General features: G+C 31.1%; 4 protein-coding genes and 1 pseudogene across 4 annotated transcripts; 3 read left to right on the top strand and 2 right to left on the bottom strand.

Moving 5' to 3' along the window:
- The first annotated feature begins 18216 nt into the window (after positions 1 to 18216).
- Positions 18217 to 24367, top strand: LOC107004662. Its single transcript, XM_015202955.2, has 4 exons — positions 18217 to 18587; positions 19318 to 19454; positions 21834 to 21938; positions 23511 to 24367. The coding sequence occupies exons 1-4, from the start codon at positions 18516 to 18518 to the stop codon at positions 23932 to 23934; spliced, it is 738 nt and encodes a 245-aa protein (XP_015058441.1). The 5' UTR covers positions 18217 to 18515; the 3' UTR covers positions 23935 to 24367.
- Positions 24368 to 24551: 184 nt separating this feature from the next.
- Positions 24552 to 26490, bottom strand: LOC107004661. The gene has a single exon (XM_015202954.2). The coding sequence runs from the start codon at positions 26001 to 26003 to the stop codon at positions 24834 to 24836; it is 1170 nt and encodes a 389-aa protein (XP_015058440.1). The 5' UTR covers positions 26004 to 26490; the 3' UTR covers positions 24552 to 24833.
- Positions 26491 to 35247: 8757 nt separating this feature from the next.
- LOC107003369 lies at positions 35248 to 36215 on the top strand (the record flags this gene model as incomplete). The annotated part of the gene is made up of 2 exons (XM_015201686.2): positions 35248 to 35676; positions 35784 to 36215. Coding segments are annotated over exons 1-2 (858 nt in total), but the record flags the coding sequence as incomplete, so codon positions are not given.
- A 1-nt stretch (position 36216) lies between these two features.
- On the bottom strand, positions 36217 to 39997 carry LOC107004005 (annotated as a pseudogene).
- An 18323-nt stretch (positions 39998 to 58320) lies between these two features.
- On the top strand, positions 58321 to 66075 carry LOC107003047 (hydroxyproline O-arabinosyltransferase 3-like). Its single transcript, XM_015201291.2, has 8 exons — positions 58321 to 58971; positions 61042 to 61109; positions 61194 to 61395; positions 61525 to 61622; positions 61722 to 61791; positions 61878 to 61949; positions 62053 to 62166; positions 65551 to 66075. The coding sequence occupies exons 1-8, from the start codon at positions 58537 to 58539 to the stop codon at positions 65611 to 65613; spliced, it is 1122 nt and encodes a 373-aa protein (XP_015056777.1). The 5' UTR covers positions 58321 to 58536; the 3' UTR covers positions 65614 to 66075.
- Positions 66076 to 68491: the final 2416 nt, after the last annotated feature.

Below are 68491 nucleotides of genomic sequence, written 5' to 3'. Positions count from 1 at the left end.
CCCTTAAGACTACATTGTGAATGCTGATTAAGTTAGAAGGAACATTCCTCTATTTATAGAGTCCTAAACCTTTTCCTACAAGAAAAGGATTAGTCAATTCAAAACCTTTTCCTAAAAGGAAAACTATTTATGGTAAGAAATCAGGGCAAATAAAACCCAACAGGGGGAACGGGACTAAGAACACATTTACGAAAGTGTAATGAAGAATTTGCTCGCCTAGATGATATATAAAGAGCTAATAGAAATGGAACACCCATACCCGAAAGTTCTATGGGTGTTGGAGGTTCTAATATGGTTCAAGGTGTATTGAATATGTCTAACCCGGCTAGTCGAAGCACACACTACACGTATAGTAAAGAAAAAGATCGTAGAGAATTAGCTAAAATGGTTGCTGTTTGTGGTTTACCTTTTTCATTTCCTTCACATCCTGGTTTTTTTCATTATATTCGAGAATTATATAACCCAGATTATGAAGGTATTCCAAGAAATACAATTAAAAGTGATCTTTTAAAATATCAAAAAGAATATTCTCATTTTCTTTGTTGTTTATTTGCTTATTATGATGGTAGATTATCTATTACTTCTGATATGGGACGTAGTCCTAATGGTAACGATTATTTTACACTTACTGTACATTGGATTGACCATGAATGGAACATGCAAAAACGAATATTAGCGTATAATTATGTTGAAGAAACTAAAACCGATTCTTATATAGCATCAAAAGTAGGCTCTATTTTACAATATTATGGAATATGTGATAAAATAATGAGTGTCACTTTAGATAATGCTTCTAATAATTTAAGAGCCGTTGATTATTTAAAAATTAGACTTTGTCCAATTGATAATGGTTGTTTTCATATTAAGTGTGCCGCACATGTTTATAATTTAATAGTAAAAGATGGTATTTCTCAATTTGGAGTTTCTTGTGAAAAAATTAGACTTGCTTGTAATTAGATTTTTAAAGCTAAAGTAAAAGCTAGAATTACTGAATTTAAAAATCGTTGTAATGAATGTGGACTTGCATACAGAAAAATTCCAAAAGAAATATGCACTAGATGAAATTCTTTATTTGAAATGCTTCAACTTGCTTATGTTTATCAAGAACCGCTACAATTAGTTTTTAATGCTCATAATGCGGATCCGAGTTTAAGAATTGGCTTTGAAGATTGGCAAAATACAAAAGAACTGGTTGATTTTTTAAATGTTTTTTATAGAGCAACAAATGCATGTTCTGGTCCATATTATCCTACTATTTCTTCTGTTTTAGTAAATATTTGTGCTATTTCAATTGAATTTTCTAAATATAAAGGAAAAGAACAATTTAAAGATTCACTTGCTTTTATGATTGAAAAATTCAAAAAATATTTTTTCCCTATTCCTCAAATCTATTTGACTGCTACTACTTTCAACCCAAATTATAAATTAAGAGGTGTTGAAAGAATGGTTGAAAAGATTTATGTAAATTTAGAAATTAAAGATGATGAAACTCCTAGTGTTTAACAATGTAGAAGTAGCATTTATACAAAAGTTAGAGATTTATATAATGCATATAAAGTTATGGAAAAAAATATTCCAATAGTTGAACCTTCATCTTCTAAGCCTAAAAGTGATGATACGGATGATATGGTGGATGAATATCTTGAGCTTGAAAGTGATGAAACTAATAATGATTTTGATTTATATTTCAACCAGGCACGGGAAAAGATTAGGCATGAAGAAGGACAACTTCAACCTCGAAGATTAATATGGTGGAAGAATCGTGAAAATCAATTTCCGACCCTTTCTAGGATTGTTCGAGATGTGCTAGCGATTCAAGCATCATCGGTCGCTTCGGAGCAAGACTTTAGTGCGGCGAGATTTATGATTGGAGATCATCGATATTCATTAGCAAAGGACAGTTTGAAAATATCGGTGTTGTTTCGAGATTGGGTCAATGCCGAAAGAAGAAACACCGGACTACCACTATTAAGTAGCCATATAGAAGACCAAATAGATGAAATATTTGGTGAGAATAGTGATGATGACATGGAAGCAATGGAAGAAGAACGACAAATGCAAATTCCAAAAAATCTTTCTTTTCAAATGATACAAAATTTTACAAAAAGAATTTAAAAAAAATTTGCAATTGTTAGTATAATAATTACTATTCAATTCCTCCTAAATTATGTACTCTTATTCTCTTTCTAATATTTGTATTGTATAATTTATTTATTTGAATAAATATACGGCTATCCGCCTTGATTTTTTTTTATAATAGTCTCTTCTATTTAATTCATGTCATTTTATAAATTTAATTTTTAATTATTTTATTAAAAGTTTAAATTAAAACTTAAATTCAATATAAACTTTAAAGTTTAAATTCAATTTCAAACTTTAAATTCAATATAAACTTTAAAGTTTAAATTCAATTTCAAACTTTAAATTCAATATAAACTTTAAAGTTTAAATTCAATTTCAAACTTTAAATTCAATATAAAGTTTAAGAAACTTTAAATTCAATTTCAAACTTAAGTTCAATATAAAACTTTAAATTCAATTTGAAACTTTAAATTCAATATAAACTTTAAAGTATAAATTTAATTTGAAACTTATATAAACTTTAGAGTTTTCAATTGAAGTTTTAATATAAATATATAATATTATATAATAATTAAAATAATTAAAATTAAAAAAAAGAGTACCGGATGAACCGGTAAGACCCGGTTCCAAACCGGTCCAACCCGGTTCCAAACGGTTACTAACGGACCGGGCGGAACAGGTTGGTTTTTCCGGTAAATCCGATCCGGTAAAATCCGGTACCGGTAAGAAAATCCGGTAAGAAAAATTCGGTACCGGTCCGGTTACCGGTAAAACCGGTCCTGTTGACCCGGTCCTGTCCGTTTGCCAGCCTTAGTTGGGACTTACCTCACAACATCCTAATGAACTAAACTAATACTGAAAGCAATAAAAATGGATCCTCCGGAGCAAGAAGGCTCACCAACAGACTTTGAACTGCTATCTGGATCAACGGTGCACTGGATGTCGATCTTAGTTACCTGTGTCTGCATCATAATACGATGTACGTCAACTGACATCAGTACATTAAATGTACGAGTATGCGATTTGAAATGCTAAAAAAACATAGGCTTGAAAGAGAATCTAAATGAAACACTTGCCTTGACTCTTCTCAACTCATGAATACTTAACTAACTCATTTTAATATAAGGCAGATTAAAGACATGTGCATTATAAAAAAAGTTGTTTAAAACATGATTTTCAACTCGGTGTATACAAACATACAAATAACCCTAAGATGTATGTAAAAAATACAAAATAAATTGATTTCAATTCAATATCATAATAAAAGACATGTCCTGCTTTCTCTCAAAGTCTATTTGTACAATGCATAAATGAAGTCTCATCCCCAATTCATACTAAGAAGAGCCCCTAGAGGAAACATGCAATTACTGGTGTGGAAGTTCCTCTAACCGACAACCATCATTTAAGATCTATAGTGATGATCCACTAGTATATTGTGAAAAGGGTTCATCTAAAAAGTATGACTCTTCTCTATCCATAGTGGCTACATGGTTTATGGGGGCTGAGAGTTATTTGAACTCTCCCGCATATCAATTCTCAATACTACTCCTAAAATATACTAGCTCTTATGTAAAAAAACACATACTTCTTCTATAATTCAAGATTAGTGCTCAAAAACTTAGCTCAAAGGCTATCTTGGAAATCTCAGTTTCCTCTCTTGCTTCATTTAAAAAGGAATTACTTTATTGTGAAAATTAAGCCGAAGACTCTTTGAAAATCTCAGTTTTCATTCTTATTTTAATGTGGAAACATTTTAAATATATTTGGGAATACATAGTCCCCATATAGTTCTTTGAAGAAAGAACTTCAAATCTGAACTCTTTACTTAAGATTGAAACTGAAGCCTTAAAACAAGTTAAAACGTCTGTGAAAGATTTTGAAAAACTTTAAAAACATTTATTGACTGAACTCTTGACTTCTCTTTGACTTTGATCTTAACGGCTCTAGACTTGACTCTTAAATGATCTTAATTTGACTATTAACTGATCCTTGAATTGAATTATGGATTCAAAGATTAAGATGTGTGTTTGGAAGCATCTCATGTTGTTTAGGAATGATTTTTAGATAGCTAAACATGATAAAAGACAGAAGATCAAGATTTGAAGGTGGATTCGCGACGCGGGGGCATATTTAGATTTTGATTTCGAAAACGTCTTTTGAGACAGAACACCTCGTGTCAGCTTCGCGACGCGGAGCAAAATTTTTCGATTCTGGGAACAGGTCCGATGCCTAGATTTTGCCCCTCAAAATTTTTTCTTCGTTTTTCTTTCCCAATTCAACTAATATCGGTTCATTTTCTTAAATCACTTTTAGATATAGATACCCAACAATTGTACCTAAGAAGCAAAATCGAAATGACTCCATAATGCTAACTAACGAACTGAGAAACTTCCCAACTCAGTCAAAATTCAAGAATAACATAGATTCAAGAACATATATCAAATTCATCAACATTCAAAATCCTTTAGGATGAATATAAACTTAAATAAATATGCTTGACACGTGGTAGAACGATCCCAATGTTATGGAAGCCTCACATACCTGATAGGAATAATCCTTTAGGATGAATTTAAACTTAAATAAATATCCTTCTTCCTTTCTCTTCTCCTTTCTCCTTAGCCCTAGCTTGAAAATTCTAATTTTCTAAAATTGAATAAGTTTTGTCTTGACCCATATTAAAGTCCTAAAAATGGAATAAAATAATAGGATAGTGAAAAGACAAAAATACCCTTTAAAATTCTGGAGTTGGAAATTTTCTTAATCCAACAACCCAACTTTCAAATGGCGTAAATCACTCATACAAAGTCGAAATCATGCAAACTTGGCGGCTTTGAAAAGATTGTTCCAAGAGCTTTTCAACAATATTCTAAAGTACCTCTAACTCATCCGAGCTAAAAGTTATGGTCATCCGAAAATGACCAAAAAATCACTTGAACTTGCTCAAAATTTTCCAGATTTCCTTACACCTTCCAAAATTAACTATTTTCAAATTTTACACTTCCTTCTAGTTCTTTCTAGTTGCGAGATGTTACAGTCTTTAGCACATACTTATTACTTGCTTTCCATCTTTCTTGGCCTAATCCATCGATGACCAAACTTGGCACGAAGTTTCAGCTAGACAACTCAACTGGACGATGTTTGTTTTAGACACCTCATGTACATTATTGTTATGTTATTTTGACACTTTTTTTCCAATCAACAAAAACATATAAGGTGTGTATTACACTAGCGAATGACGTGCAAAGTAACAAATTAAACATGATATTTGTCATTTGTGTCAAAAAAAAAATTCTTAAACAATAAATTTTTAGTAAAAAAAATCAAAGTATTAATGACATGCATGTGAAATTTTTTCCAAATAACTTTTAAAAAATTAAGCCAATTAAATTTTCACCCTCGCAGGTTTCTTCTCCAAACACCCGAATCCATTTGCAGATATACCCCCCCACCCCCACCCCACCCCACCCCAACTCCAAGGTGATTTTCTTCTGCATAAACATATGAACAGATTCAAAAAAAATTACTTCGTAAATATTCAATTCTATTGAAAAAGATTCTCATGAATTAATTTACCAAGTAAATCTTAAAATGGGTATAGTCCTAAATTTCTAAAACAATTTTCATTATTTTTCAATTGCTTATGGTAACTATTATGATTCACCATAGTTGGATGTTTGAGTTTCAGAAATGGTTGCTGAAGAGGGAAAGAAGAAAAAAAAAAGTAAAAAGTCAACTAAATAGGTTTTTCACACACGATCAACGAGTATATTACACTCACTAAGCCATGTAAGCAAAAAGTATTAAAATGACACAACGATTTTGTACATGACGTATCTAATATGAACACTGCTCAATTAAAATGTCTAAGTGAAGCTTTATGCCAAATTGAAGGGGCTACAAATGGGTTAGACCATCTTTGTTTCTTGCATAATTACTACTGTTTTCTCGAATATTTCTTCAACTACTTAACTCTAAAAGCTATCCTTTTTAAAAATATTGCTAGAAGCATTACTTCATTTCTCGTCAACTCTTGAATTCAACATTCTTCTTTAAAGTGTGTTAAATACTAGTTCTTAACATTCCCAAAATAAATAGTTATTTTTCAATTACAGAAGCTGAAAAGTGGTTATTTATCGAATTTTCGCGAATGATTTTCCCTTCTTGTATAAAGTTGCAAGCACCCGTAAGAGATCTATCATTTATTTTCTAGACACGATAAATCAATTAGTAGATAATTTTGGGAGACTCTTTGAAATGAATGTGAATACATGATTTCACATTTATGTTTTTCAATTTTGAGTGTACACAAATAGATACGTAAACTAATTTTTAAAGTCGATCCACATTTGTCTTGAGAAAAAATGGAAATAAGGAGAAAATTAGACATGTTACTTATGAATAATAAAGACGGATATTAAAGACCACAAATAACCACCAATTAGCAAACAATAACTAATTAAATCGCAATAAACCATGAGATGGTATATACCCAAAAAAAAAGAGGTTAAATTCACAATAGCTCATGAATTAATCCAATATTTGAATCATTACAAAATCATGAAGGTAAATAATAAGATATTCCATTGCTGAGCAATTTTTTTTTTTTTTGAGATCTCGAAAGTTGCAAGAAATAAATGACCTTGAAGAATTCATGGAAAAAACAAATAACCTTCAAGATTTTCATGGAAAATAATAAATAACAATAATGATGATGTTAAAGAAAAATAACTAATTCTTTTTTATTTATATGTCGTCATTTTAGATTTCAAAATCCTTAAGAAAATATGTAAATTTATTATTGTATCCTTATTTAGTATTCTCTTAAAGTTAAATTTTCAATAAATGAACATAAATTAATTTATTTTGATTAAGTAAATTGACCAATGAATATGAATTAATTATTAAATTTTTCTACATTGGCCATAACATACTTTGAAGGCTAATAACTCTTGAGAGTAAATAGGAAAAATAATAATATTTATGCATTGATTTTTGTAAATAACAAATATTATGAATAATATATTTTTAGTAAAGACGACATATAAATAGAAACAGAGAAACGGAGGGTAATAGGTATTAATGATTTACTACAAGGAAATGAAAGATTTGTGCAATAAAAAAAGAGGCTATTTAAGTTTAGGTGGGCTGATTAAGACAAAAACTGTTACTTGGGCTTCATTGAAAAAAGTTATTTGGTTTTATGAGTCTTTATTAAGGGAGAACTATCTTATTAACTATATATATATATATATATATATATATATATATAATTTTTATTTATACTTTCAAGTAATTACATATTTTATCAGTTTAGGAGTTCTTTATCATATATTGGGAAAGACAAGCCTAGATGTATATACTTTTACTACCTTACACACTAAAATAAGAAGAGACAAGCGAGATAGTCATGTATTTCAGATACATGTGGATTTAATATGATCAACATGTATCTAAGATACAAAATACAGAGCGAGATGAGAGGGAGGCGAGTGAGATTTGTTATGTATCCCAGATACATGTAAATCTTTTTGAATATAATGTGCCTAGAACAAATTACACCTAATTTTAACCCCATGAATCCCGAGACACATGTATCTAGACGTAATAACAGATAGTATTAAATAAATAGTATTAAATAATATTAGTATTTACTATGTACTAATCCTAGTCCTATTAGGATTAGTACTCCTTAATCCTAGTCCTATTAGGATTAGTACTCCTTCCTATATCTCCTATATATATCTCCCATGTATTCCCTTATTAGGTTAACACTTCAATACAATCAATATTCCTTCATGGTATCAAGAGCCAGAAAACCTAGATCTTCTTTTCTCTAGGTTTTTTTTTCTCTCTTTAGGGCACCGATCGTTCCCTCTCTTCTCTTGGGCGGCGGCAGCCATGACAACCGAGGTGGATCCTCTCGATTCACTTCCTTCTGGCGTTAAACTCCTTCTCAGGCATCTTCATGCCCTGATTCCCGAAAAATTATCAGACATAAATTACCCTACATGGAAAATCACCGTTCTTACAGCCCTTGAGGCCAATTACCTTCTCAAATACGTCGATGGAAGCACAGAACCGCCGCCGGCAGTCATCACCGCCACGGACAAATCAGAAAAAACCAATCCGGCCCATGCCGCCTGGAAAGCCGTGGATGGCCAGATCCGATCATGTTTGATTGCGGTCATCTCTCCCACGGTTCAGAAACACGTCCGATCCTACACAACTGCTTCAGCCCTGTGGACGGCCCTCGCAACACGCTATGCATCAATTTCCCACTCTCATATTTTTCAATTGCGTGATCGTCTCCACACAATTACCAAAGGAACGAAAACTATGGCGGAGTATTTAGACGAGGTCTCCACCATCATCACAGCCCTCGACACCGTGAACGAAATCATTCCCGAAAAAGATCTCGTCATGTGCGTCGTTCGGGGGCTCCCATCAGCTTACTCCTCCATTAAACAGGCGGTTCGCATCAGTCCAACGCCCGTTGACCTGGCTACTCTCTCCTCGTGGCTAAAAAGTGAAGAAATCAACGTGGATCTGGAGAGCAAACTTCTTCTCCGAGAAGCCGCTGTTATGGAACCGGCCACCGCCCTCACCGCAAGCCAGAACTATCGCGGGGGGCGTGGTGGCGGCCGGCAGGGGAGCCGCGGCGGCTACGGCAGAAACAGCGGAGGCCGCGGGCGCGGCGGTCGGCAGGGCAGTCGTCCGCCGTACGACGGTCAGCAGCACGGCAGCAACAACAGCCTGCACTCCTTCGGCAGCGGCGGGCAGTCATCTTCCAGCGGCGGGCAGGGCACTTACGAGCGGGATCGTCCAACTTGTCAAATCTGTCAGAAAACAGGACACACCGCTGTTCGTTGCTGGTTTCGGTATGAGGAGAGCCGAAATAGTGATAACCGTGCCAATTATGCATCTCAAGCCGGCCCTTCCTCTGAATGGCTGTTGGATACTGGGGCCAACATGCACGTTACTTCTGATCTATCCAAGCTTAACGCTCCAAATCCATATCATGGCTCCAATGGTATTACTGTTGGCAACGGTGAGTCCCTTAATATTTCTCACACTGGCACGGGTACCATTAAAACCCCCACCGCTATCTTTCACCTAGGTAACCTTACCCACGTCCCTTCTATTAAATCCAATCTCCTTTCAGTTCACCAATTCACAAAAGACAATAATTGCTCACTCTTGTTCACCTCTAATGATTTTCAGATCCTAGACAATACTACCAAGAGGGTGATTTTTCAGGGCCCCTGTGAGCATGGTCTGTACGTTCTTCCTGGCACAAGTTCGTCTGCCCACCCAGTTTCAGAAAGCGTTCCTGTGGCTCCGGTGGCTCTTTCGGCTGATGGCCACAGTCTGTTGTGGCACAGTCGTCTGGGTCACCCGTCTACTCAAATAATAAATTCTTTAATGTCTCAATTAGGTTTTTCTTCCATTCATGTAAACAATTGTGACTCCTGTTCAATTGCTAAATCTCATAAATTACCTTTTACTTTATCTGAGAAGCGTACAACTGGACCTTTTCAACTTATTCATTCTGACCTATGGGGTCCTACTGCTGTTCCTTCATTTGCTGGTTTTCGCTATTATATTTGTTTTGTGGATGATTTTACAAAATACACTTGGTTGTACCCACTAAAACACAAATCACAGGCATACACCACCTTTGTCACTTTTGAAAAAATGGTCAAAACACAATTCAATTCTCATGTTAAACTTTTTCGAAGTGACAATGGAAAGGAATATGTCAATAACATCTTTGGCCAGTTTCTGCAATCCCTGGGAATTATACATCAAACCTCCTGTCCATACACTCCCGAACAGAATGGGGTGGCTGAGCGTAAGCATCGCCATCTCATTGAAACGGTGGTTACTCTTCTACATCAATCTCATCTCCCTGTCTCCTTTTGGGTAGAAGCTCTAGCCACCGCAAACTACCTCATTAACAGAATGCCCAGTCACACTCTCTCCAACAAATCACCCTATCAACTCCTTTACCAAGAACTTCCCAATTATACCAACCTCCGCGTCTTTGGGTGTCTTGCCTACCCTTGGCTACGCCCTCATATTACTCACAAATTACAACCCCGATCCCGTCCTTGTATTTTTTTGGGCTATCATCCTACCTCCAAGGGTTATCGCTGTCTTGACCCACAAACTCATAAAGTCTACATATCTCGTCATGTCAAATTTGTCGAAAATGAGTTTCCCTACGAGTCTATTTCCTCCTCCACAAATACATCATTCATTGGCGTCCTTCCCCTTTTTCCAACATACTCACAGGGTCCCTCACCACCTTCCCCCACACCTCCACCCACTACCCAACCACCCCTCATCACCCCTTCGACCGTCACCCACAATACACCCGCAACCACCACCCACACTCACAACCAACCCGAACCACCCCATACCCACAACATCTCCAGCCCGATCCGTTTTGGGTCCTTCCCGGCCACCCCCGAATCACCACCGCCCGTGCCACCCCCCAATACTCATCCCATGTTAACCCGTGGCAAAGCCGGTATCTTTAAACCCAAAACCTTTCAGGCTACCATACTACCAAATACACCCCTTCCCGATAGTGAACCAACAACCTACTCTGTTGCCTCAAAAAATGCTTATTGGCGTCATGCTATGGATGACGAGTTTAAGGCTTTGACTGATCAGAAAACTTGGGTTCTTGTACCTAAGCCCCATGGGCGGCACCCAGTGGGCTGTAAATGGGTGTACAAAATTAAACACAATGCGGATGGCAGTATTTCCAGGTACAAGGCTCGTTTGGTTGCTAAAGGCTACAATCAGGAGTATGGGCTTGATTACTCCGAGACATTCAGTCCTGTTATTCGGCAGGAAACCATTCGCCTGGTACTGTCACTCGCCGTGCGCAACAATTGGCTCATCAATCAGTTGGATGTTTCCAATGCTTTTCTTCATGGCATGCTTGATGAAACTATCTACATGACGCAACCACCGGGCTATGTTGATCCCCGCTTCCCTCAACATGTTTGCAAACTCCAGAAGTCTCTGTATGGGCTCAAGCAAGCCCCCCGTGCTTGGTACACACGTCTGAAAACGTTCCTCCAGGGACTCGGCTTCACGTGTTGCGTACACGACACGAGTCTGTTTACTCGACATTCAGCACACGGTACAGTCATTCTTCTTGTCTATGTAGATGATATCATTATTACAGGCTCTACTGCAGCTCTCATTCAGGATGTCACTCGAGCTATGCATACTACCTTCAAAATGAAGGACCTTGGCCCGTTACATTATTTTCTGGGAATGGAGGTTTCTCGGACAGGCAGCGGCTTGTTTCTTCATCAGTCAAAATATGCTCGAGATCTGTTGCAGAAAGCTGGACTGGAAAAATGCACCAGTCAACCAACACCGATGGCAGTCTCTTCGTCTACGAATGGAGCCGACACCCCCTTTGCCGATATCACCCACTTCCGCAGCCTCATTGGGGCTCTACAGTATCTGGCCATTACCCGTCCTGACATCCAGTTTGCTGTCAACCGAGTTGCTCAGCGCATGCATCAACCAAGTGAACATGATTACCATTGTCTAAAACGCATTCTCAGGTACATTTTTGGCACTCTTGGTCGTGGTTTACTCATTCGACCCGGGGACTTGGAGCTTCGGGGTTTCTCAGATTCAGATTGGGCGAATGATAAAAATGACAGAAAATCTACATCGGGGTTTCTCGTTTTTTTGGGGCCGAACCTGATCTCCTGGTGTACAAAAAAACAACCCAAGGTCTCTCGGTCCTCGACTGAAGCTGAATACCGCGCCCTTGCTCTTCTTGCTGCTGAGACCATGTGGGTCACATATATTCTTCGCGAACTCCGCGCCACTCACACTGTTCCTGCTCTCTATTGTGACAACAAATCAACCATCTGTGTGGCCAAGAATTCCGTCCTACACACTAGAATGAAGCATGTTGATACCGATTATCTCTTTGTTCGCGATGAAGTTCAGGCCGGCACCATGACTGTGCAGTATGTACCCACTGTAGAACAACCGGCTGATATTCTCACCAAGCCTCTCCCGAGCCGACAGCACGATTACCTCAGTTCCAAGCTTCCGTTCGCTTCCGCTCAGCTCAGCTTGAGGGGGATAATAACAGATAGTATTAAATAAATAGTATTAAATAATATTAGTATTTACTATGTACTAATCCTAGTCCTATTAGGATTAGTACTCCTTAATCCTAGTCCTATTAGGATTAGTACTCCTTCCTATATCTCCCATGTATTCCCTTATTAGGTTAACACTTCAATACAATCAATATTCCTTCAAGACGCAACAAAATTTAGTATGATTTGTAATATTGCAAGCTAGAATGCATCTAAGTAATTAGCTCCTAAATTAATAAGATTTCTGCATTGAAAAAAACTATGTAATTAGACATACACATTCATACCATGTATACTATCCTATATATAATTCCATTATTCAAGAATTTTGTAGCACATTTGAAGTGAAAGATATTGAGATACACCACTCCCTCAAAAATAGTCTAGAATAGAGCAATTGTATAATTTATCTCCTCAATTATTTCGAAAGGATGAAACTTCTATAGATCCCAATATCATTAGAGACGATTTAGAAGATGCTTTTTGACAATTAGAAGAATTAAATGTGATTGTGAAAATTCTTTATATGTATCTGAAATTAATGTTAAAGATTTTGGATCTTATTTTGTATATGATATAGTGACATGTATCTAATTAGATTATTTTTCATTTCTTGTATCTGATTTTGTGTGATAAAATTTTTGTTATTAGATACATGTAATAAGTAGCTACGTTAATTAAGTCTTCTATCTAATTTCGTTTGATAGAATATATATTATCATATATGTGTATCCAATAAGTAGTAATGTTAATTTAGATCTAAGTTATATCCCTTAGTGATGGGGTTTCTAATTCTTAATATGCCATTAAATTTGAGATACATGATTCTTGAAATTATTGGAGAAAAATTTAAAGGAAGAAGAAGTGTAAAGTTTGTTGATTCTCTAAAAACAATTGGAAGGATTTCAAATGTTTTAAAAAATTTAAGAGTAGTAATCTGGATTTTAGGAGGACTTCATGCTCTAAATGTTGATTCTCTAAATCTTTGTTGCACTTCATGCTCAGTTGAGTGATCAGTAATATCATCCAAACCTTCAATATACTCAATCAATTTATATGTTAACAATCTACTAACACCAGAAAAATAACTAGTATCAGGTAACCATCCTGTTAATTCAAATATCGTTTCTTGTCTACCTGTAATCCCTAAAGCATCAGCTCCATTTAAAATTATAAGACTACCATCTATTACCATTCCTAATAAAATTTCAACATCTTGTAAAGTTATGGTAGCCTCGCCAGTTCACATGTGAAATGTATGTGTTTCTGGACGCCACTTTTCAATTAAAGCAGAAATTAATCCGGAGTCATACGGCACACATCCTACATCAAGAATTCCTTTAAATCTACAATTTTGAATATACTGATGAATGCGAGAATGTAATGGATGACATTTTATATGTTGCCAAAATCAATATCACCGTGACGCGTACATAAGCAAGACTTCTCTTCTTTTAAGTTACCATTCCAAATTCCTTTTGAACGATGATGAACTTGAATTTTTAATACATCATACTCTATTGGATCAGGATGTACGTACACATTTGACGGGTGCATATCTATACACAAAAAATAAAAATAAATATTAACATTAATATAAGTATCAAAAGATAAAATATATCCATAATATCATATAAAATTATAAAATGAATTAAATAAATTAAAAATAAAATAAATTCAAATTCACCTTATAGAGGAAATACTTTTAAAATCTTTAGAAAATTAAAATACTACAACAAAATTTGAATGCACAATTCATCAATTTATAACAATATAAAAGTGTAACATGTGAATTACAAGTTCATCAATTTATCAAAACAAAAATGCTTTATTCAATGAATTTATAACAAAACAAAAATGCACTATTTGTATGTGAATTGACACTATTTTTTTATTAATGCATGTGAATTTTTTTTATAAAAATTTTAATTTTTTTTTTTGTAAGAATTTGATATGTCAACTTTTTTTTTTTTTGTAAAATTGACATGTGATTAACTTAAAAAATTAAAAAAATTTGGAGAAATTTGAAAAAAAAAGTTTTGCACAAATTTTACTACACAAAAATAGGCAAGATTTATTTTTTAGAGCAATTTAAAAAAAATTAATAAAAAAACAAAAAGTTTCTTATAAATGCATGAGAATTGACATTATTTCTTATTTCTTATAAATGCATGTGAAAAATTATTTTTTGTAATGTTTGAATCTTTTTTTTTGAAATAATTTGACATGTCAACTTTTTGTAAAGTTGACATGTGATTAACTTCAAAAACAAATTTTTTTTAAAGAAAATCGAAAAAAAATTTGCACAAATTTTACTACAAAAAATACGGATGATTATTTTTTTAGTAATTTAAAAAATAAATAAATAAATAAACAAAACATTATGAAAATCGATGTCAGTGCAGCGATTTAATTAAATTTTTTTAAAAAAAATTTAGAAAAATTATATCTTTTGAAAAAAAATGATACAAATCATTAAATTTTTAAAAAAATGGATTAAAATCGCTGCCTTGACAGTAATTTAATTTTAAAAAATATATAAAAAAATTTTTTTTGACACAAATCGCTGCCTAGACAGCGATTTGCTTTTAATATTTTTATTTTTTAAAAAAAATTTCAAATAAATAATTTTAAAAAAAATTTAAGTTAAATCGCTGCCTAGGCTGTGATTTATTAAAAAAAGATTATATTGGAAGTCGCAGGAATGGCAGCGATTTGTTAAAAAAAAAAGTTAAAAATAATTAAATTTAGCAAATCGCTGCTATTGCAGCGATTTTTGCTTTTTCTGGCGAAAATCGTTTCTCTACCAGCAATTTTGCCGTTTTAGTTAAAATAAAAATTTACATACCTTTTAAAATTTTTGTTAATATTTTATAACCTTTAGGCTCTGGACTCATACTTTCAAATTGACCAAATATTTCTGTTGTAAGCTTTTAATTTCAATTTAATTACTTCTCCACCAAAAAGATTTAGTCATGACCTTTATATGATTGTTTTTCAATCCTATGTTTAAACTTCTTTATGCATAAGTCATAATAATAAATGATCTATTATAAGTTAAATATATTATTTTAACATGATTATCTTAAGAAAAAAGTGTAATAAAATGTGTGTTTCATATGAAAGACATAAATTAATTTCTTTCTCTTCACCCTCTTTTTACATCACTACGGTTTTAGTGATAACCAAATGAACATATGAGATTTGTCCATGTTATCAATTCGACATAATAACAGGCCAAACATAATTAGAAAAAGTCTAGCATGTTATGAATAATAATGAAAAAAAGTCTACCTTAATGAAGAGTTATCATATTCGAGTGCTTTTGGGTACGAAATCATTTTTATTAGAGAACGTTTTACTCTTTAATGTAGGCGCAACTTTAGATATAGTCGGACTTTGATATCAAATATCAGATGAAAAAACAATAAAAAATATGTATATAGCATGTTACTCTCTCTATATTCCTATTGCTATTCACTATTATGTTCCACCTACTCTATGATTTCTATTTTTTATGCTATGTTTCACACTTCCTCCATAATCTTCTCCCTTTATGTCATGTTTATGACATTCTCTTTATCTAGTCATATTTGTAAATACACTTACAATAGAATAGGGAAAAAGAGAGTTTGCTCTTGTTCTCTGTATACTTTGTCTTATTTTTTGTTTCTTATTTTACTTTTAGTTTAATATTATAATACGTTATGAAGACAGATTTTATAAATTAATAAAGACATCAACGACACAAATAGCTGAATGATGAGTTTACATATAGAAAAGGAAGGACAATTAGCAGTAGTGTTCCTCATGGAGTTAATATAATATGTAACTTTTAGAGTAATTTTAATTTCAAATACCTACCTTAGAAAATAAAGATCTGATTTGATTTAATCCCTTGATTAGTCTACTACAATTCAAATGTGATTAGTAAATTTGTTTCGTTACCAATATATGCATTAATTTGAAACATAGGTTTTACAGTTGAATTTATTATTCTTGTATGCAGGTCACTGTTGACGAAGTTGCATAATCCACTGGTCCGACCTAAGTAACTATCTCTACTAGACTAATTAGGACATCTATATGTAATAAGTTGATAACCTTGCTGTAATTACTAGCCCGTCTACGGAGTATGTTCTACCTAACTATTCTGTAATTCCTTAGCATTATAAATATAATATTATCCTTGTAACCAACATAATTGAGTAATAAATTTACATAGGCTTGGGGGGGTGAGACTCATTGCACTTTGGCATAATATGTCATTGATTAAGGGTAAGATAGTGAATTCAAGTTTCATCGCACCAAGAGGATTAGACATCAAGTTAAAATTTTGGCCTAAAATTTTTAGTTCGATTCCTATCATATTATGGCCTAAAATGCTTTGATAATGATAAGAGATTGATTCAAGTCATAATTCACTATATTGATGATATGATGATGACTAAGACACAAGATTTGTCTATTTAACACCGCGCAACTCAAAAAATACACAAATATGGGCATGATGATGGAAATTACATGCAAAAGTAATTTAGAAGTTTACTGAAATAAATGCAACACCTCACAACTCTACTTTTAAAAATTTGAATCCTTCGTCGCAAGTATATGAGCTTGAATAGGGCGATGTCCTACTTGATCGTGTTTTTCAAGGTACTTTACCAAGTGTATCAAGGATATTTAACGTGATCTAGGGTCATAAGAACCTCGAACACCAAGTCAAGTTCAAAACATTTCTATTGGCTAATTTCTTGCATGAGTTCATATTAAGGTGCACTTCAATCGATCACAACTCTCAATATATAAAGTGTTAGTGGCCCATGACCTAATAAGTTAAATATCTACGAGTCTTCTATCCAAATCCATAAATTTTGCATAAATAGGAGTTTGAAGTAAAAAGTTATGTTCGTTTTAATGGAAATTGTGTGGATTGAGAAATTCAGTGAGGACACCTGCCCAATTGGTGACTCGCTGGATTACCTCACCAAAATGTCTTGAAAATCTAGTCTCTCAATATTTTGGCGATCTAAAGCCTTACTGGGTGACTCGCTGAATATTTCAACAAGGGTACCTCCAGATCGGCCGATTTTATCGACAAGATTCATTAAAGGTTGTTTTCTTTAATTTTTATGGTATTCTTACATTTTCACAAGGATATTCTTGACTTTTATCCTCAATTAAATTTCTCAAGTCTATCACATAGCCAATAATTTCCCCGTTCATGACCAACCCTTAGGGAAATCAAATTCACACGTTTAAAGTTCTCTCAAAGAAGAACCTAAGGCTCACCAGCTTCAAGCCTCCGTTCAAAGTTTCAAGTCAATCTCATCTTCTCAAGTATGTAAAGCTATTCTTAAAATGATTGACTAAGTTCGTCCTCACGTCCTGCATCTAAATTCAATCAATCAAGAGTTTTATCCTCAATTTTCGTAGAATTCTTGATATGAGTTATGTTCTTATTCCGAATTCTTAATTTTTATTTATGAGATTTCAATATTTTACACAATGACATTTTTGGGTTGCTGTTCATGCTTGTATTTCTACATGAATTCTATTTATTGAGTTTTGCTAAAAAGTCTTTGGAACTAGTATTTTCCTTACATTGATTTTGAAAATTAGAGTGAGTCCAGAGAAAGTTTAAACTACTATCTTGAGAAATATTGAGTCCAGAGAAAGTTTAAACTACTATTTTGAGAAATATTTGTGCAAATAAAGGAGAGAGTATATTACATACACCATTAAAGTGTGTTTTTCAAATTGATTTTTTTTTTGATTTCATCATCTAGTGTTCGATATTCATATTAAAATCTAATTAAATTCAAATTCGCGTTAAAAATTTTCACACAAAATCCGATGCGCTCCCTAACAAATAATATTAAATCAAAATTACCAAACTATTAATAAAGTAGAAACATTATAAAGTTTGCATATTTGAGAGACACCTTCCACCCTTTTTCCCTTTATAATATCATCAATAGATATAAACTGTAATCCCCAATTTTTGTTGTTGGGTGAGTTGGTTGGTTATGGTGAGTTACGTGGGACATCCTATATAATAGTTCTTGTATGTGGATCCGCCTTGGCTTCGTCCCTTCTCTTCGAAGCTCCATTTCCTTTTGGAATCAAGAATAATCCTAGGGAATCAATCTGATAAATTTTCTGTAATTTCATCCCTTTCCACACATATATACTGAAATCTAGTCGGTAGAGTGTATAATTATCTCTCCGTTTCTCTATTTTTTTACCATTTTCTTGACCCCTTTTCAACCCTAACTTCACCATATGGCTACAGTTGTCGAGTTTGAATCTCCACAACTCTTCAACGACATGCAAGATCTATTCATTGAACCCCAGGTAAATCGGGTTTTTTTCTTCTTTTATTAGCTATTTGTCGTTCAAGATCCAATTTTTTCTTGAAATAGTTATGTGGGTTTTGAGGATTGTGAAGTAATAGCTGCCCCCATTGTGTGTATTATAGAAGAGGGTTTGTGATTAGGGGCTATTTTTTAGTTTATTAATTGCTCGAGTGTTTAGTCTGATCCAAGATTCATTTTTTTCCCTTGAAATGATTATGGATGTTTTGATCTGTTATTGTTTTTGTTATTGTGGATAAGGGTCTTTTTCGTCTGCTATTGTAGTGGTAGATTCTTGGAAGTTTAGTTGTTTATCTGAATTAAGATTTGTGTGATGGTGAGTGTTGGAATGAAATGGATATAGAGGATGCAACTGTGAGAAAGTAAAATACGGTATCCTGGATTAGTTTGGTATTTACATGTAGTTGAGTGAAGATTTGTGTGATGGGGGAGGTTTTTGGTGACAATTGATACTTGTTGTTATTTGTACATGTTCACAGAAAGTTTTGATTGACGCACAAACTAGTTGCAGTGAAGTAGATGTTTCTATGGATAAACTTTGCTAATAGACGTTCTATATGGCCATGCTTATCTAACTTTTATCTTTTATTTTGTGAAGTTACAATAACTTGGAGTTTGTTATTTCTATATTTTTCCTGCATGGATGGTGTTTAGTCGAGATATTGGGATTGGGTACATTGGATATGGATTGATATGGGTTTTCATTTCAGAACAAAATGAAGAGCACAACTGAGGAAACATCCCGAGTTGGGTGCGAGAATAACCATCATGGGATTTGTGCTGTTTGTTTGAATAAGATAGTGCTTCAAGAAACTGCCCTTGTAAAAGGTTGCGAGCATGCCTACTGGTTTGTCTAAAGAACGATTCTCTTTTCTCTGTTTACGCCATTTTATCAGCACAGACTTGATTCGTTTCTGTTCAGTTTCCTGTTTTAGATGACCTTATCTCTTTCAATTTGTTTTTTTACGTAAATATCCAATAAGATGATATTGTAACTATTTTCGTCACAATGATCATCTCATCATATGGTAATAAATGGAGCTTAATGAATAGGATGGAGAATCACATATGTTTGCATATTTAAGCAACTATTTTTAATTGAGAAACAGTGAAAGAGGAGGAGAAGGGCGTTTATAGACTATGTAGGGTGAAAGAAAAAAGCTTGCGACTGAACCAAGTGAAGTCCATCAAAAACAAGGAAGGAAAAGTATTAATAAAATAGGCACACATTAGGTAAAGATGTCAAACATACTTTCATGAACTCTTGTATGAAGATTATTCTACTGGGTGATTTTGAGAACTCCGAGAGTTGTCCAAATTTTGGGTACCGTAGAGGTATAAAGTTTGAGGAGATTATTTGTAAGATGAGAAGGTAGAGAGCTATCGGGCCAGATAAGATCTCAGTGGAATTTTGGAAGAGTGCAAGCAAGACTGGTATTGACCAGCTGATTGGGTTGTTTAATTTCATTTTTAGGACGACAAAAAATGCTCGAGTTATGGATGTAGAGTACAATGTTTCTGGTTTACAAGAATAAGATTGATATCTAAAATTGCAATAGCTATAGGGGTATCAAGTTGCTGTGTCACAATATGAATGTTTGGGAGATGATGGTGGAGATGAGGGTGACAAGGTGTGTCTATTATCGAGAACCAATTCAATTTCATGGCGTGATGATCAGCTACATAAGCCATTCATCTCATAAGGAAATTGGTGGAGTAGTACAGGGTGATGAAGAGAGATTGTACATTTGGTCTTCATTGATCTAGAGAAACCATAAGACAAAGTCCCTAGATGGTTTTTTGAGGATGTTTGAAGGTTAGAGATGTACCTATAACATACATTAAGGCGACAAAGGATATGTACAATGGAGCCAAGAACGGGGAAACCACAGTAGGGGAGACTCGGAACACTTCTCATATGTGATGGGGTCGCACCTAGGATATAAAAGTTATCACATTTTTATTTTACCTTAGTGATGGATGAATTGATGCGACATATCTAAGGAGGGGTGTTATGGTGAATCTATAACATACATTAAGGCGACAAAGGATATGTATGATGGAGCTAAGACCTGGAAAACCATAAAGGGGGAGACTCGAAACACTTCTCATATATGATGGGGTAGCACCAAGGATAAAAAATTTATCCAATTTTTATTTTACCTTAGTGATGGATGAATTGATGCGACATATCTAAGGGTAGGTTTTATGGTGTATATTATTTGTAGATGACGTAATATTGATTGATGAGACACACGATGGATTTAACGGTAGGCTAGAGTTTTTGAGACAAACCTTGGTGTCTAGGTTGAGGTTAAGCTGGACTAAGACAAGAGTGACGTGACTCAAGACGTATATCTGGAAGTGAAGATCAATACATAAGTCTTCTCCATGGAGATTAGAATGTTTCACCAAGACTTAAAAGGTAAGTTTCATGGAGTGGTCTTAGTGGTGGACAAGATGAGGAAAGAAAGATTGAGATGGTTCGGGTATGTAAAGAGGAGATGCTCAGATGTTCTAGTGAGGAGGTGTGAGAGGTTGACCATAGTGTGTCTGAGAAAGGTGGAAGTAGAGATAGGCCAAAGAATTATTGAGGATGTGATTAGACATAAGTTCATAACATGACATACCTGCAGCTAACAGATGATACATGACTCTAGATAGAAGGATATGGAGTTTGATAATTAAGATAGAAGGGGTTAGTTGGTAGTCAAGCGTTGTCTAGTTTTCCTTATCAATATTTTTTATTATTATTACTTCCGTGGTATCTTATTCTTCGTTATTATCACATGTTCTCTTTGCTTTGATTACGACGTACTATTTGTTATTGCTATAGTTCTTTTTTCCATTATTTTCATCATGATTTTTTCACAATGTATTTACTTTTCATACCTGCTTGAAAATGTTTTACTTGAGCTGAGGGTCTATCGGAACAACTTCTCCACCTTCATGGTAGGGGTAAGGTCCGCATCCACACCACCTTCTCCAAACCCCACTTGTGGGATTACCTTGGGTACATTGTTTGTTGTTACGACTGTCATACTTCATTTATGTTCAGTTTTTACTAGACTTTATTACTATGAAACTGTTTTCTCACAGGTGTACTGATATTCTAAGTTTGAAAGTTTGCATTCTGCAGAACTTTCAAGGGTGTATTTATCTTCTTTTCTTTGTAATTACGGAAAATGTTGTTATGATAATATTATTCTCCTTGCTTTGTGTGCAGCGTGACTTGTATCCTTCGCTGGGCTACCTATAAAGAGGAACCAACATGTCCTCAGTGTAAGCATCCATTTGAGTTTCTCTACATCCATCGCTCACTTGATGGAAGGTAACTGATTAATTTTGAGTTAACTTCCTTTATTTAAATATTTGTGAAACCTCGTGATGCTAATGAACTCGGTCAGATAACTGTTATCTGATTAACACTGTTATATTTTAATGGTGAATGATATTATGAAACCATGAGCACAGTGGTGGAAAGATGTGTTCATTGATGAGATTGAGAATAGCAGAACGTTTTTTTTATAAGTTTGTGACTTGCTACGATTTTCTTAAATTTGACGTCTATTTGGATGGTTTCTATGTCTATCAAGCTTGCAGGTTAGTACCTTGTCATTGTCACATTTGCTGGATTGACATATTGATTTCAAATTCTCCAATTATGTTTCGTACCGTCCAGTTACCTTGATAACTTCACCTTTAATTTTTAAATAATTTTCTATTGTGTCTGTGCCTCGATTATCCATCGGGGGCCTGCTATCTCCACTAGACACTTGATAAATCTGTGCATCAAGGTTTAGGTAGATGAGAAGTATTCATATAGCTTAGTATCTTTATTGGTCAAACCTTGGTTCCGAACGTGTCACTCCAACTCCTCTACGACTAGGCCAGCTCCTTGGGGGGATCTAACCTTAAAATTGTGTGGTATATGAGTTGCCTTGTGCCCTTATCTTTGTTTTGGTTGTTGGGTGTTGATGCAACCTCCATATGCAAGGACTAAGGAGGGAGATTTGAAGTCTTGTGAAGCATAGCAAGAGTTTAATGTAGAGAGGTTTAGATAACTACTTGCTTTCATTATTCATGGAAAGCCTCTAAGCTATATTATTCATAACAACCAGTGAATCTGTCCTTGTTTTCTTTCGACTTGTCCCTGCAGGTTGCAAATATGATCAAAAAACACATACATTCTATTCTCTGATCTTAAAGTTGATACTTTCTTCTGGATTTCTTTCTCCAGTGGCCTCTTTAATACAAAGTTCGCTTATCAGTTATTCCATATTATTCAAACTCCCAATTTTTACCAGAACCCATCTCCCCATAGATGAATTGGGAAGGCAAATTGCCTGAACAACACAGCTACTTCATGTCATTTTTCATGGAAAGTTCCCATTATACGGTAGAGCACGTTGATTCTAAGTATCTTCCTGTCATTGGTTTACCAAGCTGAAGAGGTGTGCATCCAGTAACTATCAGATGTCTATCCTCTTCTAGTGTCTCATGAATCTCCACTGTTTCAGAATGGTACTTAAAATAATCTTGTCTCTATTCCTTGCTAATATACCTGAAAACATTGGGATCTAAATGGGAAGCAACTGTGGTAATTTCAAATCCTCCTACTTAAGAAGAATACTGTGGTGTTGTCATGATATTAACTACTTTAAAATATGCAGTTTGCTATTCAAAGTATGAATGCTGTGTTAGGTTGTATTGAGGACCAAAAGTTTTGCTAGACCTCTTTTTCCTTTCACATATTGACATAACTAATACATTGTTAGTTCCATTTTTGATAAGGGCGCTGTTTCTGTGTTTGCCATCTATGCTTCTTTTTTGGATTTTGAATTCTATTTCTAGCTGGTGACTTCTGTTCTCTTGAGTAATAATTATTTGTCCATTTTAACAGCCTTCAGGACTACATGTTTGAGGAGAGTGTTTGCCTTCTCCTCAGGGCATCATGGTTTAAACCTTTGATTGTGGAGGAAAAGACGGAGATTGATGATGACATGGATGACATGTACATGTATGATGATGCAGACGATGATTTTACAGAAGATTATTTCATTAGCAGTTCTTCAAGACTCCGTATAGGCAATAGACGATGGGGAGACAATGGATATGTCAGTGCAGGAAGGCAAGAAGCGAGGCCTGTTTATCGACCAAACCCTCAGGAATCGGGTGCTGGTTCTTCCCGCGTGCCCAATAAGGAGACTGCTGCTTCTAAAGAACTTGTTGGGCGGCGTGCCAAGAGGGCACTGAAGCGTGAAGCTGCTGATAAGGCGGCCGCCGAGAAGCACCAGCAGCGTTTGGTGAGGATGGGTCGAAAGTGAGTTCTGCTCCTGAACGACGACCCTAAAGATCTTGACTTCAGGACTCGCGCCCCTTGTACATATTTCACTTCTTTTATCTGTAAAATAATTGACACAGTAAAGATGCTGGATTTACTGGTAAATGGTATGCACCATGTTCATACCCTCTTGTCAATTCCAGATACATATAATCATTGACAAATGGAAAAGGAAGCTCCTTTTTTCCCAATAAATGTACATTGTTAGGTGAACTTCATATTTATCTTTTAGATCCTTAAGATTTAGTAATATATTCCAACTCCCATCTCTGCTTCATATGTTAAACTAGCTATAGATGGAGGATTCAAGAAGACCAACTAGCTATAGATGGAGGATTCAAGAAGACCTGTAAATTTGTCTAGTTGAATAATACAATATTGGTAGTAGTCTAACTTGCATGTTACTTTTTATCCTACATTTACCAGCTTTATGCAGATTCTTATTGTAATTTTTTCTTATACTTTTGTTGGTGTTGGTCTCTACACAAATAATAATTCTTCAATAGCATTTTAAGCTTCATATGTGGAAGGCATCCAATTGTCAATGCAGCCTTACCTCAAAAGTGGATGCCAAAAGTCTGTTGGCCTTAGCACCTTTACTTGACCAATCAATAGTCTATTGAATTGAAAATGAACAAAATTTCCCTCTAGTTCCTTCAACAATTTTCAATGGCATGACTAATTCACTTTTACATACATAACTCAGTTGCAAGAAAAACATGAATCAAAATCATATATGGAATTTTGGCTAATGAGAGCAATTCTCTTATGGGAATAACTACTATAAAGTTACTTTTGTTATGTCATTCTAAGCAGGACAGGAGAAGATGATGACCAAAACAGTGCTAAAACCAGATATTGAATACCATGATGAGACATAGTTCAAAAGAAGGCTCTGCTACCATAAAATACTCTTGAATTTTCTTTCCTGTTGTTGTTCATATCTGATGATGAGCTTCCATGATCTTTCTGATCAGCTTTATCCAAGTCCATTGGTAGTTTCATCTTTGCTAACGACTCGGTAAACTGCTGCATACTTCTCATGTACATATCCACTATCTGCTGTTGCATACCTGATTGTTCTGCATCAATCTTGATGATATTCCCTAATGGAGCTGAGAAAAGCACATGGGGTTCTTTCAATTCTTCATTTTCTTTCTTAATTGAGTCCTTTTTTTTTATATCATTGCTGTGTTTATCTGGGGAGGAATCTGCTGAGATCCTCTCATCACTTAGAGAACTTGAGGAGCTAAGGAACCAACAAGTTTGTTTAGGAGAAATATCATCTTCTGATGGATTCATTGCAGCCATTTCATAGTCATCTTGTGGCTGTTGTTGTTGATCATGATGATGATGACTGTGGAATGCAGCAAGTTGGAGAAATGAACCTCCTAAGTCAAAATATTGAGACACCATTTCTTGATTCTCTTTAACTAAACTGATCTCAGGGAACTCTATTCTTGAATACTCAACTGGATCAAGAATAGCTTGAGATGTATTTCTGTCTAGTAGCACAACTTCTGAACTTATAGAAGAAGAAGATGACGGTGAACACGAAGGATTGTTTGATACTGAAATGAGGTTGTTGGTATTCAAGAAAAGGGACAGTTTAACTATACCAGCAGGGGAATGAAACAAATCAGTTGATGAAAGGCTAAAATCTTGAGTGATTTTTCCTTTGCCAACAACTGAAGAAATAGGAACTAAAGCAAATCCCAAGAGTTGATCTTCCATCAAGGCTTTGGCTCTACTAAGCATCCAAATCTCACATTTGAGGATGGAATCAACTTGGGAAACTTTCATTGCTAAATCTTCATTGAAATCTGGATTTTTGCCACCACCATTTATGATCCTTGTTGATATAGCTTCATCAGGATTGTACGTAAGTGAAAATTTGGCGTACACATCTTGATTGTTATAGATGCAGATATTGTGAATGTTCCTAGCATGGTGGACATGAATTTCAAGAACTCCTGAGAGTTCAGATTCTGAATCTCTACTTAAATCAGGGTTGTATAGAAAACCTGTTGCTGTTTGCTTGAACGAATCCATCGAAGGAAAAAAAAATCAAGATTCTAGTTCTTCAAATCAAGAAAGAATAGATTGTTAGGTTGCTATAAGAATACATATTTCATGTTGCTTTATCTGCTTCTTTGGGAGGCAAAAATATGGTGTGTTAGTACATATAACACATTACTTAGAGTGCAAACATAGCATTGGAGGTTTGGAACTTTTATCTTTGTTCTAGGACAAGGCTAAGAGTGACTTAGAGTTGAACTACAAAAGTTTATAAACAAATGGAGGATGTGGAAGGGAAGTGAGAAGTAGGTAAATATAGCATGGGAATGGCTCATAAAGTAAGAGTTAAGTTGTGTACATTGACAAACAAAAATAATTTTATATTATCAGGTCACTCAAAAAATAACGAAAAGTAAAAAAAATAGTATTATTGACCCAGAAAAAGAAGACAAATCACTTGCTATGACATATTAAAATGTATCAATGCTGTATTTTTTAATTTCCATTATCAATGTGTAATTAAAGACCTTTGTGGTTAGCTCTTTTACAAACTTCACACATAATGAGAACTTTGTGTATCAGACTGTTCATTTTTTTTTTTTTAAATCAATGTGAGTATTATAATAGGAAGGTTTTGTTTTCAAGTAAACAACTAAAATATGGATTATTTTTCAATTTTTTCACAAAACTTCTTGTTGGTTTGATTGATTAACAAACAACTTCCAAATATATATTAGGAAATTTTGCACTTAGAAAATGGAAATACTTTTGCTAAATGGAGCATGATGATAATGATGATGAAGTGAGAAAAGAGAGTGACATTTTTCTTCCTCCACTTTTAATGTTTTCTCTATCTTTTAAAGAGTGGGTGAGAGATATTTGGTTGAGAGTGGGGTTTTGCTTTGCTTGGCATTGCAACTTCCTCAATTTGCTATTATCACCACCTATTCAAAAATGGAGGTCCCTACCATCTCCATTTCATTATTCAAAAGATCCCTTTGAATAGATTTTGTCATGTGCTAAAATTTCTTTACCTACTCTTGTTTTAACTAGGAGACTTGAGTTAATTTAGTAAATTAGGTTTTAGATTGAATTTATAACTTTTTTTTTCCTAATTAAAATTGTCATAATCAAGCAGTAGAGCCATGATGTTAGGTTAAGGTCTGGCGTATTGACAAAGCTAAAAATTTCATGAAGGGTGTTTAATCTAGGTAGAGTAACCTTTTTTTAAAAAAAAGAATAATTAGTGCATCAAAAAAATTTAAAATCAAATTATACAATATTAGTAGTTGACTTTCTTTTTTTATATTTTAAAATAACCCCTAATATACGAATTTGTGGATTTTGTTCTTGGGTTTGACATCCCACGAGTTCTTGAGAATTCTTTTATATGACTATTGTTTGTGAGTGATGACTAGATAATTAAATGGCTTTTTCAAACATAATTAAAAAGTGTTCAGGGGTGGTTCAAGCATATTAATGATCTAAAGTTAGAATCAAATCAAGGCTTTGAACTTTTAAAAAAATATTAATAATTTTTATATAATTGATTTCTTCTTAGAATCAAATCATGAATCATTGTATTCTATAGCCTCATTTGTTTGTATTTAATGGAGGTCTAAATCTATATTTAGACATTAGATCATTAAGTGTATTTATTTTCTTTCTTATAAAAAATCTCTTAATGAGTCTGAAAACATCAATTCGATTAAATCTATGAGGAAGTCTTATTTCTATTCAGACTCCTTTTCAGACACTTATTTATTTCCCCATAAAGATCAAACATAGTTCTCTCTATATATATATAAGACTGCTCTCTCTCTATCCAAGTATCAACATCTAGTAAAGAAAATCCTCTTGAATGGGTAGGATATCAAAACATTTTATAAGTAAGCATAAACATAAATGTATCCTTTAATTTAGCTTCATTTTTAATTCATGTCCTAGACTTTGATTGTGCATAGACAGATATTTGAACTTGTATAAAGTTGAACGAGTAAACACATAAATCCTCCATGTCATAATACAGCTAGGTCACCACGCATGATAATGCAAATTGCCATATAGAATGTCATGTAGGATGTGAGTAGGGGTGTCAACTGGGCGTGTTGGGCTGAAATTGGAATTATTAGGGAAAATTTCATATATGGCAAACTTAATTGATTAAATAACATTATAAGGGTATAGTTTACCTAATTACATTCTACGAGTATAGTTTAGTTATTTAGGTATCTTTAATTTTGTATATAACGTTTCTTTTGTTTTTTATTTATACAATTTTCTTTTAAAAAAAGTGGTTTGTAACTGAAGCGTTAAATAAGCTAATAATAAATTTAGATAATGCCATAATTTAAGGTAAACGTTCAAATTCATTTTTTTTCAAAAAATAAGAAGTATACAGCAATTGAAAGACAAGATAAACTTGTTTCTGCGCTTTGAAGAAGCAGCAGTTTATCTATTTTTTTTCTTTTTCTGTATATTCGAATACAGGTAATGGTTCATTGGATGAAAATTCATGTTTATTATTGCAATAATTATACAATGTTCTATTGGATTTACAAATTTGGATATATGTGTGTTCCTTAGTGTGTTGAGAATTGTATGTGTCCATAAGTAAGTGTATATAATTTTTTTTGGAGTGTTTTTCTTTTGAAAACTGGTTTCAATGTTTATCGTAAACGGCAGTATGTTGTAGCAGTAATTTCAATTTGCAGTTGTATATAAGTTTTTTTGTATACAAAAGTCGTGTTATTTAATTGTTTATAAGTATGAAATTTTAGTTTTATATCTATTTGCATTACCTTTGATATAGTTGTGTAGTATACGTTCTGTGATTTCTAATTTTACATATACAAATACTGAAGTAATGTATATGTCGAAAAAATTTATAAATTTTTTAAGATGAAAACTCATAGGATACAATTATATACTTTTTTTGAAGTAGTATTTGCATATTAGAAAGAAGATCAGTGTAAACATAAGTTTGTCATTATTTATTAATCTGATTGTATAAAAGTGTTGTATTAATTGTATATATGATTTCTGTGAATGATTTGAAATAAAATTTTGTTTGAAAGTGGACTGGTGATGAAAATCTCTGATGGGTGATTCTTGTTGTTGATCGATTTGGCAAGTTCATTAAAAGCCTTCCGACCCCACGGATAATCCATAAATCTACCTGTTTCAACCAAATCAAAGTCCAACCTATCTATTGTTGTTGTAGTAGGTTCCGCAGACATGATAATTCATGTATATAATATAGAATCCCAAACTTGTATGCATCTTCCTGATTGTCACCCCATACCTTTGCTTTAAAAGCTTCAACCAATCGACCTTTAGTGACAGGAGAATTTCCTAGAAAATACTCAGCGATGATTCTATTGGATTGATCAGTATCAAAGCAGAAGTCAGCAACATTATCAGAACAATTCAAACCAGAAATTATTGCAAACTCTCTAATTGTGAATCAAAGCGTTGTGCCATTTATATAAAAAAAAGTATTGCATTGACATAATTGCCTTCCAACTCCCTCAACATAAAACATCTAAACAATTGTGCTTGCACATTATATCGTCTCATTGTTGTCAACTGTGCAAAACACGATGATGTACATATACGATTATATTGATTTGGAGGCAGTTTATTCTGAAGCTCATTCAATGTATTGATTTGCGTATAACATTGCATGTGAATTGTCCTTTTTTCACGGTTCTTGCAAATAAATCTGACTACCTAAAAAAAACAGGGAAAAGCTACATTATTTCAATCAAGGGCTACATATAAATACATTTTTTATATACATTACAAAAAAAGTATAAATTAAATATACATTTGTAATTGTGTTTCTTTTGTATATATATACAAACTTACTTTTTTTGTATATTAGTATGTGTACATAAATATGGTACTTAAACATGTCAATATATACAACTGTCTAAATGACTTTGTATATACTACAATAATATATAAACTTAATATATACTTAACTTCAATAATTTGTATATAACTACTAAAATATACAAATTATAATCATATGTGAAATTTTCTCATCTCTATAACTAAATACAATTACTTTTTGTATATGTATACAAAAACAAAAATAATATGGAGCCTTTAATATACAATCCACTACTATCCCTATTAAAACTTAGTATATTATTCATTATACATAACTTAAAATATATATAAACTAATCAAATCTACAGACACGTACAATAATTAAAGGAATATACAAATAAATAATGGAAGATATATATAAATAACTAAAACATGTGTGTACTAAACATGCAATATACTATATACAATTACGTAGATATAAAAATTACTTAAACAAACAATTTTTTGTATATTGACACCTAAGTAACAAAAATATTGTATCTAAAGTTGTGTTTTAAGCCACTATCTCATAATTGTGATGTTCTTCAGATCCGTCAATTTCAGATGCACACTCCTCTGAATCACTGTTTAGTGCTTTCCTTTTTCTTCCTCATTGTACAATTTTAATGCCTCTAGCTTTGGCATTGTTAAGAACTTTTTGAACTGTCGTAGGGTCATATTTTTTATTTGATCTCAATTCTTCCATTGTTTGTTCATGTTGAACTTGTTTGGATTTTACCATAGACCCTACATCAACCCCAAAATCTTGAGTCAAACCCATTGAAAACGAGGGTAAATTGTCAACAAAATTGGCATGCAATGGAATACCTCTGATAATCCTCATAGATGAAGATGATTCATTCATTCTGATTTTGAAGAATTTGTAATCTAATAAGAACAATCGATTATTTCACCAAAAAAATATGAAAAAAAGTAAGAAACACAATACATACACAATTGTTGAATAAGGAAAAAAATTGTACACGACTAAATTTAGGATTACCTGCGAAAGTTGAATTCAATTTCGGGAGGGATAAATTAAATTTTTGCCAATTTGAAATTTAAAATCGGATAGAAATATTGATTATAGGAGAAAAAGGTGGAATATGAATAGGAGAGATAATATTGATTTGTATAAAATTATATAAAAAATTAAAAAAAAAAGTTTTTATACGATTGGTTTAGAAATAGGTGGTGGACCCCATTAATTATAGCCAAAAAAAAGAAATTATAATTATAGAAAGTAAATAAATTAAACTATACCCTTATTATATAATTACTTAGGGATGTTTGTCATCCCATGTAATTTTCCCATATTAAAATTGGTTGAGATAGAAGTCGGGTTGGGTCTTGACCCGCCCAAGTTTACTTTGGGCTCAAATGGGCTTAAAAACGGGTTGGGTCTTGACCCGCTCAATTTGATCCAATTAATCCCAATAATTTAACATATAGATATTTAACTTTTATAATCACAATTTGAATTTTAGCTCAATTTTTTTTAAAAAATATCAAATGGATAGATAAACCCTAAAAGCTAAATAAATAATAATTTATACCTTAAATATAGAAACATATCTTGATAAAAAGTTTTAAAACGGGTTAAAAGTAGAGATTGAATTAGGCTCAATTGAGGATTCTCTTCAAATGGGTTATGCTTGAATGGGTTGAGATTGAACCCAATTCAAATCATTTTGAGCTCAACCCTTAAAATTCTGGGCGGGTTGAGTGGGCTATCTATGTTTGGGTTCACTTTTGACACCCCTAGATGTTAGTGTCTATTTGTTTAACTTTATGCAAGATTAGGTGTCTACTTGCGCACACCAAAAATTGAGGATATAAATGTAAGTCGAAGTCAAGTTAAAGAGCGCATATCTATACTTATCTGCTTATAAAATATTTTAAAATCTTACCTTTTATCCATATTTAAAGATATCAAGATAATTTATGATGACATAGGGCATACAAAAGGTGTAAGTACTTCAAAGTGGGTAAAAACAAGAGTACAAATAAGTAATTAAGTATTTAATGAACTCTTTGGACAAATAAATTTTAGGAACTTTAATTTTGTTTAAACTTCCAAAGAGAAATTATGGAAACATTAAGCATGATGATGATATTAATTGTAGGGGTAAAATGGAAAAAGTTAATTAGTTTTATCTTATTTTAGTAAGTGATCAAAATTTGGGACAAATATTTTTAGAAAAATGATTAATTAATATGAAACATAGGGAGTAAAAATTAATTAATTGATAAAGGGTATATTAGTCAAACTACACTCTTAATTATTAATTTTCTTAAAAATTGTGCAAAATCATGCCAATCAAGAAAGGAAAAAAATATTTGACATAATTATGTATTGCTGATAACAACAACATTGCATCACTAATCAAGTTATCATTCAAACCACACAATGAGGATACACTTTTACCTAATTGAATTGAAACATGAGATATAAAAAGAAAAATTCTAAGAGATATTAATTAATTAGCTACAACCTGATGACTTTAGGAACTTCAAACTGCATGGAGCAAATTAAGCTCATATTTAGATTTATTGACATGAACCCTTAGAAATGACGAAGTAAAAAAAATACATGAACTGGATCTGCAAAATATTCATATAATAATTATTAGGGATAATGCACAAGTACCCCCTCAATCTATGCTCGAAATCTTAGAGACACAGTTATACTATACTAAGGTTCTATTACCCCCTGAACTTATTTTATTAATAATTTTCTACCCCTTTTTGACCTACGTGGCACTATCTTGTGGGCCCACTGCTGGTTGACTTTTTTTTCAATCTAGTGTCACGTAGACCCAAAAGGAGTAGAAAATTACTTATAAAATAAGTTTTGGGGGGTAATAGGACCTTAGTATAGTATAAGTGTGTCTCTGGGGTTTCGGATATAGGTTGAGGGGGTACTTGTGCATTTTCCCTAATTATTACCCTATTAAGGAAATAACTCAAACAAACAAAATAAAAAATCAAAGTTTTAACTAGAGGTGTTCATGGGTTGGTTTGAGTCGGTTATTGATCAAAATTAAAATCAAACCAATTTAATCGATTTTAAAATTATCATAACCAAACCAAACCAAATATAATGTACATTTATCGGTTTGGATATTTTTGGTTTTTGTTTGGTTTGGTTCGATTATTCGGTTATTAGCCATACATAAAAATAAAAGATATAATTTATTCAAAACGTGAAAAAAGTGACAACAATCCATTCAAACAAAAAAAATAGTTAGAATGAATGCCATTACAGAGCTGTCGATCATTGAATTCACTGAATAAAACTTAAAATTCACTATTTTGGCATTAGAAGGAAGAGACAATGACATTTTCAGTCCCACAAAGAATTTCGATACACTCATATACATGAACCAATAAGAAAAATGTTCTCACCTTGAATATTTTTTTTTCATAAGTAATTATAAATAAATTTTGATCAAACATGTATAAAATCTTTCAAAAAATTTATGAATATAAATATTATGTATGTATAATAATTAAATTTATCTATATAACTTGTTGGTTCGGTTCGATTATTTCTTTGATTATTTTTAACAATACCATAACCAAACCAAATACTATCGGTTCTTAACAATCTAAAATCAAACAAATCAAAACCCAAATTAAATCAATTTATTTAATCGATTTGATTTGATTTTTCGATTTAAATCAGTTTTTATCCAAATCATGAACACCCCTGATTTTATCTGGAAAAAAAAACACAATACTACTTAATAGGGAAAATTTCATATATGACAAACTTATTTGATTAAATAACATTATATGGGTATAGTTTACCTAATTACATTATATGGGTATAGTTTAGTTATTTTAGGTATCTTTAATTTTGTATATAAAGGTTTTTATTTTTTTTATTTATACAATTCTATTTTAAAAAGTGGTTTGTAACTGAAGCGTTAAATATGCTAACAATAAATTAAGATAATGCCACAATTTTAGGGAAACGTCCCTTTTTTTAAGCTAAACGTTCAAATTCAAAAAAAAAAAATCATACAGCAAGTGAAACAAAAATATAATTTTTTTTTGCTGTTTGTGAAACTGAAGTTCAGCAATTTTTGCAATCGAATACAGGTAAGTTTTTATTCGATGAAATTTCATGTTTATTATTACAATAACTATACAATGTTAAATTGGATTTAGAAATTGTGATTTGTGTTCGTTCGTTAGTGTGATGTGGTTTTCTAAAAAAAATTAAAATATGATTTTGTTAAGCTGAATTTGTGTTCGTTCGTTAGTGTGATGTGGTTTTTTTTTTAAAAAAATTCAAAATATGATTTTGTTAAGCTGAAATTTTGTAATATACAATTATATACTGTTCATGTAATTGTATATGTTATTCGCAGTATTTGTATATTATGTAAGCGAAAATATGTAATCAGTGTTCATAATTGTATATATTCATAAATCATGTGTTTTATTTTTGATAGAATTATATACTATTGTAGTGTGCCTCTCAAAAAAGTGACTTTTAAACTGTATAAATGTTTGTATTGCCTATTGTAAACTAAATTTGTATACTATATTAAAAATATAATGCAGTTACACTGTGGAATGTTATTCTAAAGGATGTGAATGGATAATAAAGGCCTCTAATATCAACAAATCTGGAATGTTCAGAATTCGAGCATTCAACCGAAAGCATACATGTCCTTTAAAAGATAGAGTTTATTCGCAAAGACATGTAACTAGCAATTTAATAGGAGGGATTGTGAAACCTAAATTTGTAGATCATAAACGTAAATATACACCAGCTGATATAAGAAAAGATGTTAAGATTGATCTAGGAGTTGATGTTAACTATATGATGGCTTGGAGGGCCAGGGAGAAAGCATTGAAATCTTTGAGGGGTACACCAGCTGCATCATATGCAAAGTTACCTGTGTATTTGTATATGATGGATATCACTCACCCGGGATCTCATATACGTATGAAAAAGAGTATGAATAATGAGTTCTTCTATCTATTTGTTGCATTGAATACATTTATCCAAGGATTCAATCATTGTAGACCAGTAGTCGTGGTGGATGGTAGTTATCCGAGAGGTCCATATAATGGGACATTTGTTGCAGCAAGCACGACAGATGGCGCAGGTATATATATAGATATATATGTAATAATGTATATGTATGTACGTGAATCTGTTGTATATGTACATTTAATATATGATTTTGATATCATTGTAGGACATATATTTCCACTTGCGTATGGTATTATTGATTCAGAAAATGATGCTGCGTGGACTTGGTTTTTTGAGCAACTTAAAGAAGCATACGATGAGAGGAGTAACAGGTGTGTTGTGTCTGATAGAAATGAGAGCATTATAAAGGCTGTTACAAATGTATACAATAATGTCCCACACTATGCTTGTATGTGGCATTTATGGAATAACGTTCAGAAAAAGTTTAGAAAATCTCATGAGAAGTTATCTGGTGTATTCTATACAATGGCAAAAGCTTGCACAAAGAATGAATTTGATATGTTAATGGATACTGTAGAAAAAGAAGATATAAGAGTGAAAGAGTATTTGGATTTAGCTGGATATGAAAAATGGGCTCTTTGTTATGCACAAGTACATAGAGGATGGCACATGACATCAAATATTGCTGAGAGTATAAATGCAGCACTTGTTTCAGCTAGAGAATTGCCTATTTTTGAATTTCTCGAAGAGGTAAGGCTATTATTTGGAAGGTGGAATCATGACTACAAGAAGGAGGCAACCTGCACATTCACATCATTGATTGGAAAATACCATGACATACTAGCAGATAATGAAGCATTGAGCACAAGAATGACGGTAATATTTAAGAATAAGTATATATTTAGGAGTGTTGACCAAATTTAATTGTATATTATATATTAGTATGAACATCATTTCATTTAATTGTATTTATAAATGAGCAGGTTGTACCGTCAATGGAATATGTGCACAATGTTAATGATGATGGGAGATATTTTGTAGTCTGTCTAAAAGAAAAAACTTGCACCTGTGGAAGATTTCAGTACGAGGAAATACCTTGTGAACATGCTTGGGCGGTATTGAAATGGAAGAGTCTACCACCAGATGAATATTGCTCAGATTTATACAAACCAAAGACAATGTTGAAGACATATAATATGCCTATACATCCTTTACCGGATGTAAAGGCATGGTTGATTCCGGATAGCTTTATTGTTGATGACGTATTACCTCCAAAATTTAAACGACCTCCTGGCAGGCCAAAAGGTAAGCCTCGAAAAAAAACAGCAAGAGAGTTATCGAGGATTAAGGGGAAAAATACATGTAGCACATGTGGAATGGCAGGTCACAATAGGCGTTCGTGTAGAAATAAGCCAAAAGATNTTCAGCTTCAACTTGTTTTTGTAATACAATGTTTTGCAGTGTGTTCACGCTTGGAAGAAGATGGTCTGGCAATTCATCCTGTGATTCAGTTACAACTGTTTCCTGATTTGAATCAGGCATGTATACCATTTGTATAGGCGCTGCAACTATAATAGACTCCTCTGCTTCTGCAATACGCTCGTGAGATGCAGCATTGTATATGTTATATATTACCCGACTGTTTGAGCTACTTTCAGTTTCCCTTTGGGAATTTTGCTGGGCATCCACAGTAGCATACAACACTAATTGATCTTGTGAGGCAGTGCCCCTTACATCATTCAAATTATCACCCAAAACAACTTGATCCAACAGTGGAGAATTCGGGTTTAGTTCTTGCAAGTTATCTCCCAGCTTAAACAGAAAATAATAACTTAAATATCTAACAAATTGATTATAAACCATTATAATAAATTTTAAAATGTATATAATCATTTACGGATACCTCATGATCTTTTAATGCACTTGGATGACCTATTGATTTTTTTTGTGCACCTAACTGTGAAGACTTGGTATTTGACTGATGAACACGAGTGATATGTGTTTCTTGCATGACATCTTCAAATGTACCCTGAAAAGAATGTAAACAATATAAGAAAATATGTTGTAGTATATTCTGTATAAAAATAAGTAATATGCTGATTTATAATAATTTGAGCTATACTAGTATAGTTCTTAATTATTTAATTTCAATATGTGTATAAACTGAATTAATGTGTATAAACTGAATTTAGTTATATACAATTTATTTCATTTCAATATGTGTATAGGCTGAATTAATGTATAAATATTGCAAAATAATACCTCTTGTTCTGTCAAATTTGCAGATTGACTTTGGGGTTCATGTGGAGTGTATGTGGGCTGGTGATGAACATCTCCGATGGGTGATTCTTGATCATCATCAACGACATTAACCTGAAAAATAACTATACAACTGTATTCATTAGTATATATTATATTGTATATAAAAAATTAAAACAAAAAATTTATACATGTGATACCTTGGAATTCATGGCTTCCAACACTGTTTTGAATTTGTCTTCAAGCATTTTTCTCAAATCAGCGAACTCGTCCTTGACCTATGTGAAAAAGGTGCATATTTTATTAATAATTGTATATAATCTTTTCAAATAACATATATTTGAATTGTATATTTGATTACCGATTTTTTGGATGCTTCAAATTCATCACGCGAAATTGTAACGCTTGTTGACTTCTTAATTTGCCCCATTTGTGTTCTGTCTTGTACACTTTTCTGCTCTCCATGTTTATTGTTGTGTGACGTACCTGCATCACTGTGTTTCTCAACACTGTTGATATTGATGGACTGTGATCGTGTGGCTTTGCGCGCCATTGATCTTCGTGTGTATGTCTTAATTGCCTTTGTTGAAGATTTGTTGATGGAGATGACTATAACAGATTGCTTTTTCTTTTTCCTAATCGGTGAAGAACATTCAATAACTTTTTCTTTTCCTTTTCTGCTTGTTATACTGGGCGGGTTTTGGAAATCATCATCCGGATCTGTAACTTTATTGTGATCAGTCTGCAGGCCCTGAGAAATTGATTGTTCTGTCGATGGTGGAAGTTGCAGGATTTTAATTTCCATCGCTGTTGGCTCAATATTTCTGAACTTAATCTGCATAATCATGAAAAATTATAAGTCAATATAATAAAAATGTAATATACAAATTGTAGTAAGTAAATGTATACTAACTTCAATAATTTACAAATTGTATTAAGTAAATGCATACCGGATTATCTGCATCATTAAAAATTATTTTCATGAAATAATCAAACCGAGGATGGTCGTTCTTAGTCACCCAATTGATAATCCGAGGAATGTGACTAGAAACCTTGACAGCAATCTTGTCATCAACATACGAGCAACATTCATAGAACCAAACTTGCATTGGAAGTGGAAAGCCCTGAATTCTGTAGTACTGTCCACATGGCTTTATCTTGTTGTTTATGGATTTAGCAAGTTCATTAAAAGCCTTCCGACCCCACGGATAATCCATAAATCTACCTGTTTCAACCAGATCAAAGTCCAACCTATCTATTGTTGTTGTAGTAGGTTCTGCGGACATGATAAACTCATGTATATAATATAGAATCCCAAACTTGTATGCATCTTCCTGATTGTCACCCCATACCTTTGCTTTAAAAGCTTCAGCCAAACGAGCTTTAGTGACAGGAGAATTCCCTGGAAAATACTCATCGATGATTCTATTGGGTTGATCAGTATCAAAGTAGAAGTCAGCACCATTATCAGAACAATTCAAACCAGAAATAATGGCAAATTCCCGTATTGTGAATCGAAGCGTTGTGCCATTTATATAAAAAAGTATTGCATTCACAGAACTACCTTCCAACTCCCTCAACATAATGCATCTAAACAATTGTGCTTGCACGTGACATCGTCTCATTGCTGTTAACTGTGCAAAACACGATGATGCACATATACGATTATATTGCTTTGGAGGCAGTTTATTCTGAAGCTCATTCAATGTGTTTATTTGCGTATAACATTGCATGTGAATTGTCCTTTTTTCACGGTTATTGCAAATATATCTGACTTCCTAAAAAATAAAAAAAAGTGTATGAAATAATCATAGTATATATATACAAAAAAAACAATTTTATAATAAGTCATGTACAAATTAATTTCTGTATATACATACCTACCTATATATACAAAAAAAATCAAAAAATAAGTCATTCACAGATTATTTTCTGTTTATGTATATGAACTTACCTTTTTTGTATATAGTATATACCAGCACGTATTCAATGTCTTTTATTGTATATGCACATCCAATTAGATTGCAATAAATATACATATACAAAATGCATTTTACGAATTTGTATAACAAGAGATATATGTTATTCAGGTTTTTAATTGTATATAGTATATACTAACACTTATTCAATGTTTTTTATTAATTGTATATGCATATTCAATACATTATATTCAATAATTTATATATAACTACTACAATATACAAAATTATAATCACATATGATATTTTTCCATCTATATACAATCCCTACTACCAGCTATTAAAACAGACATGTACATATCAATTTTTGTATATGTATGTAAACTTAATATATACTAACTTCAAAAATTTGTATATAACTAATAGAATATACAAATTCTAATCATATATTCAAATTTTCCATCTGTATAACTAAGTCCAATTACTATTTTGTATATATATACAAAAACCAAAAATAACATAAACATGCAATATACTATATACAATTACTCACATGGAATATACTATATACAATACTTAATTTAATAGTTTTTGTATATTGACAACTAATTAACAAAAAAATTGTATCTAAGTTTGTGTTTTAAGACACTACCTCATGATTATGAAGTTCTTCAGATCCGACAACTTCAGAAGCATTTTCCTCTGATTCAATGTTTACAGCTTTCCTCTTTCTTGTACCTTGTACAATTTTAATGCCTCTAGCTTTGACATTTTTAATAACTTGTTGAACTGCCATAGGGTCGTTTTTTTTTCTTTGATCTCAACTCTTCCATGGTTTGTTCTTGTATAAGTTGTTTTGATTTTCCCAAAGACCCTACATTAACCCCAAATTCTTGAGTTAGCCCCATTGAAAAGGATGGTAAAATGTCAACAACATTGACATGCAAAGGACTACCTCTGGTAATCCTCAAAGATGTAGACGATTCGTTCATTGTTTGACGAATTTTAGATCTATCAAGAACAAAAAAACGATTATTTCATCAAAATATATGAAAAAAAAATAAACAGAACACATATACAATTTTTAGATAAGTTAGAAAAAAAAAGAAAGAAGGTAAACAACTAAAATTAAGGAGTACTTACGAAATTGACTTCGACTTAGGGAGGGGACTTCAACTTCGGGAGGGATTACTGAAATTTTGGACAAAAATTCGAAATTCAAATCTGATATTGGAGTATTAAATGTAGGAGAAGACGTTAGAATGTGGAAAGGAGAGAGAAAATTAATTGTGAAAAGGAGAGAGAAAATTAGATTGTGTATAATTATATACAAAATTAGAAAATAAGGTTTTTATACCATTGGTTACTTAATAGGTTGTGGACCCCATTAATTATAGCAAAAAAAAAATAAACTATAATTATATAATGTAAATAAATTAAACTATACCTCTATGATATAATTAGTTATGAATATTTGCCATTTCATATAATTTTCCCTACTTAATATTATTAGAGCGGAGGCATTACATAAAAATAGTGAGATTATGAGAAAATAGTGAAAATAAATAAAAGAAGAAAACATACAAACCTATAATCCTCCCTACCTCCCACAATTTTTAAAAATTGGTTTTTCAATTTATGGGTCGAATATTTGATATTAGTTTTTTAATATCCCTTTGATAGTCATGCTTCCTCGACTTTTAATTGAAAATTTTATTTTGATTTGTGGATCGAATATCTGATATTGGTATTTTAATATGGTATTATTTGATGTGGCGTACATGCTTAAATGATAAACATGAATCATTCTCAATCAGTTTTTAAAAATCGAAAAATAAATATCATAATCATAAATTAAGAAATTATTCATTCCAAAGTATTTAAAAATCATATATAATATATACTACATAGAATAAAATCTAAAATATACACTAATTTTGACTATAAGGTTGGTCAAGAGATTAAAAAAAAAAAGAAGTAAAACTCTCCTCAATTTATATGACAGGTTTTCTATTTTGAAACATTATCAAACGTTAACTTTTATTTTAATATATCTTTCATAACTAAAAATATACTATGTATTTTATTTTATTACTATTTATAATAAATGTGAATGATCCTAAACAAACGTCAGCTCGTCAAGATGGAGCTTAGGATAACTCACATTTAGCTGGGAGCATAAAAAAATTTATCAGCTTTATTTATATTTTGTATTTTTTCCTTTTATTTTTATTTTTGTATACCCTTTAAATCAACGATTAATATGAATATTTTATCATAATATTCATATAACTGATACATAATTTCAGATATTAAAAATGATCTGGGAATAAGTAATTAATATTGAAGGTAAAACATGAAAAAAAATTATTTCTCTTGGTACGCTATTTTATTTTGGCATAATACATATATTGGACCCTAAACTTGGCTTCAAATTTTAAAACTTTGACCTCCAACTTTCATAATGCACAAATAGGCACTTTAACTATCCAATTTTTCAATAAATAAACACATGAGTCCTACTGGCATAATACACGTAGGACACCACGTAGGACAAAAAATGACATGTAGGATGACATGTAAGACATGTGTGTCTATTTGTCAACTTTATACAAGTTTAAGTGTCTATTTGTGCACATCTAAACTTGAAGGACATAAATGTGATTTAAAATCAAGTTAAGTGGTACATTTATGTATTATGCCTTTTATTTTTGTAAATCGAAATTAGGACACCAAGGTCCTTTTTATTGAATCAAAAGGTCGTTCATGGACTCCCACCAAATCCATGAGAAAAAAAAATAAAAAATGGGAAAACTAAATATATGGACCATAAAATTCAAAATAATTATAGGTTCATATCCAAATTCGAAGTAATATTTCTCTCCAAGAAATATTCATTCTCTCATGAATAATTATAGTCTATACCCCTTTATAAGGCTGATAATTTCTGCTTAATAATTTAAAATAAGTATTATATATTGTATCGATATCATTAAAATTGATAATTTTGTTCAACTGATACTCTATATATATATATATATATATTATTTTATAGAAGTGTGTCATATGCTGTATCATTTATTGTGTACTCAAAGTGCAACAAAAAAAAATGGTGGGAAAATATTTATTTAATTTATATGGTTTGTTTTCATTAGACTTTGACTAGCAATGGCATGATTCAATTGAATTTTACTTCATGATGGAATGATTTGAGACAATATATTGACCTACTTAATTAAATTGCATATTTTAGTCATTTCACTATTAAAAACATGCATTTAAAAGGGACATTTTACTTTGAAGTCATACATCATGCAGTTTTTTGAAAAACTTCATAAAATTTTGATACCAAAAATATCATACAATTCACATACTTCATTTAGGCATATACAATAATCACAACATCACATAAAATCATACATTACATTTAAAGCATAATTAAAATCACTTTACAATAAGCTCACTTTACAGTATCCTCACTTTACAATAAGCTCTTTATATATATATATATATATATAAAAAAAAAGCGAAATTATCAACCTTAATAATATAAATACAATATATGATGCTTATTTAGTATCAGTTAAGCGAAATCAGTTGGGGGTATATAGTTGACATGATCCAATAATAGACGTGACTACATTCGTCTTTTTCCGCCAAGACAAGTCAGCTTAAAACTTAACTAATACAATAAATATGTAAGTAAAACGAGAATAAAAGTCCAATGTTATAAAATAACAGAGAGATTTATAATCAACTTAAATCTCAAAACCTGGTGTCACGTGCACAAGCTTCTAATGTATTACAACATGTTTGAAAGAAAAACAAGTCTCAAATGATATTATCACTAAAGTAGAACAAGATGATAAATAGGAGTAAGAAGGTCTGATGCGATGACAAACAACTACCTCACAAATCTACATAGGAAGCCTTAGACAAGAAGAGAATAGAGAGTATCACAAAGATCCGGTCTCATAACCTACACAATTGTAAAAGCAAGGGGTGAGTACCAAACCACACGATACTCTGCAAGCAAACTCCTAACAGAAAGCTAAGGGTGTAAAATATGGATACTCCTACCACCCCAACTGAACCTCCATAAGTACAACCTACATGAAATCAGCTCAACCTAAAAGTCCATAATTTCAATAGCACATATCGCAATAACAATACTCCGACGATTTCAGATCAACAACACACATGATAAAGTCAATCAAAAGTCCCAAAAAAACACTTACAAGTACACAACAATTCCAATACAATGAAATGCAATGCCAAGTTTGGTGATGAATGTCTAATCAAGTGATACGCACCCGTTGTATCTCATCCTAGACCCATGAGGGATAAATCTGTCAATGTATCCATCATGGCGTGTGACACGACCCTCGATAATAGATTTTATTGTGATGTATGATATGTATCTTGTATTATAATATATAGTCTGGAGTGTGACACGTACCTCGAAATACAATATTCGTCGTGGCATACGACACGTCCCTTGAAATGGTACATCCTCTTTAATTTTTTATCCTTCATCAATTCACATAACACTTGTCACAAACATGTACCGAAACCAATGCAAATGACATGTTCACAAATGATAAGAAGATGACCATTTCCATATTAATGCACAATTTACAACAGCACAATCGTGATACAATATCAATTATGAATCAATAAACCTTTCATATCATTCCCAATAAATCACACATCAATATACAATCTAATTGTATTTTATTACCTTTTTTCTCATATGGATCATTCAATATGAACAAGTCAACCTATCACCAAGTTTTATTACTACCCAATACATACCACAAGAAAATAAATAACTTAACAAGGGTTAAGAAATTCACTTTGTCTCAGATAATCGTCTAATCACTTTGAGACTTGAGTCTTCCCCTTTTGTTGAGATTCCAAATCAATTCAATCTATTCAAACAGATAATCACAACAAGATTTCGAACTAACAACAGACATATCACTATATGTTTAGCCTAGTCCCGAAACTCACGCAAACCTATAATCAAGTTACTATTATAATGTCAATTCTTTCAATTTTCTTCAAATTTCAGATTTAGGGTTAAACTCCACTTTCTCCAACATCATAAATTTAACGATATTTATATAAATATAATAGATGCAATATTTTTTTATTTGTATCAATATATCAAAACTTAAATAATAATTTGATAAACAAATACATTAAAAATCAAATCCACTTATTTATATAGACCAGTACTACTTTGCAAATCACAAATTAAAACGTTAGCGAATTTGCAATCTATATACAATATGTATATTCTTTCAGATGATTGGTTAATCTATTGTCAATCATAAGTATTGTTACCCAGCTTAAAAAGTTTACGAACATCAAGTGTAATTCAACTCAAATATTTCATTTTGATGTTATTTTATTTTCTCCCTCCAATATTATTATTATTATTATGATAATGATTATTATTATTATGATTATTATTATTATTTATTAACAATAATAATAATAATTATAATAGACGTGAAGGATATATTTACCGAGTCATTATCATCCTTCTTTTGTCGGTGAATTTTAGCCGCGATGGCTTGTGTTACAGTTAAAATTAAACATCTTCTTTAGGATTTTCTACAATCACGACTACTAATCTAGCATTTTTGATAGCATTGTTAGAGATTCTTTATGCTTGGGTGTATCGTGCACTATGTGATTATTCAATCATTTCCTTCTTTTGGTTAGACAACTTTGATCCTCCCTTGATGAATACCTGATGTCTAAAGATCATATTGTTATAAGTTAAGATCATGAAAAAAATAATGTTGTAAGAAGGGAATCTTGATAAGATCAATGATGATTTGTATATTTTGAGTGTGTTGTCATTGATTCAGGTTCACTTCTGATTGTAGCGGATATTGGTTCAGAATTTTTTCGTGGTTATGTAAGAAAAGATTCGTCTTGATTGTGTTATTGTCCAGTATGTTTAGGTTCATATTGGATTCATGGGTTAGTCTGTGGTTTTGTAATCACTCTTGATTTATAAATCTGCCAAATTTTGATTCGAAAGTTCAGTTCTTAGTAGTTGATCTTGATGGAATGGTTTTATGGAGGAGCTCACTTGGAGAGATGAACACTGACTCAGGAAAATCATAACTTAGGTTTTGCTAACATCAGTTATTCTTCCTTCTCTTTCTTTATGTTCGAGAATGAATATGATTTTTAGTGGTGGATAATGTAATGACCTGTTAGGTCATTTTGTGAACTAGTCATCTCTTTTTCATAAAAGACCTTTCCGTAAATTTTAAATGAAAATTCAATTATTAGCTTAACTACGTAACTTAATTAACGAGTATTTTTTAAAATAATTAATTTAGTTAATGACTGATTGGCAAGTCTATAAAAATTTTAATACCCTAAAAGTGAGAAGTAAAAACAAAAAAATAATTTAATAAAATGTACAAATAAAATTAAACGGTAGGCATATTTAATAATTTTCTATTGTTTTTCAATGATACGATGTGTTTATCCAAAAATCAATAGGACAAATGAAAATTTTGTTGCAACAACTATGTGTTTCTTTTAGTTGACATCGAAAGAATAACAATTGTTGTGGAGTGCTTGTGGACAGGTGTGGAGCTACCTTATACGATTCACAATTTTTTTGATGAAAAATTATATTATTTATATATGGTTAAAATAATTATATATATATATAGTAGGTGTTGAACCCTCTTCGACTGCTTCATGTGTCTATTCTACTGATTTTGAACCTCCTTATTGAAAATACTGACTCCACCTTTGCTAGTGGAGTGCTCATTTTCTTTCACTTCTAATTAGTAATCCGTTTGGCGAATTATGATTCACCTTTTTTCAGAATAAATTTTAACGTATTTGAAAATTAGTGTTTGATAAAAATTTCAAATTTAATTTGAAGTTGTGTTTCAAAATTTGAAAAACAACTTATAAAATGTTTTACAACTCACTTTTAAAATGGTAGTACATTTAAAATATGACTATTTTTTTTAAAATATTATAAAAAATAGGGATAATGCACAAGTACTCCTTCAACATATGCCTGAAATCTCAGAGACACTTACATTATACTAAGGTCTTATTACCCTCCTCCCCCCGAATTTATTTTATTAATAATTTTTTACCCCTTTTCGGCCTACGTGGCACTATCTTGTGGACCCAACGCTGGTTGACTTTTTTTTCAAGCTAGTGCCACATAGGCCGAAAAGGGGTAGAAAATTACTTATAAAGTAAGTTCAGGGGGGTAATCGGACATTAGTATAGTATAAGTGTATCTTTGAAATTTCGAGTATAGGTAAAAGTGATACTTGTGCATTTTCCCTAAAAAAATATTACCAAACAAAAATTTCAACTTTCTAAGTTCAAATAAAATGAAAAATATGTGGAATAAATTAGGGTATTAAATGGAGAAAAATCGAACATAATTAATTACTACTTCTCTCATTATTTTACTTCTATTTATGAAGTATTATTATATTTTATAACTAAATATAAATTATATTTACAAGTTATAACTTAAATAAGTTATAGATATAAAACTAATAGTATTGAACACATGAACATCATAGATTATTCTTAACTATATATTATTAAGTCAAATCAGTATAACTACTAGTATTTATTTCATTTTCAAGCATCTAACCGACATTTTTAAAATACAATGTAAAATGTGAATTATTTCATTCATTAAATTTATGAATTATTATTCTTACCTAATTTAAGGTACAATGTTTTTATGTAGATGAGTTTTTTCTACATGAGTTGGCATACATTAAAAAAGGTGGGGCACTAATTTGAAAAAAAAAAGATAATTTATTGCTACGAAAAATGTAGCTAAATTTAGGGTAAGCAAGTCTAATAATTGAGTGGGGATTCATAATATCGATTAAAGTAAGGGTTATGTGTCGGTCGATTCGATTCGGTTTTAAAGTTCATCGGGTTTTTTATTGGTTCGGTTTGTAGAGATACTAAACCGTTATAGAACCATTAAGATATTGGCTTATCGGTTAGTGTTTTATCAATTTTTCATCGTTATCGGTTCGGTTATCGGTTTAACCGTTAAGATTTGATACAAAAGAAAAAAACATTGAAAATCACTTGAAAATAAGCCGTCAAACTAAATAAACCATGCACTTGAGCTCACAAGTTACATCTTGGTCAAAAGCAAACACTTTTACATTGTTGAATAACCAAGTGTTTGAGACAATCAAAATAAAAGTAAGAAATCAAACTCTAAGTCGAGGACTTTATATACAAAATGGTATAAATATAATTATTTGATTTACTATCGGGTTATCGGTTAATCCGTTAAGAAAAACTTCAAACTGTTAAGAACCGATAACCCGATAACAAAAAAAATCAAAACTGTTATCAAAATCACTAAACCAATAACCCAATATTATAAATCAATAACTTTTTTATCGATTCGACTTATCGATTTCGATTCGATTTTGAACAGACCTAAATTAAAGTTAAGAATTTTTGCTTGTTAATTATGGTATAATTGTAGGAGGCACTAATAATTAATATCCTATAAAGAGATTATCAACAAAAATTGTGATAAAATCATAAAATATTTTTTTGTTTTTGATTAGATATTACATATTACTAAAATAATTTTATTCTTCTGCATAGAAATTTTTAATAAAAATTCAAATTTAATTAGATCTCAATTATAATATAATTGAGTAAATGAAAAAATCAATCAATAACATACGATGTGATCCGATGAAGTTGTTTCACATGCCACAAGAAGATTGTTTAGATTAGTTTATTGATATATCTTAAAAGAATACCGTCTAACATAAAATATTAAATTCATGAAGTCTTATTTTTTGAGGACTCTTTAAAATTGAATTGAAATTGATAATTCAAATTGAAATTGATAATTTGAATCGAAAAAAATTATTGATTTATTAGTATTGAATTATTGGTTCAGCGGTTTTGCTAATAATTTTGATTTTTTTTATTATCAGATTATCGATTCTTAATGGTTTGGAATTTTTTCATAACAAGTTAACTGATAATTCGATAATCAATTAAATGATTATATTTATACCATTTTTTATATGAAGTCCTTAACTTAAATTTTGGTTTCCTACTTTTATTTCTGGTTGTCTCAAACAATTGGTTATTCGACAATGTAAAAGTGTTTACTTTTGAGTAAGATGTAACTATGAACTCATGTGCTCACCTTGTTTCTAAGTAGGACTGTTCAAAATCGAACCGAAACCGATAAGTCGAACCGATAAAAACGTTATTGGTTTATATTATTGGGTTATTGGTTTAGTGGTTTTGATGACGGTTTTGATTTTTTTTTGTTATCGGGTTATCAGTTCTTAACGGTTTAAAGTTTTTTCTTAACGGGTTAACCGATAACCCGATAGTAAATTAAATAATAATATTTATACCATTTTGTATATAAAGTCCTCGACTTAGAGTTTAATTTCCTACTTTTATTTTTGGTTGTCTCAAATACTTGATTATTCTACAATGTAAAAGTGTTTGCTTTTTGAGCAAGATGTAACTTGTGAACTCAAGTGCATGGTTTATTTGGTTAGTCACCTTGTTTCTAAGTGATTTTTAATGTTTTTTCTTTTGTGTCAAATCTTAACGGTTAAATCGATAACCGAACCGATATTGATCAAAAACCGATAAACCAATATCTTAATGCTTCTATAACGGTTTAGCATCTCTACAAACCGATAACCAATAAGCCAATCCGATAAACTTTAGAACCTAATCGAACCGTCCGATACACAGCCCTATTTCTAAGTGATTTTTAATTATTTTTTTGGTGTCAAACCTTAACTATTAAACCAATAACCGAACTGATAACAATCAAAAACTGATAAGCCGATATTTTAGTGGTTCTAGCTATAACAGTTTAGCATCTTTACAAACCGATAACTAATAAGCCAAACCGATAAACTTTAAAACCGAACCGACCGATATAATGCACATTTTTACACTATTATACAAAATTACAATGCATCAAATTTCTATAAAGTTATAATAGAATAACTTCACCCCACAAAAGATATGCTTCTATATATTTTACACTATCATGTAAAATTATATAAAAATAAGATTTCGTCTCCTACAAACTTCAACCCACAAAATAGTTAAAGAATATCACTAAATAGCTCAAATCTTTTTTACTTCAAATTATAAGTAAAATTTTAAAATGATTTCCTCCACAAACTCCAATTTTAAAATGATTTCAATTTTTTCATTTCAGTTCACCTAATAATGGTTAAATCTGAAATGATAAACATGAATATCACACTCAATCAATTTCATACTTAAGAAATTATTATTTTTCAATTAGCATTTCAAAATCATATTATATATGAACTGACATAGAATAAAATCTGAAAGTCAAGAGATATAAAATTTTGAATTTTCTTCTATTTATATGAAACTTAGTTCCATTTTAATCATCACTAAAAAGTGAAAATATATTATGCATATATAAAATCAAATTAATATTTAAAAATATTGAATTAAGTTAAACAACGTTACACACACACATATATACGGATCCGGCTCCTCTCCATTTCTCTTCTCTCTATTTTCCCCAAGTTCCTATTTGGATAAGTGACGCATGACATACGTTAAAATAAATGGTTAAGATTTAATTTCCAAAGTAAATTTTTAACCATGATTTAATTATTAAATACATTATATATTAAGTATTGAAAATTATTATAATATAACTATCTTAGCAACATATTATCTCGTCCATAAATATAGCGAAAAAAAATTCTCCTCCCAAATTTCTTTTATAGGTAAGATTTTTTTAAATTTTCTTTTAAATAATCTTTTTATCTAATTAACTAAATAGAAGTATAGAAACTATAATTAACTACCGTATGTACTGGTATCATCATATTTATAATCTTATTATGAAATTGAAATTAGTTTGTTAAAATGATTTGATTATCGCTAGGTAATTTATTAATCACGGATTAATATGCTTTTAACAAAAGATTTCAATAAAAATATTATATAAACGGGAAAAAAAGATCCTACGATAAAAAAAAGGAAGAAAACTATTTTTTTCTATATTTATGGACAAGATAATATGTTGTTAGGATTGTGAGATTATAATAATTTTAATACTTGATATATAATGTATTTATTAATTAAATCATGATAGAGGTTAACTTTAAAAAATTAAATCTTAACCATTTATTTTAACCTATGACGCGTGTCATTAATCCAAATAGAAACTTAGAAAAAATAGAGAGAAGAGAAATGAAGAGAAGTCGGATCCACATATATACTATACGATATGCTATAAAAAATCAACATAAATTACATCGTTATTAAAAGTTTAACATGTATCCAGAGTGACCAAACTAAAATAGGATGTACATAAATTAGGCATAAAACTCCAATTCTCATTCTCTAAAATATCATAGTAGGACCAGTCTAATATAAAGTGGCATAAATTGGATTAATATTTAATGTCAACGCATTGGTTATTGGAATAAAAATTATGAGAAATTTAGAGTTTAAATCTTAATTGAAATATAAATAAAAAAGTTAAATAATTTATTTTTAATTTATTCAATGACATGAATTTAGATAAGGAGGTGTGAAGTACGCGGATTAGGATAAAAGGTTTGTAGGTAGCTGTGTGTTGTTTTGCTATTTGTATATACTAATAGTTGCAGTATTGATCATGGTTTCTCGTCCTTTGATTTCTGTTACTACCTATTATTTCTTGTACCTTGATAATTAAATTATTTTATAGTATTTTTTGTTCTGTCACTAATTGTTGTTTCTTAAGCTTTTGTTACTTTGTTTATGAGACTGTTTGGATAGTTTTTCTTTGAGTCGAAGATCTATCAGAAATAATCTCTTTATCTGTAAGATAAGTAATACATTTTATATTACTTGTGTCTCACTTTATAAAGTTACACTAAATCTATTATTCTTATTTAAGTTAAATTTTAATGAACAAAATTATCAAATATAGTAAGAGATTTTGTTAAGAAAAAACTAAGAATCTAGTTCAAATTGGAGTGTTTTGGTTACTAAATAACACCTGCAAGACTAGATGATTGTGTGTCCTATGTGATTGCGTTATATATCAATAATATTGATAGCTTTGACCGAAACAAGGCCTCTAGCGCGATAGTATACGTATCAGAGATTTAAAAATTGGCTAAATTCAAAATATATTTTTTACACTCAATACACATCAAGCACAGACCAATAATACAAATTGATCATAAAATATATTCCAAACATATTGAAATCGTCAAATCGTTATTTTAAAATTATCATGATCGAATGTTCCTCGAAGTCAATTCTAAACTTAAGGAACACCGTTATCCTATCCAAAGGTCCAAATCATTTCTGAGTACTTAGGGACCGTGCAAACTATCCAACTAAGTCACAGTTCACCCTTTAGACTTAGTGAAATCTTCAAAACTCGAACCCCAAATATTGACTTTGGTGACCCCTCTTAAGTTGCAAACTTCCAAACTAACCACCAACTCTTCCAAAACACATTTGACCACTTGGAAAGTCGTGCCACCCATCTCCACAAGTCATGAATGGCTAACCAAAGCTATGTGGAGGGTGAAACCAGGGAAAAGAAATAAGAAACAAAAAAACGAACTTGAGAATTGTTACACACAGCCAATAATCGCTATCAACTAATACCATCAACCATCACTGTTAATCATTACCATCACCACCAGCTACTATATTATATATTACGATTGCTATCAACCAACGTTATCACCAATCATACCTAAACAGTACTTGCAATCATATTTGTTAGCCATCTTTACCGCAAATCATATTATAATTTTGTAAATTTTTTATTGTATTGTTAGGCTAATTTGCATTTTATATGAATTTTATATTTATTAATTTAATATATATAAATCTTATACAATTAGATATTCAGAAAACAACAATCTTAATATAGTTCAAATTTTAATAAAATGTTTAAATATTTAATTCTTATACACATCTTATATTAATCTTTGATTATGTATTCAAATTTAGACTTTTCGAAAAGAAAAAAAAAGGGGCATTAGCCCTCATTCTCACTCCATATTTGAATCTAATGTAAAATAATGTATAGTAAGATATTGAATATTAAATATATTGAATGCTTCATAGATTTTTTTTGTTTCTTTCTGTTTTAACACGCTAGAAAACTTGACTTTAACATACATATAATGTTTATTTATGTGATGGGAAAATATAAGAAGAAAAAATGCAAAACATGATAAGTAGAAAATTAGTTTACATATTTAGCAAGTTCGAATGACGTGTTTAGTACTCCTAGACACTTTACTTATATTATTCTTACGTAAAATAAGGATCCACAATATTTTTAATTTAAAAAAAAATAATATATTTTGAGTATACTCATTTTATTTTGATATTACTTTTGATAGTAAACATTGACTAATTAGTATAAAAAAAATTAAGTGAAGAATACAAACATATACACTTCAATATTATTGTGATCGCTTAGATTAACTTTCTTTTTATTTTTTAGAAAGAAAATATTAGTAACTTAGTTGATTGATTATCTACATTCACTTTTAATTTTTTGTTTTTAAAATGACTATATTGACATGAGTGTTCTATTTATATATGATAATCTTTTTTAATTTTCCCGTCTCCTATTTTTATTTTTATTTTTAGAAAGAATATTTATTGAACAAAAATATTATTTTAAATAAGTAAAACTATGACAATCAAAATATACAATATTTTTCTTTTCTAGAAAAGAATCGTCTCAAATTAAATTATGTACATCTTTAGTTATTTTGCTCTTTTTATAGAGTTCATCTTTTTTCTTTCTTTCTTTATGCTTTAAATAAAATAAAATGAAAAGACAAAACTAGCACTATATATTAATTAGACCTCCCATTTTGACAATCAACAAATCGAACAAAATTAATATACTTTCGTAATTAAAAAAATCTTCTCCTCTTCTTTCGTTATTGTGGTGGCTTAGATTAAGCTTTTTTAAAAAAATATTTTTTTTTAAAAAAGAATTATTAAAAAATTTACGAGTAACATTGTTAATTAATAATTTACACTTTCACGTGTGTGATGACCCTTTTTTTTAAAAAAAAATAATGACTATCTTTCCACAACCTCCTTATTTACGGCAAAAAAGAAATATAGATGAAAATGAATAATAAATTTTAAATTTTTTAAAAATCATTTCATTAAATAGCAAAATATTGTTAATTTTATTTTTAAAATTATTTGGAAGTAGTTTTTACAAATAAACAAGAAATAATTTTTTAAAATTTTTTTTTTCTCCTAAAACTAAAAATTGGTTACTATACTTTAAATTTGAAATTGAAATTTAATGTTTTGAAATAAAAATAAAAATAATAATTAAAAAAAATGAAGACTGAAAATTTTGGTAAGTATGTTAGGGATCCTATTTTTGTCATAGGAGAAAAAAAGTGTCATGTGTCAGCACCACAAAATTAGTGAATAAAATAAATAATAAATGACACTTTAAGAAATGAAACATTTTTAAAAAAACGTAAATTGAAAATAACTTTTTTTTAAAAAAAAATACGTTAGAAAAAATATTGATTTTTTCTCTGTTTTTAATAATAATTAATTATTAATTTATAATAATAATAATAATAATACCTAAATCGTTAGAGTTGATTAAATTCTAAATTAATTATAATTTTCAAATTATTAAATATATACTACTTAAGAGATCTATTTAATTGTTTGATTTTTTTAAAATTAAAATTACATAAATCATAAAAAACGTTTTTACTATTTTAAAGTAATCAATTGTGTGAAGAAAAACCACAATTTTATTGGAAATATCAAATTCTAAAAAATTATTTTTAAGCATAGTAAAAAACGATTTTGCTTTCTTTAAAAAAAATTACAATTTAAAAAGATAAGTTGGAATTTAAAATTTACTATGATAGTTAAAACATAAAATGGTTACAAATGGTTATAACTTTTTAATTTTATCCTCTTACCAATTTTTATAGATAATATCTATGTATGTATATAAAAGGAGAAGAAGAAGTATCACGTGTCAGTACCACAAAAAATAAATTTTTTAAATAATTAAAAATATTAATTACATATAATAGAGTTTGGTAATACATTGATATTTTATTTTAAAAATAGTGTCTGATTTTTTTATGTTTTCTTTAATTGATTCTTTTGCCTTTCTTTTTTTAAAAATATTTGTGATATTTCATAATCATAGATAATTTATCTATTTAATAATAATTTTAAATAGAGTTTCTATATTATTTTATTAAAAGAAATTAACCATCAGCAAAAAAAAGGCATGTATAATAATAATAATAATAATAATAATAATAATAATAATAATAATAATCTATCTATATATATTCGGAAAAGTAAAATTACTCAAATTTTTTATACTGTTTAAATTAATAATATATAGTCAATTTAAATATATATTCCAGAAGTTAAAATTGTTCGACGGAAATGGGCAGTTACTTTTTCCTTTTTCTAATATTAAATTAATCAATACAACATGTTATCAAAATAAAGAATAAAAAACAATTGAATGATAAATAAATAAATTTAAAAATGATTTTAAAAACAAAAGAAGTTAAAAACGGTGATTTTTCGTAAGAAAACAAAATTTATTGATTAGTAAAATTAATCTAATATCTAAAATAAAAATAAAATAAAGAACTGAAAAATACTAAATATAATAAGTTAATTTAAAATTTAAAATTTTAAAAAATAAATTAAAATTGTTAGTAGGAATGGATAGTTACTTTTTCATTTTTTAAATTTATTAAATTTTATACAGCATGCCCTATTTAATAAAAGAAAGAATAAAATATCAATCTAAATAATAAATAACTAAATAAATTTAAAAATATTTTTTTAAAAGAAGAATTTAAGAACAGTGGATTTTCGTAAGAAAATAGAATTTATTGATTAGTAAAATTAATCTAAAATATAAAAAAAAATGTAAAATTGACTAAATTTAATTACTAAAAATTTAAAATGATACAGATACTAAATATAATAAATTAAAAACTGTTGTACGAAAATGGGATACTTACTTTTTCCTTTTCCTTTATTTAATAAAAAATTCTATCCATCCAACATAAAAGAAAGAAAAAAAATTCAATTAAAATAAAATAATAATAATAAATAAATTTTAAAAATGATTTAAAAGAAGAAGTTAATAACTGTGGATTTTAGTAGGAAATCAGATTTTATTAATTAGTAAAATTAATCGAAAATCTAAAAATTAAAATGAAAATAAAGGACAAAAAATACTGTATATAATAAGTAAATTTACTAATTGATTCAAAAAACAGAAGTTACTTTTTCCTTTTTTTTTCTTTTTAGTTTATCAAGTTCTATCCATACAACATGCATTATTTAATAAAAGAAAGGGAAAAAATCAATTAAAATAAAATAATAGATAAATAAAGAAATTTAAAAAATTTACTAATTGATTTTAGAAACATAATTTACTATTTTCTCTATTTTTTCTTTTGAATTTATTAAGTTCTATCCACAACATGCCTTATTTAATAAAAGAAAGGAAAAAGTTCAATTAAAATAAAGTAAATCGCATCCTTTAAAAATAAATCTCAAAACAGACCACCACAAAATATCTAAATAATTAATTTAAAATTTAAATTTTAAATAATAACTAACTTTATTTCTAAAAATAAATATAAACTTCATGACCCACAACTTTTAAAAAAATATTATTCTTAATAACATTATCCACTTCTTAAGCCAACTCTTTAAAATACGAATTCAAATTCAAATTCAATTCAACTCAAATATTTGTAAAATAAATATTATAATCAAAAAAAATCTAGATAAGATAATTTAGGAGATATATAATAGTCATGTATTGTTTGTTTATATGTTTTTTTCTTAATTGTTTGATGTCTGATGTGAAATTTTTTTGTAATAATTGAAGGATAATTGCATTGTTTTGTTATAATTGAAGGAGAATAGCATCTTCCTCTCTAATGCAACAAGAATCAAGAGGAAGAGGAAGAGGAAGAAGAAACTTACGATAGAGAAATGAAGAAATTCTGAAAAATTTCATGGCAATGAACCATATTTCTTCAATATTTTTAGTTCATAAATTACTACTATGATAATTATTTTGTCGATATAGTCATTTTGCATTACATCTAATATATAATATTTTGCAGTATTCATTTTTTTATTTTTTTATATGCAGATTGTGATGATCGTAGTGTAATCGATTATGTCTTTTTTTTTTTCTTTTGTGACTATATATGACAATGTGAACTTGAACAAGAAGTGAATAAGTAGTATATTTTTTTAATTTGTTGGTTTGATGCTTAAATTTAATTAGTCAAATAATTAGTATGTTGATTTTAGCTAAAAGTAGGGTTAATAATTTTAATACTAGGTTTTAAATTGATTTATGAACTTAAAATTTAATTAACTAGCAAACATATATCAATTCAACACATGCCACATATGTTATTAATCTTCATCATATTAGAAGGAGAAGAACTTGGTAAAATTTTGTTAGCATTATTTGTATATGAAAAATTAAAACATTATATATGATTATACATGCACTTTTGCTACTCAATAATAATTCATATTTAGCTATTCATAAATTTAAAAATATTATATTTTAAATATCCGTGTAATCGCGGGTACGTATACTAGTTTTATATAATTAGAGTATTCATGAATTAATTTGGGTCAGTTATTGGTTAAAATCAAAATCAAACTAGTTTAATCGATTTTAAGATAATTAAAATCAAACCAGATCAAATATAATATACATTTACCGATTTAGTTGTTCTCGATTTTGATTCAGTTTGATTTAGTTCGGTTAACGGGTTTCCAGCTATGCACAAAAATAAAAGAAACAATTTAAAAGGTGAAATTAAGTGATAACAATCCATTCAAAATGAATAGTTATAATGACTAACATTATAAAAATTTCAATCACTTAATACTGTGAATAAAACGTCAAAATTTACTATTTTGTCCTATATGGAAGAGACAATCATCCCACAACGAATTGTCATAGACATCATATACATGAAACCAACAAGATAAATGTTCTCACCTTGGACCTTTTTGCTTTCATGAGTAAATTATAAATAAATTTTGATGAAAACATATACCGAACCTTTAAAATTATTTATAAAATACCCAAATCAAATACTATCAATTTTTAAAATCCAAACTAAATCCAAAAAAAATCAATTTATTTAGTCGGTTGGAATTAATTTCTATGAACACCCCTAATTATAATCATTTTCCTTTTCCTCTTTATCCTATTCTTATTCTTTTAAAAAGAAAATCATTGAACAAAAATTATTATTTTAAATAATTAAAATGATAAATAATCTTTTGATAAATATATTATCTTTTCACGGGGAGGATTTACTTAAGAAACTGTGACAAAAATCACAAGGGCTATGAGTTATTCTCAATTTTCAAAAATAAAATAATTTTTTGTTATAATTAAAATAAATAATAAAATTGCTCTCTTTTTTTTTAATCAATTTTTTTCCCTTTGTACTTTCAAATAACAAATAATAAAATGGTCAGGAGGCGAATATTTCTTCTAGAAAAGAATCATTTCAAATTAAAATTATGTACATCTTTAGTTAAATTGCTCTTTTTAAAGTGTTTATCCTTTTTCTTTCTTTCTTTGTACTTCAAATAAAATTAAATAAAAAGACAACAAGAAAAACAAAACTAGCACTCTAATACTTTTCTTTCGTTCGTTATTGTGGTTGCTTAAATTAACTCTTTTTTAATTTAAAAAATAAATAAAAAATTATGAATAACTCAATTAATTGAACGTGAGCTTGTAATTATTTCACTATTCTTACTTTCTTAAAAAAAATTATTATTTTAAATAATTAAAATGGTAAATAATCTTTTAATAAATATATTATTTCCTTCACGATGGAAGTTTTATCTAGTATGCACAAAGTGCTCAGACTGTAACAGAAATCGTAGAGACTATGGGTTATTCTTAATTTTTCAAAAATAATATTTCCTCTGTTTCATAAAGAATCATCTAGTTTTACTTTACACGAATTTTAAGAAAATAAAAAATATTTTTGTTATGTGGTCTTAGATTAAAGTTATGTCAAAATGTACAAAATTGTCATTTAATGTTGTAGTCTTAAACATATCACGTGAAAAATTATTAGTAAACAAAAATTACTTTATTTTAAACAGACTAAAAAAAGAAAGAAAGTCATTCGTATAAATTATTACGATAATTAAAACACATAATACAATTGCTCTTTTTAAAGAGTTTATCCTTTTTGTTTCTTTCTTTCCACTTTAAAATGAAATAAATTAAAAACAAATTAGCATCCACTAAAACACTATATATATTAATTAGATTAGACATCAAATTTAATGTAACTTTCCTATTAATTTGAACTCACAAAATCTTCAAACTTTTAATTTTAATTAATTATAAAAGCGTTGAAAAATTCTTTTCATCTTCTCTTCTCCAAAATTCTCAAAAATGATACCCAGAAAGAATATGGGTCGGGTTTCGCCATTGTTACTGATCTTACTTGCATTAGGTTTCTTCTTTGCAACATACAATTTGGTTACATTGATAATTCACAACAGGGCAACGACAAGTAGCAGTTTTAGTATTAGTACTAGTGGTAGTAGAAGTAATGGTGGAGGAGGATCGGAATGGTTTGACCCGGTTAAGGAATCCAATTTAGTGAAATTAGGTGACCGGAAATTCCACGTGGCATTGACGGCGACTGATGCGCCGTACAGTAAGTGGCAGTGTAGGATTATGTATTATTGGTATAAGAAGATGAAGGAGAGAGATGGATCGGAAATGGGTGGGTTTACTCGGGTTTTGCATTCGGGTAAACCTGATAATTTGATGGAGGAGATTCCTACTTTTGTTGTTGATCCTCTTCCTGAAGGATTGGATCGGGTGAGTTTATTTTATTTTATTTTTTTAAAAAATGCTGGTTTGGATGAATTATTCTTTTGGGTTTTGCGTATTTTTCAAATATTTAAACTGTTAGTTGTGGAATTTTACTCCTGTATGATGTGCTGGTAAGGTTTGCGTACACTCTATACCCTACTTGTGGGATTTGTGTATCTTCATGTGTTTTATTTTAGGATATGATATGAGTACAGTTTTTAATGTTTATTAGAACTCTGTGAAAAACTTTGAATTGATGGTTTGAGTCTTGAGTTGGTGAATTTTATGTTTTTTCATGTTGAGATTATTTTGGAAAGATTTACTCTCTTTTGGTTTTGATAATTTGATTATAACCTATGTGACTGATAAGTTTACCCCTTTTCTTGGGATTGATTAGTTTCTGGCTTTGAGGAAGGAAGTTTTAGTTTCTCATGTAAGTAAACAACAGAGTTGAATAGTTTCAGTTTTAAAATTTTTGGGAAGATTGGTAAGTGTCTTAATTGGCACACGGAAAGTCTGAGTGTATGGGAATATGTTCTTGTGAGTGGCATATACAGATTTTCGTCGAGGGTGTTTGACAGTTAATGAAGGTAGTGGCTGAACCCATGATCACCAAAGTAATCCAGGGAGTGAGTGAGAAAGCTTCTTAGATGTTTCTTTAAGCTTTAAGTTCGAATGGGAAAAGAATCTTCATCAGAGTTTCTATTATTTTACTGAAGAAACTAAACAACTTGTTCATAAAAACGGAAACATAGCCCAATTGGGCCTAAGGCTTGTGTTATTCCCTTGAGGTATCAGGGGGAGTTGGATCCTATCTCAGTGATGCTGATTTCTGAGTAGATCTTTCAATGTATAAATAACACAAGCTGAGTTTCTGACCCATATCAATTACAAGGTGAAGTGTCCACTTTCCCCTTCACTGGGGTGCTTAAATGTTTCAACACCCTTTACTTGAAATATATATGGTTTTCTGTTTTTTTTTTCTTTTCTGTTTTTCATACAGAAACAGTACTTTTTACGACAAAAGGGAAAGGAGAGTGAGGAGGGTTTTGCACAGATTGGAGCTTGTCTTGTACTCCTGTCAGTTGCAAATTGGTGTAATAAATCATATGAGAGATCTTCTTTATAGCCTAGGGTACAAGCCTTTCCAAATCTTAGACTATCAGTTGAAGAAGCTAATATTCCCCTTCATCCTGGTTAAATAAGCTATGGAATTTTTCATCAAAAAGAAGCTATTGAATTAAAACTGATTTTACAGGTGAGGATGATTCCGGACTATTTGCCATGTCTGAAATCATCTTAAGCTATTCTTTTTATTTCTCAAAAAACGAATAGGTGATGATGATTCCAGATATGGAAAATAGTATCTTTTCTCCAGGACATAAGAGGAAAATGTAGATATGTCAAAAATACGGTCTCTTTTGGCAAGTTAATTTTTTATTTTGGGCAGAGCTTGTCAAGGAAATAAGAAGGGGAAGGATTCTTGGTGGGAAGGAAGAGAAAATAAGCAAGTAAAAAAGATGGCCATGTCTAATGAATCAGTTAGAGTTGGCCATTACAAATTTTCCTGCTATAGACTAGCCAAGATGAAATAGGCTCAAACTCTTTCCAATAGTTTGGCTCTTCAATTTCTGCTAGTGCATGCCAAGATAGTTTAGTTTTCCATCTGCTCAGTTTAGGTCTTTCATATCTTCTGTCCTGGGGCTCAAACTATGTATGAACTTTTAGATAACTTTAGGGGGTGATATGGCTTTGATCTGTTCTAATTTTTTTCCTTTGTTCAAGGAAGTATTGTCGTAGGGGAACTTGAGTGATTTCTTCAGAAGCTCAAAGTTTAGAACATGAAAATAATTTGATTTTTTTCTGTTTCAACAGTTTACAAATGAATCAACGAATGATCATCTGCTGTTTGAAATCATGGGGAGCCTCGATTAATTTACCGAATTGAGTTGTTCTGACAACGTCTTTTATTTCTGCGAAAGCTTTGGTTCTCTGAGTATTATTTCTCAAGTTGCTTCACCAGCAAAATGTTTTCTCATCCTAACTTTTCTGAAAATTTTTCCATTTTATCTTCAGGGTTATATTGTTCTTAACAGACCATGGGCTTTTGTTCAGTGGCTTGAAAAGGCAACAATTGAAGAAGAGTAAGTCACTACGCTGGATAATGTATACCGTTTTCTCTTGTATGCATATAGTCTGAACGGTACAATATGATATGACTGATGCAGATACATTCTAATGGCAGAGCCTGACCATGTATTTGCAAATCCCTTGCCAAACTTGGCTCGTGGAGATCTCCCAGCCGCATTTCCATTTTTCTACATAAAACCAGCAGAACACGAGGAAGTTATACGAAAATACTATCCGGAGGAGCTAGGCCCAGTGACTAATGTTGATCCAATTGGAAATTCTCCTGTTATAATTAAAAAGGTTGGCTGTAATATGCTACGTGATGAAAAGGCAGCCTGATCTCATTAGTATGTCTGGTTTTTTGGCTGGTCATTTCTCTGGTTGATGTAATCATTTTTGGTTTTCTTTGTTGTTTTTCTGATGTTGCAGTCCATTTTAGAAAAAATTGCTCCTACATGGATGAATGTTTCTTTGAGGATGAAAGATGATCCAGAAACCGACAAGGCTTTTGGCTGGGTTCTGGAAATGTGCGTGATGTTTTTGTTTCTCATTTCGGTTGTTGCTTGTAGTTGATGTTATGTTTGGCTTATGAAGTCTAAATTTGGATTTGGATTTCCTTGTTCAAGGTATGGCTATGCGGTGGCATCTGCTTTACATGGTGTACGCCACATTCTTCGAAAGGACTTCATGCTACAGGTCTAGAAGAGCTAAATGAAAATACATTTTTCTTCGTTATGTTATGCTTGACTAGTCCCTAGCTAACAAACGCCGGTCATTTTCAGCCACCTTGGGATCTGGAAGTTGGAAAGAAGTTTATTATTCATTATACCTATGGATGTGATTATAATATGAAGGTAAAATAACACTTGCAGATTCTGTTCTTGTAAACATGGAATTTTCGGCCTAATCTGTAACAAACATTGTTCTGTTCATTGAATCCTTTTGATGATTAAACAGGGAGAGTTGACATATGGAAAGATTGGTGAATGGAGATTTGACAAAAGATCTTATCTACGAGGCCCTCCACCAAAAAATCTTAGTTTGCCCCCTCCAGGGGTTCCTGAAAGTGTGGTACGTTTAAACCTCTGTCTACAGCTTTGCCGTATGCTGTAGAACTATTAACTTTATAAAAAGTACCTGGGAAATCATTCAAATTTGTACTGCTAACTTTAGAATTGAGATTGCAGAGATTTATATGTTGTGTAAACAACAGAGGCTATCTGTAGTTTTGGTATTGTCCCATTTCATTTGTTTTGCATACTTTTGTCAGATTGACTTCCCTTTCTTGATGTGGCCAAAAGGTACTAGCATATGTTATGGCTTCCCTTTGCTTCATAGCTTCATATTACCTCATTGATCATTGTTGTTTATCTTTCTTCTATCATAAAAGTTTTGCGACTATAGAGCATCAAGCAACAACTATTTTTGACATTTTTTTTCGAGATGAAATCCGTAGGATGGTCTAATGGGAATAGATGGACATGAGACTCGCCTTAGTTCAGTAGATCAGGGCTTACTAGAAACAATAGTTCATCTAATATGATGACACGGGTAAATATGGCTCTTCTAGAAGAAAAAGGAAAAGACAAAATCCTATTGCCATTACCAAAATTAGTTTTTATTTCAGGTCCTATATTTCCTAAAGAGTATAGAGCTTGTTTGGATTTTTGACTTATTCTAATTTATGGCTTTGACTTATTTTTATCATTTTAGCCTAAAACCAAGTGCTTATAAGCACTTATTTTCTTTCCGGATGATTGTGGTGTCTGTGCTTGCTTTTGTGTACCTCAACTAATCCACGGGGTACCTGCTAGTGGCGGACCCATGATCTTCGTTCAGGGAGTTCGAAAAATAAAAGTATAAACGTGTATATAAGCCAACAAGACAACAGAACAAACTTTCAAGGAAGTAGTATTGTAGTAGTATATAGTGTTAGTGGCGAACTCTTGATTTTTTTTGGGTTTTAAACCACAATTTTAGCTTGTTTTGTAAAATAAAAAACTAAAAAAAAACGTGAAAAACAGAACTGAAACTAAATAAGAAAAAAATAAAATGCTAACACAGAGATTCGAACCCTCGACTTGAAGCTTACTTTCAAGGGGACCTGCCGCTGGGCTATCAGATTCTCCTTGTAATTGAGGGGGTTCGAAATATATATATCCACATAAAATACAGAAGATTATCTTACATATACAATGTAATTTTTTCCCAGCCCTGGAACCACACGGGTCCGCCCCTGGTAGTTGCCACCTCCCACCAGCAACAAGTACTGATACGAAGAATCACCAAGTGTTTTTGTCTCCACTGGGAGTTGTTGGGAGTTGTACCTGGGAGTTGTACTCGAGCTTCATGGCTCAACCGTTTCATTGATCACTAGGCCACACTCTTACGTGCATTATAAGCCTTTTTTAATCTACTCTATTAGAATAGGAATATGTATATACCATCCTATTTAAAATGGAAATAGGAATAGTCATAAGAATATGAATAGTATATAGTTTCCTACTTGGTCAAGGATTGTGTTTTAGTGTCTATAAATAGGTTCTCTATGTAATAATGTAGATACACAATTAAATAATATTCTCCTTCAATATTTCTCACATGGTATCAAAACCTCTACGATATTTGTAGAGAGTCAAAGAGTTTTCGTTGCTGGCAGGTGGTTATTACCCTTATATACCGTCCGTCTGGCCAACGATTGTGTTTGCGAATGTTGGGTCACCGTATATCTTTCATGTGACTATTTTCTCATATCTAATTTGTGTAGCCACGTGCCATCATTCTATTGACTACTTTTTAATATCTAATTTTGTAGCACCGTGCTATCTGTTCAGTGACTATTTTTTCATATTTAATTTGTGTAGCACCACTATCTTTCTGGTGACTACTTTCTCATATCTTATTTGTATAGCACCGTGCCATCATTTCAGTGACTACTTTCTCATATTCAATTCGTGTAGCACCATGTCATCTTTCTAGTGATTACTTTTTATATCTAGCTTGTGTAGCATAAAACTGGTGACTACTTTCTCTTTTTTAGTAGAATCATGTCGTCAATCTGACTCTACCCATATAATTTCTCTCTTAACAGTAGGATTGTGTCATCAATTAGACTCTACCCATATAATTTTTATTTTTCAGTAAGGTCATGCCATCATTTCGGCCCTACCCATATAATTTCTCTTTTAGTAGGGTCGTGCAATCATTCTGACCCTACCCATATATTATGTTTATCAGATTGTGGCCACTTTTAGTCATCAAATCTAATATTCCGATGCATGAATATATTATGTTTTGGTTCATTTTCCAGTGACCTTCTTGTTTAATATCAATTGATCTATTGATTTCCAAGATGATCCATATATCCACACTTGATTTTGAGCAATTTTTGACGATTGTGTACGGTGAAGAAGTCTATATGGAGCAACCACCTAATTTTTTTGCTCAGGGGAGCAAGTAATGTAGCCTTCTATGTCAATTGTGTAAGTCACTCTATGGTCCGAAACAATCTTCTGAAGCTTGGTTTGGGAAGTTCAAAACTGTAATTTAGGAATTAATCACTTTGTGTTTTATTGACATTTTGCATCAAGTCGAGTATTGCATGAGAAGACTAAGCACATTCAGATTGACTATCAATTTTGTGAAGTCGAATGATCAACTTGTAGATATCTCATCAAGAACATTCAGATTGACTATCAATTTTGTGAAGTCGAGTGATTAACTTGTAGATATCTCACCAAGGACCTTATCTTTCCTCATATTAATTACATTTGTAACAAGCTAGGTACATATGACTTGTATGCACCAGCTAGAGGGAGAATGTTAGAATAAGAATAGACATATACAATCCTACTTAAAATAGAAACAGGAATAGGAATAGTAAAACTAATAAGAATACTATATAGTTTCCTACTTGGTCAAGGATTGCATTTTAGCGTCCATAAATAGAGCATTTATACAATAATGTAGATACACAATGCAATAATATTCTTCTTCAATATTTTCCACATACTTGAAAAATCCAAAAGTGCTTAATAGCTTTTGGCTTAAAAGTACTTAAAATATGCCAATCCAAACAGACTCTTAGTCCTATTAGAGATGTATATGTTGCTACAAGAAACAATAGAGAACTTCTAGCATTTCTTTTATTTTCTTATTTTATAATATTGATCTGCGATGAGCTAAAATGGAGAGACATGGTAACATGTCTGCCTAGGTAAGAGCGTGACAGATATGTTTCCTCATAACCCGTTTCGACACCCAGCGTATAATTTGTCCATAACCAGTGGGCATATGTGTGAACATATAGGCGATTAAATCTCATCATAATGACTGATGCAAGCAGACATGCATGTTAACTGCACACATACAAGTAGGGAGGAAAAGTGTCAGTATCTGCAAGGAACCAGACTTGTTTTTATCACTGCTCATAACGTTTCCCCCCCCTTTTTGCAGGTAAGATTAGTGAAGATGGTTAATGAAGCTACTGCTAATATCCCTGGATGGGAGACAGAGTGAGAATGAGTCAAACTTGACTTGTGTATTTACCTATATTTATATTTTGCTATTTTCCGAAGCACAGCGCCTGGTCAATAGTTCCCAGAAGGCTTCAAGATGGATTATCTTTAGACCAACTATATGATTTAAACAAGTTAAATAGAAGTGGTGTCACACTAGAGTAGCAGTTCTGTTCTTCATAGTTATTTCTCTTCTCCCTCCATGGTACTTTGGACTAAACTATAAAGCTAGTATTCTTTTTGTAAAAATCTGTTGTGTAATGTCTTTGAAAGTGTAATAGGTGATCTGAGGTCCTTTTGAGCTAAATTATGACAAACACTAGTTATTGTGTCTATAGAAGTGATCAAACTATTCAAGAGAACTTAACTGATGGCTGACTTATGCTAGAACATTTTGTGTTCTTTTATGGAGGCAATATTCTGTAGTTGCATTAGTATAATGTAATTTTCACTTACAATTGTCTCTTCTGGTGTTTTTCCTTTTGGAAGAATCAGTATGAGTTATAAAGTTGGAAGTAAATGCATTATTATTCCAACTTATCAATATACATTTGAAAACTATATGCAAGGAATAGTGAATATTGCTTCTGCATCTTCTTTCTTCTTAACCCCATTTGCATAAACAATTGAACTAACATGATGAGTCACCTTTACCTATACCTTTTCTTCTTGCTTGACTTTAGTCTGGATAGCATAATTTTTATAGACTTAGGAATTTCGAGCATTTCATAATTTTTTTACTGCAACTTTCTTTGCTCTTTTCATCAAATCTTTGAGGGAATGGAGAAATCGAGTGTGGAAGGGGTTGTCATGACTCAAAAATCAAATGTGATTGACACATGTCTTATCCGACTGAGAAAGGCTAGCTTGAACCTCAAAATATTAAGGTAAATGCAAAAATTTAACCAGAATAATAAGTATAACCCAAACTTGTGGAAACATAATATAACTTATAAATGACCACAAATTATGTCACGTGTACAAGTTTCTAAGTATTTTACAATAAATTCAAAAGAAATACAAGTCTGAATGTTATTGTTTCTACAACAGAACAAGAACATAATGAAATATCTGCCGAGATAACAAGCAACTACCTCACAAACTCTCAACAATAAGCCTAGAACGTAGAAGAGAAGGAGTAATCACGATAATCCGGACTTGTAACCTACACAAGTGTAAAGCAAGAGAGTGGGTACCAAACAACAATGCTACTCAACATGCAATCAACAGTAAAGCAATATAGAATACATGTACTTCCAACACTCCAATCGAACCTCTATAAATTACAACCTACAGAAAATCAAAACATCACAACCTAACAAATTTACAATGTATATAGCACACAACACATTTAACATCTCAACATATGCATGTCACCAATGGAGTTTTTCATATTCATCAACCACAATGTCCATAACGAAGCATTCACAAAGATCACAGAATGATAATGATATGCAATGCAATGAAAAACAATGTCAAATATAGAACATTTTTGTCCTAAGGATACGCACCCCCTGAGACTCAGTCCGGGACACATGAATGACTCATAAGGTTTATGTATCCGCCAAAACCAATTTGCTTCGGGATAATCATCAATCGGCAGAACATTTCCCTTCGACATATCATCAATCGCTGGGATCATTTCCTTTTAACATAGTCATCATAGTGTATCAGAATCAATGCAAATAGGCATGTTCACACAATCAATAAGAAGATGATAATTTCATATCAATACACATATCATATTATTGTGTTACACCGATGAATTAATATAATGATCAAATCATCCACAAAATATCACACATCAATTACATCAAGTCGCCTTTTTCATTTTTCCTTTTCATCATTAAAATCATTCAAAATGAACAAATGACGACAAATATCAAATCCTTCGCTAATTGTCATTACTCTCCAACACACAATAAAAAATACAAGATTCTATTTGTTTAACAAACGGTCAAGAGGTCCACTTGCCTCTAGAAAACAATCAATCAACCTGACACTTCAGTTTTTCCTTTCCATTGAGTTTTCAATAACACAATTTAAACAAATATGAAAACACAATAAAAATTCAAAACTTACAACAATCATATCATTGATTTTGAAAATCGAGGTCAAATTGGCCCAATAATAAACATATTACTCAAATACTCTGAAATTCAATATTTAAGTAAAAATCACATCAAAAAATAAGTTAAAACTAACATTTAATCACCATTTTTTTTCAAAATCTTGAGTTATTGAAAAATTCATACTTTGTCATTCCAAAACATGAATTTGACGTTTAAAATCATGAATGATAAATGGAAATGAAGATTTAGAGTCACAAATACTTATCCAAATGATTTATCTCGAAAAACCCTCTTGAAATCCCTTTTCAAGAGTTCCAAAGATAAAAAAGATGGTACAACGGGGAAGAAATTCTGATTTTAAGGTTTCGTTAAACTACAATCGTACTATCCACGACCATAGACCCTTTCCGCGAATGCGTACCCTGTCCCTTGACCGCGAAGAGTAACGTCCCCAACCCTCTACGAACACGAAGGTCAACACTCCGACCCTTCACGGTCGCAGTCGAGCCTCCGCGAATGAGGAGGTCGTCAAACATTACCCTTCGCAAACGCAATCACAATTTTTGCAAAAACGAAGAGTTAGGCACCAATAGTACACCACTAAACAACAAAACGCCAAATGGACCCTTAGGATTCATTCAGAATTCCGTTCACACAAATCAAGTATGTTATCTTACTACATCCGACGTGAGGGACTCAATGGAATCATTGAAACACTATTCAGCATTATTCTTGATCCGAAACTCGTAAAAGTCGCAATAAACTAACTTTCACCAAAAATATCAAATTACTTTTAAAACCTTTAAG

This window comes from Solanum pennellii, chromosome 11 (assembly GCF_001406875.1).
Source record: "Solanum pennellii chromosome 11, SPENNV200".
Lineage (NCBI taxonomy): Eukaryota > Viridiplantae > Streptophyta > Magnoliopsida > Solanales > Solanaceae > Solanum > Solanum pennellii.
Note: the sequence above shows the minus strand (reverse complement) of the source record. Positions and strands in the feature narration are given on the sequence as shown.

Coding starts and splice junctions, on each gene's coding strand:
- LOC107004661 (XM_015202954.2), bottom strand. CDS start 26,003: ATGGATTCGTTCAAGCAAACAGCAACAGGTTTTCTATACAACCCTGAT.
- LOC107004662 (XM_015202955.2), top strand. CDS start 18,516: ATGGCTACAGTTGTCGAGTTTGAATCTCCACAACTCTTCAACGACATG. Junction 18,588..19,317: donor ATCTATTCATTGAACCCCAG/GTAAATCGGGTT, acceptor TTTTCATTTCAG/AACAAAATGAAGAGCACAAC. Junction 21,939..23,510: donor CATCGCTCACTTGATGGAAG/GTAACTGATTAA, acceptor CCATTTTAACAG/CCTTCAGGACTACATGTTTG.
- LOC107003047 (XM_015201291.2), top strand. CDS start 58,537: ATGATACCCAGAAAGAATATGGGTCGGGTTTCGCCATTGTTACTGATC. Junction 61,396..61,524: donor CTCCTGTTATAATTAAAAAG/GTTGGCTGTAAT, acceptor CTGATGTTGCAG/TCCATTTTAGAAAAAATTGC. Junction 62,167..65,550: donor CAGGGGTTCCTGAAAGTGTG/GTACGTTTAAAC, acceptor CCCTTTTTGCAG/GTAAGATTAGTGAAGATGGT.